Source organism: Malus domestica, chromosome 03 (assembly GCF_042453785.1).
Source record: "Malus domestica chromosome 03, GDT2T_hap1".
Lineage (NCBI taxonomy): Eukaryota > Viridiplantae > Streptophyta > Magnoliopsida > Rosales > Rosaceae > Malus > Malus domestica.
In genome coordinates, this window is record NC_091663.1 from 32,221,471 (window position 1) to 32,274,049 (window position 52,579).

At 36.9% G+C, this 52,579-nt stretch overlaps 7 protein-coding genes across 16 annotated transcripts; 2 read left to right on the top strand and 5 right to left on the bottom strand.

The window, feature by feature from the left end:
- The first annotated feature begins 3,364 nt into the window (after nucleotides 1-3,364).
- Nucleotides 3,365-7,636, top strand: LOC103444884 (TPR repeat-containing thioredoxin TTL1). Its single transcript, XM_008383833.4, has 7 exons — nucleotides 3,365-4,750; nucleotides 5,245-5,440; nucleotides 5,551-5,732; nucleotides 5,819-6,152; nucleotides 6,254-6,458; nucleotides 6,544-6,650; nucleotides 6,775-7,636. The coding sequence occupies exons 1-7, from the start codon at nucleotides 3,828-3,830 to the stop codon at nucleotides 6,925-6,927; spliced, it is 2,100 nt and encodes a 699-aa protein (XP_008382055.3). The 5' UTR covers nucleotides 3,365-3,827; the 3' UTR covers nucleotides 6,928-7,636.
- Nucleotides 7,637-13,378: 5,742 nt separating this feature from the next.
- LOC103444885 (ubiquitin-conjugating enzyme E2 36) lies at nucleotides 13,379-17,345 on the bottom strand. 2 transcript variants are annotated; one of them, XM_008383834.3, is made up of 8 exons: nucleotides 17,102-17,345; nucleotides 16,805-16,832; nucleotides 16,483-16,569; nucleotides 15,221-15,279; nucleotides 14,248-14,289; nucleotides 14,075-14,148; nucleotides 13,666-13,763; nucleotides 13,379-13,564 (listed from the first exon to the last, which is right to left on the bottom strand). In XM_008383834.3, exons 1-8 carry the CDS (start codon nucleotides 17,135-17,137, stop codon nucleotides 13,527-13,529), a joined length of 462 nt encoding a protein of 153 aa, XP_008382056.2. In that variant the 5' UTR covers nucleotides 17,138-17,345; the 3' UTR covers nucleotides 13,379-13,526. The 2 variants fall into 2 exon arrangements, with proteins under 2 accessions (XP_008382056.2, XP_070675408.1); XM_070819307.1 differs by lacking the exon at nucleotides 16,805-16,832 and having other exon boundaries at nucleotides 17,102-17,245.
- Nucleotides 17,346-22,304: 4,959 nt separating this feature from the next.
- On the bottom strand, nucleotides 22,305-23,494 carry LOC103427359 (olee1-like protein). Its single transcript, XM_008365416.4, has 2 exons — nucleotides 23,261-23,494; nucleotides 22,305-22,761 (listed from the first exon to the last, which is right to left on the bottom strand). The coding sequence occupies exons 1-2, from the start codon at nucleotides 23,412-23,414 to the stop codon at nucleotides 22,430-22,432; spliced, it is 486 nt and encodes a 161-aa protein (XP_008363638.3). The 5' UTR covers nucleotides 23,415-23,494; the 3' UTR covers nucleotides 22,305-22,429.
- A 245-nt stretch (nucleotides 23,495-23,739) lies between these two features.
- On the top strand, nucleotides 23,740-32,209 carry LOC103431873 (uncharacterized). 8 transcript variants are annotated; one of them, XR_011579480.1, is made up of 8 exons: nucleotides 23,741-24,735; nucleotides 25,348-25,498; nucleotides 25,639-25,923; nucleotides 26,003-26,174; nucleotides 26,324-26,402; nucleotides 26,497-26,697; nucleotides 31,103-31,464; nucleotides 31,638-32,209. XR_011579480.1 is itself a non-coding variant. In XM_070819313.1 (8 exons), exons 2-7 carry the CDS (start codon nucleotides 24,191-24,193, stop codon nucleotides 26,687-26,689), a joined length of 1,425 nt encoding a protein of 474 aa, XP_070675414.1. In that variant the 5' UTR covers nucleotides 23,741-23,934; nucleotides 24,037-24,190; the 3' UTR covers nucleotides 26,690-26,697; nucleotides 31,103-32,209. The 8 variants fall into 8 exon arrangements, 6 of the variants coding, with proteins under 6 accessions (XP_070675417.1, XP_070675415.1, XP_070675416.1 ...); XR_011579481.1 differs by having other exon boundaries at nucleotides 31,103-31,444; XM_070819313.1 differs by having other exon boundaries at nucleotides 23,741-23,934; nucleotides 24,037-24,735; nucleotides 31,103-32,209.
- On the bottom strand, nucleotides 31,058-32,495 carry LOC103431862 (AAA-ATPase At3g50940-like). The gene is made up of 2 exons (XM_070819736.1): nucleotides 31,584-32,495; nucleotides 31,058-31,207 (listed from the first exon to the last, which is right to left on the bottom strand). The coding sequence occupies exons 1-2, from the start codon at nucleotides 32,493-32,495 to the stop codon at nucleotides 31,058-31,060; spliced, it is 1,062 nt and encodes a 353-aa protein (XP_070675837.1).
- A 920-nt stretch (nucleotides 32,496-33,415) lies between these two features.
- LOC103431571 (alpha-1,2-mannosyltransferase ALG9-like) lies at nucleotides 33,416-37,753 on the bottom strand. Its single transcript, XM_008369741.4, has 10 exons — nucleotides 37,275-37,753; nucleotides 36,572-36,659; nucleotides 36,297-36,456; nucleotides 35,904-36,121; nucleotides 35,455-35,750; nucleotides 34,880-34,994; nucleotides 34,653-34,791; nucleotides 34,178-34,374; nucleotides 33,969-34,058; nucleotides 33,416-33,892 (listed from the first exon to the last, which is right to left on the bottom strand). The coding sequence occupies exons 1-10, from the start codon at nucleotides 37,565-37,567 to the stop codon at nucleotides 33,761-33,763; spliced, it is 1,728 nt and encodes a 575-aa protein (XP_008367963.2). The 5' UTR covers nucleotides 37,568-37,753; the 3' UTR covers nucleotides 33,416-33,760.
- A 562-nt stretch (nucleotides 37,754-38,315) lies between these two features.
- Nucleotides 38,316-43,957, bottom strand: LOC103431561 (phosphoenolpyruvate carboxylase, housekeeping isozyme-like). 2 transcript variants are annotated; one of them, XM_008369733.4, is made up of 11 exons: nucleotides 43,677-43,957; nucleotides 43,172-43,370; nucleotides 42,381-42,772; nucleotides 42,159-42,243; nucleotides 41,626-41,848; nucleotides 41,416-41,519; nucleotides 41,189-41,276; nucleotides 40,634-40,788; nucleotides 39,503-40,501; nucleotides 39,032-39,418; nucleotides 38,316-38,892 (listed from the first exon to the last, which is right to left on the bottom strand). In XM_008369733.4, exons 2-11 carry the CDS (start codon nucleotides 43,337-43,339, stop codon nucleotides 38,596-38,598), a joined length of 2,898 nt encoding a protein of 965 aa, XP_008367955.3. In that variant the 5' UTR covers nucleotides 43,340-43,370; nucleotides 43,677-43,957; the 3' UTR covers nucleotides 38,316-38,595. The 2 variants fall into 2 exon arrangements, with proteins under 2 accessions (XP_008367955.3, XP_070674598.1); XM_070818497.1 differs by having other exon boundaries at nucleotides 43,172-43,360; nucleotides 43,677-43,837.
- Between the last annotated feature and the right edge of the window lie 8,622 nt (nucleotides 43,958-52,579).

Below are 52,579 nucleotides of genomic sequence, written 5' to 3' on the forward strand. Positions count from 1 at the left end.
TCACAGCTCACAACAGAGCGTGTGCCTCAGTGGTGCCACACATGCACCTTACCTGCTCATGTGGCCACGTACCACTTGTTGCACATTAGTTTTTCTTTTTTTTTTCCCCACTTTTGGACAAGTTAGGGAATTCAAACTTTGAAATTTTTTCAATGTGACAGTAGTATCTTGTCGTTGTGTTACTAATTATTATGAAGTATAACTCAATCACTAATATAAATTAGGGTTACGAAGAAAATTTAGAATTCTTTTTCTAATTTTCTAATATAAATTATAACACATTAGTTAGTAAAACGGCTGTGTTAGGATTACAAAGAAAAATTAGAATTCTTCGACTACCTTATTAGTAGTTTTTTTGTTATTTTCTAATTTGACACCTTTTCTACATTACGTGTTTGACTATCAATGTCCGAATCAAATTTATTTTCATTTGACATTAAAACCTCTTTGAACATTGAAAATACAATTAAAACTCATTCAATAAAAATTGAACTTAAAACCTCTTCGAACCTAAAAAACAGAACCAAAACTCGTTGAAGGTTTTTCGATTCGTCGTAGTCGGATAAATCCTAAAATTATGAAAACAAAAATACAAAAATCTTTGGATTCGTGATGAACACCGAATGTATGCATGCCATGTTATCATGTAGCCTACCTGGCAAGAAATAGATCGCCTGGTCATCATTCTCCTTCTTTTCTGTAACGTCGTCACTACGGATGATGGCCTCCTACTCTGCTGTCACCATCCCACGCCCGATCTTTTTTGCCAGGATTCTAGAGATCTTTTAATTACATTTGTTTATTGTGCATCGTGCAGTTAATTTTCGTCACGTATTATTTATATTTAATTTTAAATAAAAAATTTACAATAATTTTTTACCACACGATATACGATGAACGAATATAATTTGAGAATTCTCATAACCCTCACAAAAAAAATTCGGCGAAAATCCTCACTCCCCGAAAACGACCCTGTAGCTATGTCATAGGCATATTCTCCGGCATCGTACTAAACGACGTCAAATCCCACCGTTAGGTTGCTTAGCTGGACGCTACTGTTTGGCTCAAGGTTTTCCCTGAATGCGCCAGCTGGCACGCCACTCTCTCCTGCACAGTGCACATGGCCAGCTACCTCTGTCCAGACCCTCCGAAAATTACTTAAACACCCCTATATCCATAGCTTGTTCTCCATAATGCCCTTGCTTCGCCGTTATCCACTATTCTAACTGTGTTTTTTTCTCGGGCTTATCGAAGAGGGAAAAAAATAGGCAGCCAGGTGGCAGCCCAACAGAAAGGGTAAAAATGTGAAATAAGTGAGAGTAATGGAGGGTAGTTTCGGACTTTTGGAGCAGTTATTAATCTTCTGTTGTGTTGGCTCTCTGGCTTGCGTAAGAAAGTAAAAAATCAGTTTCCCAAAAAAAAAAAAAAAAAAAAAAAGAGGTAAAAAATCTGGAGGGTACAAGAATCTAAGATAAGTAGCAATATCAAACTGATCGGATCAACTTACATGAATCGGATTTTCATCGTATAAATTTCAGTTTAAAAATATAATATCATACAAAATAAAATTATAGATAATATTGTATTATTAGACGAAAGTTAATAACAGTAAATTTATTTCAAGTAAATTATTTTTTGTAGCGAGATTATGAAAATGAAAAATAAATGGTAGTTAGGTGTAAGTAGTGACACCAATGAATTCATGGTCATTGTTAATAGTAGTGACAAAGGATTGAGCTCCAACGTGGTCAAGGGACCATTAGCCTTCTCTTTTGTTTGGTTTTGTGTTTTGTTTTTATTTATTTATTTATTTATTATTCTTTCTATTATCTTCTTCAAGAGGTTGACACATATATGGTATTTCATCATGATTGACTACGTTTACTATATGTAATTATAATTCATAACTAACCAACTATGTGCATGGTTATACTGAATATTAATATTAACATCATTAGTGTCAAGAGTTTTTTTAAAGACGGACCAATAATCTGCTACTAATTGGTTCTAAGTTTCTAACACTATAAGTTTTCAACTTGCACTTAATCACTTGCTCGCCCAATATATTTACTATTTAGGGATTTGATTGACCCAACATCGAACATTCTATTAACTATTTGAATGAGTTGGCCTTCATATAAAACAATTAGCATGTTCTGATAGATTGATATCACGTTAAGATTTTAGAGAAATAGATGATCGGCTCACTACTAATTAGTCTAACTTGCATTTAACCTCTTGGTAGTACATGTTTGGGGTTTAACCCACTTTGATATCATATCAAAATCTAGTAGAGATAAACCAGCAGCTCACTACTAATTGGTCTAAAATCAATATTGTCTTCAACTTGAATTAACATAACAACACATAATTTGTGAAATTTTCTTCGCAAAAAACCTAATTTACGTTACAAATAGAATCACTCACTTATATGTTGTACTTTATTTTGTGAAATTACATTTTACAACATTTTATGCATCACATCTCGAATATGACATTATCAATAATGTTCTTTATCACAATCAAATATAAAAAAATCTTTTAGAAGTTCACATAAGAGTATCATACATAAGAAATGGAATATTTTTACTCACCATCCTTAAGTGATGGTGATGCTCATCATTCTATTTATCACTGTGTCATTATTAGATGAATTTAACTTTCGAGATCTGTTTAATGAATTAGAAAACATTTATGGCCCTACAATTTTAAAACTACAAGGCAACAACCAAAAAATAGATGCAATGTACCAGTACGAAAGTTAGACAAAGCCTTGATGTAATTTGTGAACCTTACTCTACACTTATTACACTCGTCTTTTTATTACACCATTTCAACATTATACAGAGATATACGACTAAATTAAGAGCTGGTTAATTAAATAAACCTCGGTTTTGTAAATCATTTCTCAAAGAAAAATGAATTGGTGAATAAGCTTGCACTTTACTAAGATACGTTGTCACTTTTTAATTTCATGCCTTAAAGCAAATTATGCACGAGTACAAATAGCACATAATTAGCCTTAACCAATATGAAAGTCAATCAATTTATTCACAAAAGAGAAAACGAAAGTGAAGGTAATGAAAAAGAGAGACCCCCAATAATATGCTTAGGTGTCACCATTCTTTGAGTTTGTTTTCGAAAATATTTTTATTTACCATTCTGTAATGCTCATACTTTAATAGTTATCGTTGAATGAATTTAAATTTTAAAATCTATATAGTGAACCGACATAAATATCAAAATTTATATTCATCTAACAATAATAAACAGAATGATGTACATTACCACGCTCAGTGAAGAAAAAAAAAATTAGAGTTATAGATTGAGAAAAGAAAAAGGAAAAATAGAATAAAAATACAACAAGAGGAGAAGAGGAGAGAAACCTCAAAGCGTGTCTCGTGAAGGGGCAGGTGAAAGGGAAGAAAGAAAAAACAAGCAATAAAAAACTTCTCTCCTTTCTCTCTCTCTCTCTCTCTCCCCTTCTCTCTCCTCTCTCTCGTTTTCTAAAAGAGGACTTCGCATTCATTCTTTGCTTCCTTCTTTCATATCACGAGATCCCCATCTCGGCTTCTCTTTCCCCCCTCTTTGTCTCTCTCTCTCTCTCTACCCCTTAATGTCTTCATCAGAATCTCTTCTTCTCCTTCTGCTGCTTCTGGGGTTTTCTGCGTCTCTATCTGCCAGCAGTCATTGTTCTTCTTCTCGGAACAGCTTCACTGCCACACATTGCTGAGTAAGACGACGGCCCAGAAAGAAAGAACAGAAATTTACAGATTGAGAGAGAGAAAATCGGAAAAAAGATACGAGCTTTGCTGTTGTTTTCGGAAATGTCGCATTCCGGGAAGCCCATTTCGGAGCAGCTCGGCCTAGACTCGCTTAACGATCGATTCCGTGACTCGCTGAGTTGCGAAGCCAACAAGCCCGATTTCCGAGAACTCGATTTAGGTTCGCCCGTTTCGCCTCTTCGGACTCGCCAGAGCGGCGGCATCGCCACTGCTACAAGCAGTAGCTCCAGCTCATCCGGATCGGTTTCCGGCCGAAATGGGCCCAACCCAGTTGCCAGAAGGGCCGATTCAGCCCCCAACAACCACTCCGGCGAGCTCTCCGGCTCTAGCGAGAGCAGTCCCACAGCCGCAGATAGCGCCCGATCCGCTGGAAACACCCGCAGTTTCAAACCGGGTCATACAATGTGTTCCACCCACCCGCTTATATACTCGGGTCAGAGCTCCGTGAGCTCTCCGCCGCCCAGTGTTTTGCCCACGGGGAACATATGCCCATCTGGGAAATTCTTAAAAACGGGTATGGTCCCGAACCGGAGCTCCAGAACCGACGTTTTGGGTTCGGGTACGGGGAATTATGGTCATGGGAGCATAATGCGGGGCGGTCAGGCTGCTAAAGGCGGCGGCAGTGAGGCAGCGAGTTCCCTGAGTTCGAGGGCGAGCGCCGTGAGTTCGAGGGGTACCGGCTGCAGCGGAGACTTGTTGAAGAGAACAACGGTGAGTGTGGATCCAGAGGAGGTGAAGAGAGCTGGGAATGAGCAGTACAGAAGAGGCCATTTCGCAGAGGCTTTGAGCTTGTACGATCAGGCGATTGCATTGTCTCCGGCCAATGCTGCCTACCGGAGTAACCGGGCGGCAGCATTGACGGGTCTAGGACGGCTGACGGAGGCGGTGAGGGAATGTGAGGAGGCGGTGAGGTTGGATCCCAGTTATGGCAGAGCTCACCAGCGTTTGGGGTCTCTGTTTCTTAGGTGAGTTATTGGGATGTAAAGCAGTAAAGCTCAGTTATTTTTTTCTAAAGCTGATGTGATTAGTGAATTGGTTAGAGTTAATCTTGTTAATTAGTTGGTCAACATTGTTGAGAATGCCTACTTGCTTGGTGTTGGGATCTGCTGTGGTTTGCCCTTTCGATTCGGATTCATTGAATGGTTCTTCTGTGTTTTCTTGTTTGCTTTTACTACCTTCTTGTATGTTGCTTTTACTTCATGATTCGATCTAGTTTTTGGTTGAATTGGGTAAGTGTGAATAGTTGTATTGCATTTTGCTAACTCCTCGATATCTAAAGCTTCTTGGAACCTTCTTTAGAGTTTTTCGGTGGACTTTCAAACTTTCTGGGTTCGTGTTGTTTTACATTCTTAGAATCCAGTCTTGCTGGTTTATAGAACTGTACGTGGACTGAATTTTGATGTATCTCTCCGGCTTAATGTAGCAGGAAATTTACTTGACTTAATCCTATTTATTGCAGGTTAGGGCAGATCGAGAATGCCCGTAGACACCTTTGTTTTCCCGGGCTGCAGCCAGATCCAGCTGAGTTACAGAAATTGCAGGCAGTAGAGAAGCATCTAAAAAGATGTACAGATTCCCGTCGTGTAGGAGATTGGAGAAGTGTATTGAGGGAATGCGATTCTACTATTGCTTCCGGAGCTGACTCTTCTCCTCAGGTAAATATTGATTCCTGAGGTTTTTTTAAGTTTTGTATACGTGGATTTGTATTATTTGATTTAGTGGAAAGATAAGCAAAATGCTGAACTTGTTCAAATTGAATTTACAGCTCTCTATGTGTAGAGCGGAAGCGCTTCTGAAGCTCCACCAAATTGATGACGCTGAATCAGTCGTATTGAATACACCTAGATTAGACACTCATTCCGACCTTTCACAATCTAAGTTCTTTGGGATGCTTTCTGAAGCTTACACTAACTTTGTCTTGGCCCAAATTGAATTGGCATTTGGAAGGTGAGTTCAAAGAATTTAGGCTTCATCTGAAATAATATGGTTAAGGGTTTTGTGGAGAGTGAGAATAGATGATGGATGTGTTGCAGGTTTGAGAATGCAGTTACTGCTGCTGAGAAAGCAGGACAGATTGATTCCCGAAACATTGAAGCTGCAGTGCTGCTAAGTAATGTGCGCTTGGTTATGAGAGCTCGTGCCCGTGGCAATGATCTCTTCAAGTCCGAAAGGTTCACAGAAGCTTGCGCAGCATATGGAGAAGGTCTGAGGCTTGATCCTTCAAACTCTGTTCTCTATTGCAACAGAGCGGCTTGTTGGTTTAAACTTGGGATGTGGGAGCGATCCATTGAAGACTGCAACCAGGCCCTATGTATTAAACATAATTACACAAAAGCCCTTCTCCGAAGGGCTGCCTCCAACAGCAAGGTAAATGCATGTCTAAACCTGTTCATTTTCGTTTCTTTCTGTTCATATATTTTTCTTTTAAGAAACTGCAATTTAGTCCGTTAGTTTTTTGTGTATTGCAGCTAGAAAGATGGATAGAGGCTTTAAAAGATTATGAGGTCTTGAGAAGGTTGCTCCCTGATGACAATGAAGTTGCTGAATCTTTGTTTCATGCTCAAATTGCATTAAAAAAATCCCGTGAGGAAGAAGTTTCTAATTTGAAGTTTGGCGGTGAAGTGGAAGAAATATTAGGTCTTGAGCAGTTCAGAGCTGCGATATCTTTACCAGGTAGGACTTCCCATCTGTACTTCTGTCACCTTATAATTTCTACACCTGCATCATTGCACAAGTGCCTAAAAATTTGCATTTACAGGGGTCTCCGTGGTCCATTTCAAAGCCGCCTCTGATTTGCAATGCAAGCAAATATCACCTTTTCTGGACACGCTTTGTGGTCGCTACCCATCCATAAATTTCCTCAAGGTAAAATTGCTGATCGATGTTTATCATATACTAGTTTGACTGAAGTTTGCATGCACCTGTGATTGCTACTAAAGTACTTTAAGAGAACAAATTTTTTTATGCTTATTACGGTCATGGATCATAGGTTGACATTGAAGAAAACGCAGCAGTTGCAAACAGCGAAAATGTGAGGATTGTACCAACATTCAAGATTTACAAAAATGGGAGCCGAGTGAAGGAAATGGTGCGCCCCAGTCGCGATATGTTGGAACACTCGGTCAGGCATTATAGCTTTTAGAACTCAGGACTGTACTGTAATTCTGCTTCTCAGCCATATTTTTTAGTTTTTCCCGTTGCTGCCCAGCACCCCAGTTTGTTAGGAACTCCCCTTCCGTTCCGCCTCCCATCACATAAGGATTACCAGATACCTGTTACATAATCGGAATCACCAAATAATCTCATTAGCAGCCAATGCCAGTGGATCCCAGAGAGGTAGCTTAGTTCCTTGTTCAGTCTTCATTTATTCATTCATTCCTCATTGCTCTCTGGCTCCACTGTGTTCCTCCTTTCTCCTGTGCCCTCATTCTCTCCCATTTTGGTTGGGAATATCTTCGAACTTTATTCATTTTTCATTCCGATGTAGCCCGGTCTGGTTCCTGGATCCTCACTTCCAGAAAAAAAAATAAAAATGAAACTGTGTACAATCGTTAAATTTGCTTTTAGTTTTATTTGAGAGGGAGGAACGAAAGTCGGTGAGAGAGGGAGAGAGAGGTAGATAGGTATGGAGAGAGAGGGAGAGGGGAGAGAGATGGGTGGCTGGATGTAGAAGAGGATCATCTGTACATGTATATATGTGATGATATATACAAAAAAAGAATGGAAGTCACGAGGGAGATTGGGATGTGTGGTGGGTACTTACTGGGTTTGTGAATGAAGGATGGATATGTTGTTATTGTTGTTTCCTTCTCAAACCAATTATTCGACAATAAAAATTTCTACTTTTCTCTTCTTGTTTCTCACTCTACATTGGTTCAATTCTGTATCATGTTCTTCTCCCACTTTGAATCTGCATCTGAAATGATCCAATCATGTCCTTGAGTTAATGTGCATGTTTCGCTCACAAGCGTTTCTGCTACAAGTGCTTTTATAGAATTACATTGAATTTGGATGTGCTTCCCCAAAACGCGCCTTTATGACCTAGTACATTTATGTTTTTTTTTTTTCCGGAAAAGCGTAGTCATAAGTGCTTGTAGCAATGGAAAAACGCTTTTAGCTTTTCCAGAGGCACCCCCAACCAAGCTCTTACCTCATATGCCTCTAGTTTAATTTGTCAACAATCTAGGGATGCACACATGCTAGTGTTAATTAGCAAAATTCAAGAATTCAGGGAAGTAATATTAATTAACATATTAGTCTTAATGCTAGTCCTGACTAGCTGGCAACAAAGGTTGGTGAGGTGAGACCTGTTAGTCTAAAAATGTTACGGTGCTTCAAAACATCTTATATTTTGAAAATTTTTATCAAGGACCCAAACGGTGAAAAACTCTTAACATATACTCCGAAGAATCATAGAAATTTAGACGGAATTGATTTGGCAGAGAGCAGTAAGTAACCGCGTTGTGAGTATCGGTGGTGACCGATTTGGTCGCATTAGTTTAATGGGGGGCATCCCAAATGGGAATTGTTGACTTGGTAGCAGAAGGGATAAAGTAAATGTGGGGTTTAATGGAGGTTGGTTTTCTTATTAAGATGGATGGACTTGGTGGTTGAAACTATTCAATTCAATACCCTTTTCTTTCTCAACTTGATTCCCCACCTTTAGTGCATAAATTTCGCACACAATAGTAACAACATGCCATCAACGGTCACTTTTAGATATGATCGTCTCGTCATTCTGTCATGCAATGTTATGAATCTGCTTCTGTTTTGTGTTAACATTTAGCAATCTATTAATTGTCGTATTCTTCTTTATTTGTGATTGAGAGATTTTAGATTCGACTTTCGTGAATAGTGAGTTTAATGCTAAATCATTATGACTGGCCATGTTTGTTGCTTGATTCAAATTTCTTGTTAGTGTAAATATATCATTGTATTCAACAAAAAGAAGCATGTACTCCTTCGTTAGTGTTAACATCTTACACATGGTGTACACGCTTAGTTTTTTAGTGTTATCCATTTGCCTTCACGTAAAATGCGACAATGCAGTATCTTAAACTACTTAAATTTATAAGAAAGAGGAGTTCAAATTGAAGTGCAAAATGCCATATACATTGTTTTGGCCTAACCAAATATGCTGTGAAGGGCATTGTTAGATTTTTATCTTTGTCCCTTTTTTTAGCCAACCACTAATTGGTTGTATTAAGACATAATGTTAAATAGAAGAAAAAAAATCATACATAGTATGTTTATTGTCACGTGACATATGAATTCATTAGTATAATGTTACATATAAAAATATCATACATCGCATTACATCATCAATTAAAAACGTCATTGTACAATGACGGTGAATTAAGGGCTAGTTTTGGATTGTTGTGTTTTTTTAATAAATTGCTTATGATGTGCTTTAAGAATAATTAGCTGCAAAATAAAGCAGTTGAGCGTTTGATAAACTATATTTTTTAAAATGTTGTCAATATAAAAAGTAGTATCTAAAAGGATAAATAATGTCATTGTTTAAAATTAATGAGCTTATCGCATGAATTAAAAATATTCTAAAGACTCAAATCCACTTTTTATTAAAGCAATTTTTAAAAGCAACTTATAGGCTACTTTTAAAAGTTACTGTTTGGAAGCCATTACTTTTAAAATAAACAGTATATTTTATTTTTACCAAACACTTTGTTGCTGCTTAATTTTAAAGTAAATCAGTTTTTGGTGAAGAAAAAAAAAACCAATACTACTCAATACACACAACTAATTACCTAACTCATCAGTCTAATTATAAATTGTTCACCTGGTGGTGGGTGCTAATATCAAATGTGTGCGTGGGCGGTTGGGTGGCTGGCGCTGACGGCGACCACCGCACTAAGTAGGCCTAATGCCCTTTTAACTTTACTTTCTAAACAAGATTTGATTGATTATTATGTTTTGTGAGGCACTGATTGTGATTAGGGAGGGGCTCTATCTTTACATTCAGTGGCAAATTACAACTTGCCCTTATTATAATCAGGAATCATTTTTGCTCACCATCAGAAATTATAGTGTATGCCTACTATACACGAGCATATATCTAATCATCTATCACGTGCCTTTTAACTTAAACTCTAGTTAACTTTCACATTACATGTTATTTTTTCAATTTTGGAAAAAAAATTAACCAAGATTAGATGAAATGACACATGACAAATAATTAGGTGTATGGTGAGCATACACCAGAGTTTTTTGTGGTGAGCCAAAATGCTCATGGGGTTTTTCTGTTGATTGAGTTAATATTTTTTAAAAGGTTCTAACTCATAGGGTTCGAATTACAATTGTCCAAAAGGGAGTTGAGCTTGGTTTAGTGTATAAATTAGGGATAAACAGATATGTAAAAAGTCTAAAACACCCTTGAGTTAAACCGTTCTTTAATGGAATAGTATGGTGAAAAAGTTGAAAATGTCAGTTTCAAAAATAAAGTGGGACAAAATCAATTTCAATAGATAAACTGAAACTAAATAACAATTAATAAGCCAAAAAAGTATTACTTGATTTGTTTTATGTCACTTACATAGTTACATTAGAATAATTTTTTGTTTGATAATATTATCTTGAATTTTGTAAGAAAATTAAGAAGAAGAAAGAACTATAAGTGAGGAGAGGGACATATGAATGACGATTCTCTTCGGATCACCTTTGTAAGAATCTTAAGGATCGTCAAATTATATTTGTTCATCGTAATCGTATGGCCATAAATCATTTTAAATACTTTTATTTTAAATTAAATATAAATAATTCATAACAAAAACTAACCGTACAATATATGTGGATCGGGAGATGATCCTCCTGGGGGACATATGTGGTATGAACACTATTCATTCGGTCGTATCGAAATAATAAGAGTTAAATAAGACAAGACAAGTGAGTAGATGAGACACTTGAGTTTGGTGGTGATTTGCAGTTATAAATTCAACCGTCAAAACTCTGGAACTCCCCGGTCGGTGCGTCACCAGCGGTCAAACGGCCGGCTGACCACTTTGCTCAAGTGCTCATAAATTATTATTAGTGATTTTTTTATTAATTAAATTAAATCTTTGTCGTAAAAAAGGACAAAGAAATGAAGCATTTCATAAAATAAGTGCTAATTTTTGAGTTAGTAAAATGAGATTAAAATTGATTTTTGAAAGCACAGTTAAATGGATGTATTTGTATAAAAAAAAAAAATCTAATCTGTTTAGAGAATATTTGACTTCTTATATGTGTCGAGTCATTCATCATTTTATGACAATGATCATCATCTTATCGTATAAACATCATAATTTGAAGCGTTCTTTTTTTAGATCATCTTTTGGATCATTTTCAATATAATTCATTTGGTTTATAGATTTTTTTTATCATTTATACGTAAAATCAACTAAATTTATAGTATAAATAATGTTCTCCATTATTAAATTTCAACTTTTTTTATCGAACCAAAGTTTTCAGAGATAATTTTTAAATAAATATAAATAATAATAATAGTTTGAACAAACGATATTATCTATAATAAGGGAGAAGGGAGATGGACTTAACCTTACAATGAACTAGTAATAATGTGATTTAAATTTTATTTTAGCAAGAATCGAATTTAAAACATCTCATATACAAATGAAGAAGAATACTATTAGACTATAATACGAAGTGAAAAAAAAATATAATGGTTTGAACTACAATATTTGTAGAGAAAAATAATGCTTTAAAAGTAAAATGTTATACTTTTAAAGAACTAATAATGTTATTTAGTACTACAGTCTAGTGATATTTCTCTTCACTTGTAAGTGAGAGGTCTTAGGTTCGATTATCATTAAAGGTAAATTTGAACCATATTATTGCTAGTCCATTGTGAGGTTAAGCATATTCTCTTCTCTTTAGTATAGATAATATCGTTTGTTCAAAAAAAAAAAAAAACTGATGAGAACACTAAAAACAAAACACGAAAAACAAAAACAAGAATAAAGTTGAGAGAGGCGCGTGGGGCTGTACAGTGAAGGGGGCAGTGGCAGAAGGGAGAGGAATCCAAAGTGAAACACTGAACTGAAGGACGGATGGATGGTTCGTACATGGTATGGCTATTTGTTTGTGGGGTAGGTACCCTACGCGTGACGTATCTCTATCCTACATTGTAGGGCTGTAAAAAGGGCAGCAGCGAAAGTATCAAGGAAGGAGGATTCTCTTTGTGAGAATCAATATGATATTTTAATTATGTCCGTTCATTATAAATTGTACGATTAGTTTTCATCAAGTACTATTTATATTTATTTTTAAATATAAAAATTAAAATAACCATACGATGTACGATGAATAGATATAATTAAAAGATTCCTGAAATTCTTATAAAGAGAATTCGAAGAAAATTCTCATCCAGTATCAAGTGTAGGGAATCCGTTTAGGATTCTGTTCGGCTGAATTTTGTTAAATATGTGACCTAGATTACTTTTATTACAAGTTAGTTGATTAGTATATATTTATAATATTGTGATGTTCAGGATCATGTCGGGGCTGGAGGTTAGATTTCCTTGTGATCTAATCAGATTTCTTGAAAACCATGTCGTTTTGTGGTGTTTTCATGTTTTGGATACGAGAGGAGCTTCACTCCTTAAGATTGAAGAGGAGTTCTTCCTTAGTTTCTTTTATAGAATTTTGTATTTATAATAAGAATTATTTATATTATAAACCGATATGTAAAGATTTTATTTATAAAAAAATAATTAAAATTAAGATTATTTATTCAAGCAACTGTAGCAAATAGACTTATGATTTTAGCTTAACCGAATAGGTCCATTTGTTTCTATATAATTTGATGACTATACAATCTCGTATTTTAATGATTCCTTGCTGAGATAATCTTTAGAAAGTGGTTTATAATACTAACGGTTCCAATGATAAGTCTAAATTTCGTAAATCAACCACAAAGTGAATTGAAGAAGACCTCCTCCCCCATGGAAGAGCTAAGTTAACTCTTTTTGCTCTTTTTTGGTATGTTGGTGGGCGGAACTCAAAGAAGTACAAAGCGTACACACGACATTAGTCCATGGAATCCGTTAGATCCAGACCCAATACGAATCCATGTTGAAACAGGGGTGTTGAACGCTTTTTCACTCTTTTTAACTTCTTACGAATTTATAAAAGATCCCGATACTGTTCACTTTAACAAAAAAACCACATTTTTACACTAAAAAATCAATCCTGTATTATTTACTTTATCTTTTATTTTATCCTTAACATTAAAACTCAAAGTTTTCAAACCATTTTAATTAGTTTTCCTAATTATTCAAACGTACATTGAAACTTATGAGTTATTCAATATTCAATCCAATCCAAAGTAATCCAAGCAACCAAATACAATTCAACGAAAAATTGTCATAACTAACCGGGAATACAATTCTTCAAAACAAAGCAAAACGAGAAAGAAAATTAGTAGATAATTATTCACAATATTCATTGCCAGAAATCCATATTTTGAAGTGCCTATGACAAACCCCCACAGTGGTCGTTTGAGAGTGGAGATAGAAAATACCTTAATCCTTGATCATACAAGTTCACAGACGAGCTTCCGAAAGAGATGGAACAAGTTTTCAGGCAACAAATGGTAGCTTGTGAACATTAAACTTCCAATATTTCAAACATCAATTCTTCCAAATTTTCATTTTAAAAATGACAGCGAATAGCGTACATTGCATTAATGTTATTTTAGGGAAGGATAAAGTTTTCACCATGTCATTACACGCCGCTTGCATATAAACGGGTCCATTCCTTGGCTGCGGGGATGGGATCAAGAAAGAACGCATTAGCTTCAACGCTTTTCAATTGATATTCGAGTAATATGTAAGCTGGGGAAAACCAGTAATAAGAAACACACCTGTTTCAACAGCTTCAGCCTCATTTGATTTCCAATGCTTTGCGATGTTCTCTGAGAGCGGGTCGTCGGGGTTTGGGGCACTCAAAAGTGCCTGAATACTAGAAGAAAATGATAGCAACATTGCCAATTATTCAGTTTCAATTTTACTTAGAAGGATAGAACCATACATCACATTAAAACATTTCCCAAATTATGCAGTGCTTGTATAAGAATAAAGCAGTAGAAATGGAATAGCAGCTGCACAAGCTCCACGTTACAGGTGTATGAACTATGCCAAAATTTATTCTGTTATGGAACACATAATTTATTGTGATATTTTAACCAGTGATCTACACTGATGTTTTGTTTTGTTTTGTTTTGATCACAGAACAGGTATAGTATATTACAAAGACAATATGAAAGCATATACCTCAAAAGTACAGTTCGGATCTGGAGAGCAGGACTCCACTTGTCTTTCAATATATCAAGGCATATCCTTCCCAGCTGATTAACAAAGCCGTGCATAAAAGGCATTAAATTATTTGGGGAACCTTTGAAAGTGAAAGGAAGGGGAAAAAAAAACATATGCACACCACAGCCTACCTTGTCAATGTTAGGATGATAAATTTTAGTGAGAAATCGAACCTGATACAACGGAAAAACAAATGATTACTTGATACACATACGTAAGGAATGTTAAAATGCCAGGGGGGGGCATGCTTAATGTAGAAAAAGTGGAGCCTTAAACTGCAGGACCAAAACCACGTCCTGACACATTCACAAAATTAATAAACAATGACAACCCAGTTGCCTTAGGAAGTCTCTAACAGTTTCGTGTACCATGTTGGCATTCTGTGGAAAGGCCAGCTGATTATTCAACTGCACACTACGAAAATTTCACCTATGTGAGCATGCTTCAATTGACAACATTTGCTAGTAAAGGTGAAAATATGTAGACTGTTCTTAGAATAGTTTTTTTATCTAAGAAAAACCATCCAAGTACAACTATTAACCTATGGAAATTTCTATCATAAATCATCAACGATAAGAATCACATTAGTAAAAGAAAGTGTAATATAAAAGATAATATTTATTCCTAAAAGCCAAATAACTTCAGTTCTTTAACTCCCTTATCTTTTGCAACTTTAAGAATTGCCCCCTGAGATCCTAAAGATCCACCCCATATGCATTATATATACACATACCAAACAATAATTTCTCCTTAGTAAAAACAATATCTGCTTTAAAAGACTACCCTGTTTCAGAACAGTTCGCAAAACACACTACAGCCATTGTGGGCAAAAACCACACATAACCGAAAAAAGCACGGAACAACATTAAATCCCATCAAATTGCACGACAAGAGAATCATACAAATAAAACAAAACTGTGATGAAATCTATCACAAAGGAGGAACAAGAATTGTGAAGATAAAACCCATTTATCAAATAACTGTATAACTCCAGACATCTGAATCAAGAATTAAAAGCGCTCCTATACACAGCAATGTTTCATTTCATACTCTCCCTCAATCTTTGAGTTGGGATTGTGTTATACTGACTTCAAATCAAAGTACCTTTGGAGCTGCCATTGGGTATTCTTCAGGCAAAAAGAGTTCCAACTTGAAGACTCCTCCTAAATAGAAACAAAACATATCATGTTAAATCTACAAATTACGATGGTAAGTGATGGAAAAGAAAGCATAGGAGTAACAAGAAAAAGGAGCCATGTTAACCCATATTACATTTCTGAAACTGACATCTGATATTTATGTTTCTGACAAAGAATATAATACGTAGTAACCAAGTGGCAAATATAGCAACATATAAGAACAAATAAACTACTATCATTTCTCTCATGCTCAAAGCAAAGCAAAGTGGACTGCCACTTCACACAGATGTAAAATAGCGGAGTAGTGATTGGCTAGAAAGGCTATGATCAATAATCTGGCTTGGTTTATTGTACTTGACACTCTGTTGTGTGCCGTCAATGCTATACCCCTCTAACAGGCCAATGAACACATATTAGACAGACAGGCAGTACATAAATGGACTACACTTTCCCACCGTATGAACGACATACAAATTTGTCCAGGTGAGATATAACTTTCCCCAATTATAGGGCTGATTGCTACATCATCTCAATTAGCCTGCCTTTCTGAGTAGCATGATCTCTCCCTAGCCATCCATTGCAACTGAATCCAAAACATTCCTGTTTGTTGTGCTCAGTCCTTCAGAATATTGCAAAAATCTCTAGTAGCTCCATGACATGGTCTAGCTGCATGCATTCACTGATAGTTCACTTCATATATATACTTCCATTAGAAATGCAAGGGAGATACGATTATGCCCTCTCAACACAAAGTAATCCCAGGGCACTCCATTGCTACATTAATTACTGAAATGGACAGGATACTCTTTTTGTACCCAAGACTAAAGACAGATCTCAAAGATAGACAACCTTCGCTAACCCCTATATGGCTCAACAAAATGATCCAGCCTCCTAATTATTCCTCAGAAATACTCTGACAAACAACAAAGTCCTTAATTTGTTCAGCTCACTTTCACATAAAACAACACAAACACATACATTCAACAATGCAGACACAATAAGTCATCATTCCCACAAGCAGAGTTCTATCAAGCTTGCACTCCCAATGTACAGCTCAAATTTATGAATTTATGTGCATAAAATAAAAGAAATTTCAAACAATCAAACTTCTATAGACTCCTTCTAGGAAATTTCCTCAAACAAGTAAAAGATTAACAATAATAACCAACCAGGTATAGATTTCGTAGATAACATATTCCACAAAGCATTCAGTTCAGTTATATATACCTTCATAAGGAGATTGTGTTGGGCCAAGGATCATCACATTGAAGTATCGCATGTTCTCTTCTGACGGTGAAGCACTAATCCCCGGTGCTGAAACCACAAATCACAGTATAAAGTAATAAGTAAACCGCATAACACCCTTTACAAATAAAACCCCAACAAAATTAGCATATTTATATTATACTTAAGCCTAAAAACAACTATCAAACTCTCATTCGTTTTGAATTTCTCTATGAAACAAACTTGTAGACAAATGAAACGAATTTTAAGCATAATTTCAAATTCAAGCTCCAAATAATCAATGGGGAAAAGGTGAATCACTTACCAGGTTCACTGAGCAGACGTTGAGTTTCCTTCGGGATCAAATACAAAAAAGCAAAAATTGTTAAAAAATTACCCAAAAATCAAACCCTCGAAACCCTAATCCCCATTTCGTCGCTACGAAACTCAGTACAAAAATGAATAAGATCGAATCTTTTCAGGCACAAATCACAGAAAATATTCGATGAAATTAACACAAAAAAAAGGCAATTAAAAGTTTAAATTTTCGTTTCAGGGGACGCAAACAGAGCGATCAGAGGTAAATTAAAAGAGGGATCGAGAAGAAGATTGAAGGGCGAACCTTGATGATTCGTCGGGGAAGATTACTGTTCGCCATTCGAAGGTCGATTGCAGAATACGCAATGAGGGTTTTGCAGAGAAAGAGAGAGACAGCGAGAGAGAGACAGAGGTGGGTTTTCTTTCTTTCTTTCTCTCACTAGGACGAAGAAGTAATCATAACAAGCACTCGGTTTACGAATATATTACGCGTTTTTTGTTTCCGTGAAAAATAAAAAGGAAATGATTTGACTTGTTTATTATTCTTTCTCTTTTTTTTTTCTTTTAAATTGTTTATTATATTTTTTTTACCCTTTTTTCACTTGGTTGGAAAGTAGCTAAATAGTTAGGCTGGATTTTTGTAATTTTTTTGTTTAAGAAAAATTAACGAAAAATTCAAAAAAAAAAAAAATTTTAATGAATAATAACAAATAAAAATAAAATGAATAGTATTCATGAAAAATAAAAATATAACTTTTCGTTAAAAGTGAATAGTATAAAAAATGTTAAAGAGTATTTCCTTAAAATTCTTTTTTTTTTAATACAGGAGATATTTTGTACTAATCTGCATTAAAAAAGAAGGTTTGAACCTTAGCCGTGGTAGGGTGGAACAAAAAAGTGATAACCTATATAACAAAGCACCGCTAGTAAACTTTTGTACTTGATTCTAAGTTCCAGATGTCAAAAAAGGATCCAAAAACAAAATTATAGAAGGTTTTGATATTCTGGTGATTTCACTATTTAATTATTTTAATTAGGTTTTTTAAAGAGAATTATTATTTACATTTTAAATTTTTCAAAGGGATTGAAATTTTTGGAGTGCTTTCCTTCTCAAAAGTTTATAACTTTGGCTCGTTTTTAGTTATTTTCGAGCGGTTCTCGTGTATAAAATGGTCATGTTACCAATGAAAAAATGGGTTCACCAACAATCCAATGGAACAAATGGTTGAGCATATGATTCTGGTGAGCGATTATACAATATGAGCATTATTACATTAAAAATGATCAAAGAGTTAAATTGTTAAGTTCTCTAAGCTAAATATGACTCGAAAGTATTAAATGATTATCGAAATGTGCATTTTCCTATTTTATTACTTTTTCTTTTTGCGCAAGCAACCTCTAGCTGGGTTAAATCTTTCGTGATGGAAATGCCCTCTTCCCCCAAGCCAAACTCAACAAAGAGCAAGCACCTACTCCTACAAAATGAAAAACAAGCCACTCTAGTAGTGCTCCTCTATTTTTCAGTTGTCTTCAAATCAAAGTATGACTAATAGGAGCGCGCTACATCCTTATTTGTTTTTGTTCCTTAATTTTTCTTGATTTATTTAGTTAAAAACCGACAATGAACAAGAATGTGCAGAAGAAAAAGACGTGTGCAGAAAGCACTCTATATCTAATAGATTATGACAATCTTATACACTGCAAAATTTGAAGTAACTAATAAGAAAGGATTGCCTTAATTTTGTGTATCTTTGAGTATGGTTTCTAGCTTTCTACCTCTTCTTTTTTTTTTTTTCATTTTTTGGACAAGAATGAAGCTTCATTAATGAAAGAGAAATACAATTTGTGTTAACAGATGTCTAAACCTAAACAAAACACAAAGTAAGAAACCAAGCCCAAAAAAAGAGAGCTACAACCCCAGCCACAAAGGGAGGCTCACACAAATTTAGGCCCGTAAGCTACAAAAGAAGCAGTGAACAGAAAAACCCTAATCTCCAAGCGCCAAAACCCAGCCACCATTGCCACAACCGCTGCTACCTCCGCAAAGGAAGACATCACACCAAATTGAAAAATGCACCCTAACCAAAAACTAGATGTCACATCCCGGCCCGGGACGGACCACTTCCTGGGCCTGCTCCACCACCGTATCACGATATTGTCCCTTTGGGCCCCAACTCCGCCCTTATGGTTTTGTTTTTGGGTGACCCACTGGGAAGTTGCTCGTGAGTTCCCAAAAACAAAACCGTGAGGGCGGAGTTGGGGCCCAAAGCGGACAATATCGTGCTACGGTGGTGGAGCGGGCCCGGGAAGTGGTTCACCCCGGGGCAAGTTAGGCCTATTTTGGTTGATCGTATACTCGATGCCCAGATGAATGAGGAAGAAATTCAAGAATTAATTGAGGCAAGGAAAAAAAAAAAGGAAAAAGAAAGACCTTATAGTTAGAGAATCACATGGCATATTTTCCTGAAAAGTGTTTAAGACTTGTGATTTGAGTTTTGCTGTTATATATGATTATATATATACTATTTTTTGTGAAAGTATACAGGTTTTACAACGAGGGGTTAGAAGTGTTGTTATATGAAATATTTTCGAAAAGCTTTGTTTTATTGACCCACTCAATCTTGTTTTGCGCCCCTCCAGGTTCAAGATAGCAGAGCTTTGGTGACCACGAGGAATCCAGCGGTGTTCTGACAGAATTCGCAAAAGTAGGACTCACCCTCGGGTGTTACATCTTAGTAATTGTATCTTTAAAGCTTTTGAACTGTGTAAATGGTTACGTCACGCTCACGTGACGGCCATCACGCCTTGATTTTAGGATCGGGGTGTGTCACTAGATCTGAGAGTATTAAGCACAGTCAATCCACCAAGAGCTCAAGCCTCCATAGCCACACCTGCAAGAAAAGTCACCAAAAGTATCAATAGGAGGGGGAGGGCGAAAGAAAAACACCCTTGTTCCAACGTAAATCGTTCCGCACTTCTACCTCTTTTTGATCACCAATAAGCAAGTATGCACTTAATGGCATCCACAAGTTCGATCTTTCTCGCATACCAAGAAGCGAGGAAAAGAAACAAATTTGATCTTTCTCCTTTGATGTTTGAGTTTAAGTATCATGCAAGCTTGTACACACAAATATTGAATAATACATTATAAAAACTAAAAATCAAAAACAAAAATATAGAACATCCAATATTCTTTCCAGATCGTGAAAGTGTTGCTCGAGAGTTCTACGAATATGTCTACAGTGGAGCATATTGTTGAAGACTTTAAGGGCTGGTTTGGTATTGCTGTGGTTTGAAAAAAAAATTGCTTCTACTATGCTATGAGAATAAGCGGCTGTGAAATAAAGTTGTAGAGTGTTTGGTAAACTTTTTTGTAAAAATGATTTTGAAAAAAAAAAACAGTATTATAGTGTTTGGTAAACTTTTATGTAAACCAGATGTGAAAAAAAGTCGGTTTTTCAAAGATGGGTTTTGCAGCTTCTTGTTTTTGGCTTTTTTTCACCCAAAACTGTGAAAAAAAAGCTAAAGCTGAATGTTTACCAAACTTCACCTAAGGCTGCTCTTCTCAGGATCACTGGAGCTTTAGTTACTCATACACGTCGTCAAGGCAATGGTACTGCTTAATGTATATTTAAACTAACCTAAATAATAGATTAATTTAAACCAAATTAAATTCATAAGTGCACGAATCAATTGTAGGAATATATGCAAATACGAGGTTGATCCCACATGAATTGCTTTTAATACCAATTCAACCACTTGATTACGCAAAACTTAACTTAATTAGGAAACAAATGATTGATTAATTGATTACGAGAAATAATTAAAACTCCAACTTATAATCAAACCATAAAGATGAATAATGAAAAAAACACAACGAATGAAGGTTTACACAAATTAATATCATGAAAGCCTAAGGTCATGAATCCACCAATAACAATCCTATTCCTTTTCTTCAAGCCGATCACTATCCAATTACCATGCCAATATTTAAGGTTGTTCTTTCTAATATATGAATTAGTCTGTGGTCAGGCGTCAACTTGTGTGTCTATACGTGACAATTATATCCTATTGGTTAGACATACAATTAAACACATAAAAACCTATTGAGCACTGAGAATCATGTCAACCAAGTAGGACTAATTTGATATTGGTCATCCTCACTAGTTTTATACTCTTCTTAATCTTAGTTCCAATAATTCTAATTGATTGGTCATCCTCTTAGACTTATCTAATTATCTAGAAACAAGGTCCTAATGATGGCCAGTCACAAGAACATTCGAAAATAGAATAAATTAAATACAATGATTAAGAATTAAACATGGTATGTAATCGAATAATAATTAACAAAATACTTTGGAAATAATTATGTCATGGTTTCATCATAAGCCTTAGAAAAGTAGTTTAGTTACATACAATCATAATAAATATCACAAAAAAAGTCATGGAAGAAGATAAAACCCAGAAAAGTATGGTAAAACACACACTAAGCTTCCCTCCTTCCCTTTGGACGAATTTTGTTTATAAGGTAGTCTTAAGAGAACCTAGGGTATTATATGTTATCTAGGAAAACCCTAAAAATTATGGTAAAAAACTCTCCTAAAATAAAACAAATTTCTAAATAATTAATAAACAAATTAGGAAAGAATCCTTCTTGGCTTGGAAAACACGTCATCATATTTTCACGCCAAATTTGGGGTCGATTTACCTTCTGCAAAATTCTGTAAAAATATAGGAAATGTAAATTTATCTCTTATATTTCCAAGCATATGTCGCACACCACTAGAAAAAATCGAAAAAGCCTTCAAATCGCCATTCTCCCACAACTGCACAGTACTGATGGGATTGCAACTTCTGCAGGATTAACTTGCAAAACTAGAACTTTTGGCTTCATGGAAAATTATGAAATTCGAATAAAATAGTCTTCAGCCTCTTAGCTTCCTTCTCCAATTGACCTTACATCAAAATTCTTCTGGAAAGTCGAATTATCACAAAAAACGTCGCAGATTGGTTGAAACCAAGAAAAGGAAAGTAATAAGGTTCTTTTAAGACCAATTTGTTAACAAAACATAGGGATAATTGATATGAAATAATAACAAATAATGCACTTATCATTGCTCATCACCTAGCCCGCTTTGCCCTTCATAATTAAGGATAACATCCAAAGTATCCCCTTTTTTAACCATGCAAATCTCCCATCGTTGCTTTAAAAAAAAAAACAAAAAAAAACTAGTCCACCCAATATCAAAATTAAACTTATTGTTTGTTGGTCATGTTTGATTGAATTTTTAATGCCCACTCCGACGTTAATTTTTTAAACACTACTTAACTTTAATTTGAAAGGGAATTATAAAAACATAATACCAGCAGTCACCCCGCTTCACCAACCGAGGAGTGTGGTGGCTATCGGTATTTTCGTTTTTTTTTGTTTTTAATTCATTTTTAAATTAGTAATTAACATTTAAATTAAAGTTAAGAGTTACGTGACAGTACACATAGCATATATATGAAAGAGAAGTTAGATATTGGGAGGATTATAATTTCTTCCCATATATATTATATAATTAAGCATTTCACATTAGGTAATGAGGAGGGAGAGTTTAGTTATACAGATGATATCATGATAATGTACTTATTGATCTTCAGTCTCCTCGGGGAACAATTCCTTAAGAACTGCCTCGCACTCATAAGTACTCTCCTTCGTCATGAACCCAAGGGGGTTGGCGTAGCGAGCCAAGGCGTTCACACCATTGTTGTCCGTGAGCAAAATCCTAGCCCTCTCGAAGTCGAAGTGGTCAGCGCACTGATCGGTAGGGCTGCGCACGGTCCTCACCTCACAGATTTGCTCCTCAAATTCCCTGTGGGCGGCCAGACTGTAGATGCCATTCTTATCGGTCTTGCCTTCGACTACGTATACGATGGTACCATTTTCACGGCTTCTGCACTCCAAGGCTACCGTAGCACCTGCATGCATGCAATTATTTTTAGTTTTAACATGTGCATTGATCTTTTCACGATGAGATGATAGTACGGTATTACGTTAAGGAAAGGACTTGCAGCTCAAATGATTAGAATATTTACTATGTCCTTTCGGTTCTAAGTTCCAATTCCGTACCCCCGAATATAGTTTGTATAAAGAAAAAGAAACGCCTAGCATTTTGAAGTTTAAGGGACAAAATCACTTTGAGATTAGGGAACAAATAACCTTCACATAAAACCATCTTCCTTTCGTTTTTCGTAAACCAAAGAACATTTGATCATTTGTCACACATGGGAGATCTTAGATACTAATAAGAAGAAATGAATAGACAAAACAGAATATGTATGCAACAGTTTTGATATGAACGGATATTGGGGAGATGGAGAATCAAAATCGGGACTTCGAGTGTAGGCATGAATACTCTTGATTAACCAATTAATCTACGAGTTCCGTGTGTATGTAACAACTAGTTAGACTACTTACCGTCAACGGGTGTGCTGAGTCTTGTCTCGAATTGGACACGACATGGGTCGCAGTACACCTTGCCCTCCACGAAGAGAGTTCTGGTGGCGAATGCGAGAGAGTAGAAGCAGGACAAGGTAATGAAGAGTGCTGCGATACCCAAAGCCTTGGCCATTTTATTTCCCCTTGACGGCGTTATGAATTTCTTCCTTGTTAGATATGGTGTTCGGCGTTCCCCCTCGTGTTAAATTTCTTGAAGGCAACCAAAGAGTCCTTTTATAAGTGAAAGAAATTAGGGTTGGTTAGTATTGTGTGGTAATTTTTCGACTTTCTATTTTAAAGCATGTGGAGGGAGTCAAATTACTTGTTATTTTCCGCAATTTTTTCCCTTTCAACTAAAATATGGCAAACTTCGACCAAAAAAAGAAAAACTAAAATATGACAAATGATAAGCAGAGACGGTGAATTTCTGATCTGAAATTTAACAAGTCATTCTTCAAGCTTCAAACTTCAAATATTTGATAAATAGAGAATAAAAATGAATACATTGTTCAAACTTCAAACAAACAAGAAGATTTGAGTATTTTACATGAAGCTACCACCTACAACGATCAACTGGATCTCAAAATACAACGTATGTATTGATCAATGCTTGCAAAATCTTGGTTGAAAAGCTTTAGATGCAACACTAAAAGGTAAAACACATTGTATGCACTAGTAGTCTAGGATATTTTCTTCTATATGTAAATAAGAAATTTTAAGTTCAGGAGACAAGTTTTATCTCTAATTTTTTATAGGGAAAATAACAGTCACAAAATCTTGAAACAAATAAAAAGTTAGAAGGTATAAAAAAGAAATTAAAAAAAAAAACAAAAAGTTTGAAAACAAAAGAGAACGTCAACTAGGTAAAGTAGCCAATGAAGAACTTGGCGGCAACTTCACATCTCACAAATGGCTTCCTTCTCTACCTTGAACCTTTCACCAAGTCCAAAACCCACAAAACCCTTACCCCATTCTCTTCTAAAACCACTGATTCCGGCACCCGAAATCGATACCCGAACCCAAATCCAAACCCCTTACCCGAAGCTCATACTCACCGGCCCTTCCCAGCTTTCCGGCCATGTACCCATCAGCGGCTCCAAGAACTCAGCTTTGCCGATTCTGGCGGCGACCCTTTGCTGCTCAGGCACTTCAAGGATTCAAAATGTGCCCGATTTGTTCGATACTCGCACAATGGCTTCGGTTTTAGTGTCTCTTGGAGCTAAAGTTGAAGTCTTGGACAACGAAATGTTGGTTAACACCGATGGGGTTGGCTCAGTTGAGCCTAATGCGGATGAAATTCAAAAGATTAGAGGTGGGTTTTTCGTCATTGGGCCGTTGGTTGCCCGATTCGGGGAGGCGGTGGTTGCATTACCCGGTGGCTGCAATATTGGGGCTCGACCAGTGGACCTATACATTCGGGGTCTTCAATCTCTTGGCGCTGTTGTTGAATTGAGGTCAAGTTTCCTACATTTTATCTTTAAGTTTATATTGGAAGCGCATAATTGTTTGATTTATGTGTTCATAGAATGGTTGCTAAATTTATTTATCAGACTTGAATGAGAGTAAGCACAGTTTGTCTTTGCAGTGTAGAAGAGGTTCTATAGTCACTTTATGATAAATGTATCTGCCTGAATTGTGATATTATAGGTGGTGAGTCGCTACTAAGCGTACGCCAGATGCACAATTTCTTTCACAAACTCTAGCGTGCCAAGTAACGAATGAAGCAAAAGGTGCTCTTGCCCACTGAAGCAAAGCATATGTCCTTTATTAATCATCAAAAGGCAGAGAATGTAGTGTGATGATAAAATACTGTCTCTAGGACATCCAAGGATTTTCGTTTTTGTATTAGTTGATGCATATGTATATGTGTTCCCTTGTGTTAACCATCATGAAGTACATATTTTACCCTATACATTTTCCGTCTGAATAACAGGTCTCCACCAATTTTGCCTGTGCTGCTCACAGTTGTTAACTAAAGTTTTTCGCTATTCTAATTTTTTGTTGTTATTTCCATGGTTTATGAATGATGAGATGAGTTGATCCAGTAAACTTTTTGCAATATACAGGGATGGGAAAGTTCAGGCATATGCCGCAAATGGAAGAGGATTAGTTGGAGGAAGTTTCCAACTTGATTACCCGAGTGTGGGGGCAACGGAAACTCTTATGATGGCTGCATGTATGGCTGATGGAACAACTGTACTGTCCAATGTTGCCAGAGTATGATAAGATGAATCTCACTGAACATTTTAGATTCTGATTTTGATAACAATAGAAGTGTGTTAACAGTTATCATTTGCTGTCTAATTGGATTATGTTAACATGGTGAAGTAACTTACTTTCCCAACAACTCACCGTAGGAACCAGAGGTGGTTGATCTTGCTAGGTTTCTTACCAACTGTGGGGCCTGTGTGGATGGAGCAGGCAGCAACAAGCTTGTTATCAAGGGAAAATCCCAGTTGCATGGTTGTGAATGCGTTGTTGCACCTGATCGTATTGAAGCAGGTACATTTATGCTTGCTGCAGCTATTACTTGCTCATGCATCTCGATATCACCTGTCATACCTTGCCAAATGTCCTCTTTGATACACAAACTATCGGCTGCTGGTTGCAAAATCAAGAAATGTTCTCATGATACCTTGGAAGTATGTAACTCGTCTTTCAATTCTTCTGTTCCCATTTTGGTTGCATCTTGTGGTAATTTATAGTTGATAAATACTTCAGGTTTCAGCAGTATCTGGACGTGGGGGTGAAAATTTGCGAAGCGTTGTGGTTAAGACAGGCCCATATCCTGGGTTTCCCACAGACCTCCAACCACAAATAATGGCTTTTCTGACCACGTGCAATGGTTTAAGTTCTGTAGAGGAATCTGTATTTGACAAACGCATGAGTCATGGTATGTGGTAGATAATGTGTTTGCTGGCATGCATATTATATATGTATTCTTGTCATCTTTTTGTTTCCCTATTTGGGAAACTGATAATATTGTCAAATAGTACTAATTGCATTGAGATATTCTTATACATGTTCCCTGCTTTCTACCAGTAAGCGAACTGCTAAAGCTTGGAGCAAAGATTCAGGTCTGTGCGAGCACTGCTCTGGTTTATGGGAAAGACAATGGAAGGCAAGCAGATTTTCCTTTTTCGTATTCTAATTTTTCCTTTTTCCCAATTGGAAAATAGCATGATTGTGCTGATTCATGCCTGTTATCATGTCAGTGTCTTGAATGGTTCCTCGCTTGTTGCAAATGACATTAGGGGTGGGATGTCACTAGTATTAGCTGGTTTGGCCGCAGAAGGCACTACAGAGATCAGTGGTGTTGCTCATATTGACCGTGGTTATGAGAATTTAGATATGAAACTTCGTTTTCTGGGAGCTGATGTCAAAAGATTAATGCCTCTTGCATCCTAATTGAAAAGGTAAGAACCTTTTCCTCCATTATGTTTCTTTTGCTCTTTCTGGAGCCCATTCTGACGAGTACACAGAATTTGGTGGCACGATGAGTTAATTTTGGAACTAAAAGTAATTGCATAATTCAAATATTTGTATATAATCGTTTTGAAAAGTTAGAAAAAGATAGGGTAAAAGACTGTTTACTACCCTCATGTTTCGTGGTTTTCAACATTTAGCACATCAAGGTTTTTTCGTCTCAGAGTCATACCTAAAGTGTAAATTTTGGGACAGTCTCATACATCCGTTAGTCAAACTGTTAAGTCTCCCGTTAACTGTGACGTGGCGCCCATGTGGATACTGACTGGGCACCACGTGGAAATTAAAAATAAATGATTTATAAAATAAGTAAATAAAATTATATATATATATATATATTAAAAAAAAAAAAACCTTCATCTTTCCCAGATTTGTTGGATTTGTGACCAAGTGGACAATACCTTTGGCTAATAAATTAGAATAAGGAAAAGGGGGACATCATTATGATGTCTAGCCCTTGATTTGTGGCTTTTACAAAGGCAAAGAATATGTGGCCTTGTGTTTTAATTGCAGCCGAAAGAGAGAAGAGGAGAGAGAGAAGGCGGGGCCTTTTGTTTATACTAAGGCATTTGGTTATGCCTTTGGATGTGTGGGGAGCGGCAGATGAGAGAAACCAGGGAGAGCATTCGGCTCTCCCATTTGAATATGAGCTGCTCCTTCCCACCATTTGTAATAATCCCATTTTGTTAGTAATCACTCAATCAAAGATGTTGGTGCTACTTGTGTAGCTTTTGGGAGAGAAGGATTTTGATGTGTTTCTTCTTCTCCATTTGTTTCTTAGTTTGAGTGAGAGCTATTGATTGTATGTGGGATTTGGGTTTGAGAGTTAAAACTCTATTTGTAATCTCCTTTTGATATTAGTGGAATTTCCTCGCCGTCTCGGAACTGGACGTAGGCTTACGCCGAACTAGTATAAATCCTTGTGTTTTTTGGATTATTTGTCTTGTCATATTTTGCCGTTGTTGCTTATTGGTTTCATATTTGACGCTTCCGCACAACAAGTGGTATCAGAGCTCTGGGTTTCGACTTGGAGGCTTTGTACTAGTATGTCTATGAAATCTTCGAATGACGGTGAAATATGTTTTATTTGAAAAAATTCGACAGGAGGAATGACTTTGACATTTGGTCAATTGGAGATGCAGGTGTAGTGTACTGCTTTTGGTGGGTTCTCCGTTGGTCATCGCTGCACCGGAGGTGTTTGTGGGCTGTTGTCGACGAGTTGAGTGGGAAGGAGAAAAAGTAGAAGCAGTTGAAAATTGAAAAGAAAATGTTGGTTCTTTTTCTTTCGGCATTTGTTTTGGCAGAAGGACATCATGATGACAAATGATGTTGTTGGCTCGAAGAAAAGGGAAAAAGGCTAAGGCTAAGTTTTCTTCTCTTTGGCATTTTTTCAACGGTAGAGAAGTTTTTTCTTCACTCCCACTAGTTGCCTTTGGAGCAAGTTGATGGAAACATTGGAGGAGTTTGTGAGGGCCAATTTGTTGAGTTCTGCAAGTTTGGATAGTGAGGCACCACACTATTTTGGATACACCACTTGCACTGCAGAACATTTGTGTGGAACCCTCTTGTAGAAGGCAAGTTATATGCTTTCTAACTTTGTTTGGTCTATGGACATTTGGTTGGATTTGTTTGCCACTGCTATTTGGTTTGTTGGTCTCCATCATCTGCAATTAGTTTTCTTGAAGACTCCAGTTGAGGTATGGTTTTAGATCTCCTACTGATTATTTGAATTTGAAATTTTGGTTGTCCTGTTGGTGCTCATGTGATGATGGTAAACTTGAGTGAATGGCATATTTTTGTATGTGGTATGTGAGACTTTGTTGCCAAATTTGTAATCAGTTTTGACTTGGAGAATGTGCCATGCTATGTGAATGAGTCTATTGGTGCAGTTTCAGACCATGGTGTTTGTGAGCAAGTGGAGTTCGTTGTATGTTCAACTTTGGTATGGTGTGCTTGATCTTTTGTTGGTGATATTGAAGAATTTCAGTTCTTCGTTTGAATCACTTTTGTTTTGATCAAGGCACTTATGGTTTGCAAATTTGGAGAAGACGGTAGAGAAATGTTCACTTTGGTTGGCTTTGGTACAGTTTGAGTCGAGGTGGAAATTGTTATGAGCACTGGTTAGTTTGGGGAATTTGATTTAGTTCCCGTTGTTTTTAGTTTGTACTTTGGGTGCTTATGGTGATTGTTGATTCGATTGTCTGTGATGCTTTCGGAACTTGGTCAAGGTGGAGATTGTTGGATTTGTGACCAAGTGGACAATACCTTTCGGCTAATAAAATAGAATAAGGAAAAGGGGGACATCATTATGATGTCTAGCCCTTGATTTGTGGCTTTTACAAAGGCAAAGAATATGTGGCCTTGTGTTTTAATTGCAGCCGAAAGAGAGAAGAGGAGAGAGAGAAGGCGGGGCCTTTTGTTTATATTAAGGCATTTGGTTATGCCTTTGGATGTGTGGGGAGCGGCAGATGAGAGAAACCAGGGAGAGCATTCGGCTCTCCCATTTGAATATGAGCTGCTCCTTCCCACCATTTGTAATAATCCCATTTTGTTAGTAATCACTCAATCAAAGATGTTGGTGCTACTTGTGTAGCTTTTGGGAGAGAATGATTTTGATATGTGTTTCTTCTTCTCCATTTGTTTCTTAGTTTGAGTGAGAGCTATGGATTGTATGTGGGATTTGGGTTTGAGAGTTAAAACTCTATTTGTAATCTCATTTTGATATTAGTGGAATTTCCTTGCCGTCTCGGAACTGGACGTAGGCTTACGTCGAACCAGTATAAATCCTTGTGTCTTTTGGATTATTTGTCTTGTTATATTTTGCTGTTGTTGCTTATTGGTTTCATATTTGACGCTTCCGCACAACAGGATTCGGAGGAAGAAGAAGAAGAAGAAGAAGAAGGAGAAGGAAGAAGAAGGAAGAAGGAGAAGAAGGGGAAGGAAGAAGAGGAAGGAAGAAGGAGAAGAAGTAGGAAGAAAAAAAAAAGTTGCAGTCGGAGGAAGAAGAAGGAGGAAGAAGGAGGAAGGAGAAGGAAGAGGGAGGAAGAAAAAAAAAATCTTCCCCAGATTCGGAGGAGGAAGAAGAAGAAGAAGGAGAAGGAAGAAGATGGAAGAAGGAGAAGAAGGGGAAGGAAGAAGGAGGAAGGAAGAAGGAGAAGGAGGAAGAAAAAAAAAAGAAAAAAAAACTGAATCTGGGTTGCAGATTCGGAGGAAGAAGAAGAAGAAGAAGAGGAAGGAAGAAGGAGGAAGGAGGAAGAAGAAAAAAAAAAAATCTTCCCCAGATTCGGAGGAGGAAGAAGAAGAAGAAGGAGAAGGAAGAAGAAGGAAGAAGGAGAAGGAGGAAGAAAAAAAAAGTTGCAATCGGAGGAAGAAGAAGAGGAAGAAGGAGGAAGGAGGAAGAAGAAGAAGAAGAAGAAGAAGAAGAAGAGGAAGGAAGAAGGAGGAAGGAGAAAGAAGGAGGAAGAAGAAAAAAAAAAAAACAGAATCTGGGTTGCAGATTTGGAGGAAGAAGAAGAAGAAGAAGAAGAAGAGGAAGAGGAAGGAAGAAAGAGGAAGGAGAAGGAAGGAGGAAGAAGAAAAAAAAAAATCTCCCCTAGATTCGGAGGAAGAAGAAGAAGAAGAAGGAGAAGGAAGAAGAAGGAAGAAGGAAAAGAAGGGGAAGGAAGAAGGAGGAAGGAAGAAGGAGAAGAAGGAGGAAGAAAAAAAATAAAATAAAAAGAAGTTGCAGTCGGAGGAGGAAGAAGAAGAAGAAGGAAGAACAAGGAGGAAGGAGGAAGAAGAAAGAAGAAAAAAGGAAAAAAAAAAAACACTCTTCCCCAGATTCGGAGGAAGAAGAAGAAGAAGAAGAAGGAGAAGGAAGAAGAAGGAAGAAGGAGAAGAAGAAGGAAGGAGAAGGAGGAAGAAAAAAAAAATTGCAGTCGGAAGAAGAAAAAAAAAAACGTGAATGACACGTGGCGCCCAATCAGTGTCCACATGGGCGCCACATCACAGTTAACGAGAGACTTAACAGTTTGACTAACGGATGTATGAGATTGTCCCAAAATTTACACTTTAGGTATGACTCTGAGACGAAAAAAACTTGATGTACTAAATGTTGAAAACCACGAAACATGAGAGTAGTAAACAGTCTTTTACCCAAAAAGATATATTAGAAAATCACACAAATGGAAGCTCGGGTATGTCTTTAGTACACATCAACAGGTGCAAACTGCAAAGTTTATGCGTATTGCATGACAAACGATATGAGATCTCTATACATCCCTTTTTCTTTGTTGCCTTTCAACCATGACATCAACTTTCCTCTTCTCCTTTATGTTGAATTTTCTTCTCGAGAAGGAAATCAAAGAGGCATTGGAGCGCAATGTGAGCATTCTTGCTCTTCATTAGCTGTCCTGCAACTTCTGCTGGCGTGACTTCAACCTCCCGTATGAGCCCTTCAATCTGTTCGAAGAGATTGTGATGACAAAGACCATGGTAATTGAATGCCAGCTGTTTGAACGCCGAAGTGGTGCAATATGACATGTGGATATGCATGTCCATGCGGCCTGGTCGCACTAGAGCAGGATCTAGCCTATCTTTGTGATTCGTTGTGAAGATAATTATGCGTTCTTCACCACAGCATGACGGAAAACCATCAAGGAAGTTGAGGAGCCCAGAGTGTCACCTGTCGATGAAATAGTAAGATAACACATATATCTGTAAGTATTAGTTTCTTAAAGCGATATAATTCTGTTATTCCATTCATCTAGAACTTGAGTGACCAACGGTTTAATCAATGCTAGTCATGCATGCTCTAAATGTAAAAGTGTAAACTGACCTGAGTTTTATTGTTGTTCCTCCGTGATTCATCCCCCGGTTCCCCATTTTGCAGCTTGATTGTGCAGTCAACGTCTTCAAAGACGATTATAGATTGGTTAGGCATGGAAAACAACAGCTTACCCAAGTCGGAATTGGAATTAACGCTTGTTAGGTCCAACTCGTAGATGTCATAGTTAAGGTGATTAGCCATGGCTGCAATCAGGCTTGACTTGCCTGTGCCAGGAGGGCCATATAACAAGTATCCACACTTCCAAGCTTTGCCGACCCTTCTGTAAAACTCCTTTCCATTTATAAAGTTGTTTAAATCATCCAACACAGCTTTCTTAAGTTCTGTATCCATTGCTAGGAGCTTGAAGGTCATTGGATGGTCGAGCTTGACAGCATCCGGGAACCATCTCTGCTGTTCAACTGTGTGGAACTTTACTGCCTTGTGTTCTCTTTTAATTTCCTTTGATCTCTCAAGAATGTAGGGCAAGTACGAGTTCAACACCTTCTCTTTGAGTTTCTTATGAAACGTTAGCTCATAGAATCTTGCTTCTTGTCGTAACGATGCATTAAGATCACCCCGATGTCTAGCAAATGGTGATTTAACCTCTACATAAATCAACTTCCATTTTACTTGAACATTTTCGTATACATCAGCTAACTCTTCACCTCTGTCCACTGACACTGCTAGTTTCTTCTCTTTCGCATCCTTGCTCGCTTTGATTCTTCGAACAGACGGGGTCACTATAGTGCCCAAATACTCATGAGCGGCCTCAAAAATTTCGTTCGGAAATAGTCCTTGAAATTCGTCGATGACAATGGTGAGTTGAGAAGAGAAACGTCGTGCAATGTTATAGAGGCCCGAATAGAAGTAGTTCCGAAGTTCGTCGGGGATGAAGTCGTTGGCAATACTTTGAACAAGCATTGCTGAAGCAGCAAGAGTGGCAATGGCAGGCAAAAGAGCCTTCGTTTCAGGTATTTTGTTAGGTTAAATGAAAAGTGGTTTCCCTAATTTGGTGTCTTGGGTTTTTTCCCGGACAAACAACCTCAATTTATAGCCATTAATTTCATAGATTTTTCTTCCATTAGGGATTTTAAATTTGGTTTTTTCCTAGATTTTTCTTTGGCTGACCAAGCAAGTCTCAAGGAGAAATCAAAAAGTGAGAAAAAAGTCATCAATTGCTTAATTTATTTATTTATTTTTATTTTTCCACAAAAGATGTGTTTTTTTACAACGATACATTTTATACGAAAGAGATGGAGAGTTTGGTTAAGTCACATAATGAATAATCTAATTTGATATCGAATTCGCCATTCACGAGATTCGAACCTAAGAGCTCTCACTTACAAGTGAAGAAGAATACCAGCACACAGTAGTACTAAGTGGCCAAAGGAATTGTTAACCCTTAAGTGAAACGTTTCTAAGTTTGAAGTTGACCTCTTCAAAAAGACGAAGAAATTTCATACATTCACATATTTGAAGTTTCAAAGTTGAAACTTCCATCAATTATCTATGGTCTAAATTTCTTTTCGTTCTTGATTAGACTCGTTTGGTGCTTAGGATTGAAATGGATTGAACAACTCACTATACTCAATTTCGAGGCAGGTTGAAGAAATAAATTATAGTTCGTCTAAAATACTTTTCCCTTTCAATCCCTGCAAAATTGGAGCGTCCGAAGGGATAAATTTCATTCTTGTCTAATCCTTTCGAATCCTCTTAAAATAAAAAATCATTCACCTCACACATACACCCTTGAATTATATGAGATACCCAATCCAGTCCAATTAAAGGCACCAAACGAGTCCAAAATCTCAATTTCAAGAGCAAAAACAAAAGACAGAAGAGGCTCAAAATTTCTCATATTTTCATCAAGTATTCTCAATCTAACACAAGATAAAAGTTTCTGAGACGAACTTGGGAACATCCAACCGTTAGAAATACACGCAATGCAAGACACTATTGAACTCAACTACTCATTTATCAGTAAGAACTTTGAGGAAGTCACACCTACCAAAACAGTTAAAACCACATCAAAAAAGAGAGGAGGTGGAGGTGGGGGTATTTTTTCGGTGGGGGGTGTTGATCTTCCTTTTACTTTTGTTTTCCTTCCAACGAGTGGGCGGGTTAGCACTTCAGAGAAGTCATGCTGGTTCAGAATCTAAAACTATCAGAGGGCGGTGTTCTTCCTTTCATTTCGGTACCCTTCTAAGCAGCTTGTACATGCCAAAAATATTCTTATGCTGCCACAGATACGGGATGAAAAAGGAGCGGTACTTGGCAGGCGAGAGCTCCCTGTCTAAGTAAGGCAACGCTCCAATCACCTGAAATTTAGAAGAAAACCAATTCAGCACATGGTGATTCATTTAGGGAAAAGTGTAACAGCAGACTGATTTTTACCTCCCAAGTTGATAAGTCACTTCCCCGAGAAGGGAAAGGCCGACTAAGCTGCAGCTCGACAAGGAACGTACATTGATCAAGATCCCGGAGCTGTAACAAGAATGATTGGTCATTTTACAATGAAAACAATATATATTGAAAAGAAACCATAACAAATACAGGGCCCTTTAGTTTTAAACAAACTAGCATAGAGAATGGTGATTAATTACATATTGCAAGTCAGATGCTTTGTTCTTATTGTTAAGATATGGTGGTGCTGCTGCAGTTCCACCCAAGGTAGAATTGAATGGGAAGGGAAGAAGTCCTCTGAACCCATCATCAATCCAACGGACCTCTCCCACATAATCAGGAACAAAAAATGATGATGGGAAGCGGTGCCATTCACTTCCAACACAGAGAACAGAACCTGAAATTCAGAAGGGAAAACAGAATTTTCAGAACTACATGACTTCCAAAAATTGCATAACAGAACATCAACTTCAGAACCCAAAAGGTTCCTTACAATTTGAGACGTCAACAAGAAAAATAAGTTTGATGTGGGAAAGTAATCTAGGTGGTGAGCCTAACCGATATGTAAGTGTATGAAATTGTAACATGAGTTTTCTTCTATTGTACATTCCAAATATTAAGAATCCATACTAAATTAACTGTTAACAGAACATAGCAGCAAGATGTTGGTCTCACCTGTTCCTACATCGTCATGATGCTCTAAAAGCTTGTAAACCTCTATAGGGGCGGAATAACCATTGATCACTGAAAACGTACGAGCATGGGAGGCACATAATATGAAGCTAAGAACCACCGGTCTCAGAATCTTTGCTGTCTGCATGTATAAATAATAATAGTGTGACCATGAGAGGTTCGCAAAGATAATTTAACAATATTTTTTATGAAAAATAGGATAAGCTTACCATAACCGTTGGAGAATTTCCTTGGGAATCATAATCAGATCGGAAAACATCAGGAAAGCTCTCAATGACAGCCGATGCAGCAACACAAATTAGTGGATATATTGGATAAAGGAACCTGCAATGATAAATGGAAATATCTAGTTATCAATCACATCTAACCTGCACTTGACTAACATTGAACAATCTTCAGATTTTCTGTGCCCTCACCAAAATACCAAATTGACACACTAAATATTCCGATTTGAGACTACAAAGTGAGTGCTGCCTATGATTATGGTGAGATGTATGGAAATACTTAAGAGTTACTGTAATTGCAGAGAATTAGGAAGAAAAAAACCATTTTTGTTTATTATATAATATAGAGGAGAAAGTATAAATGGAAACGTCAAGCACAGAGACAGAGCTACCAACAGCATTTGAATTGTTTACTGCAAATGCACGATTGTGCAAATTTGGGAAATGGTAGATTTTGTCGAAAATAAGCAATATTAACTAGCAGGAACATACTCAAATTCAACCAATTATAGGAAAGTTGTGCAACAGTTTTTCCCAGATATCGGAATATTTATTCGAACCTTTCTTCTTTGTGTGGCTGCAAAGACATGAATGCCAACCAAATATATACTGGTGAGACAACAATCAGCAAGTTTGGGGCATACTTTTTCCTTGCAATCGGCAGCATTGCCAGAAACAGCAATGCAAGTACAAAACAAAAGTTAAAATTGTTAAATCCGTTCCTTAAATAATATAGCGGCCCCTCAGTTCCATACAAATGGCTCTCACCGCCTCCTGCAACATTATAGATCAACAGATTTAACACGGATGATGTCCATCTGCTGTAGTAGTAATGATCAACGAGAACCGAGAATACCTGAAAGACCTCCAATGTATAAGCGTAAGCATGATAAAGAAAACAAAAAAGCGATAAATTAACATAAGAAATTATAACTCTATTTGTGCCAATTACATAGGTACAGGCACTATACGTTGTTCATTCACAAACAAAATACCAATAATGACATACAAGAAGAGCAACAGATATGGCGGCCCCGGCAAGAAAAGCTTGTTTGAATCTTCTAGCTAGAGAGTAGAATGTGACTGGCAAAAATGCCAAGATTGAGAATGGCCAGCCAAGGATTACACCTACGGCTGCAACTGTAACTGCCATGGTGTATTTATCAAGCAGAAATAAACCGGATGAAAGAGACATGGCATACATGGAGAACGAGCTTGGCAAGAAACCTGGAAAATAATGTCAACAACACTGTCATTCATGGAATAAATAGCTCCAGAAAATTAAGAGAGCTAACATTGGAAAACTGAAAACAAAATGAATAATCACAAAACAAAAACAGAGATGTTAGAAATCCTGCAATGGAATTTTCAAATCAAAGGAGAAAATGAAAAGGCAACCCACTTGTGCTAGCGAAAAAACAACCGCTGGTTAAGCATAGCATTGCAAGTGTGTAAGAAGCAAGGCGTTTTCCGTACTTTCTTGAAAGAGCAACTACCAGGACAGTGTCAGTGATAACAGAAAGGAGACCAAGAAAGATTCTAACAGCATAGAATACTCTCACCTATAAGCAAAAAGAATTGGTTCAGCACAACTATATATAATTGAAGGCAAGACATAGCCTTCGGCTAACAATGAGAGGATACAGTTCAAAAGGCAAGGGCAATAAGAAATCTTACTTTTTCCTCAGCAAACAACCAGGAAGCAGGCTGACCCACCAATGCATGGAAAAGAATGTACAAATATGACCGAAGTGCAAACTGTGAACTGCAACAAGCATATAACAACAAAAACCATAGGTAGGATTTCTAAAATACAAAATGATAGCACTCATTATCGAATTCACAACAGCTGTGAAGCAGGCAGTAATTTAAGAGCACGCAACAAATGACACAATCACTGAGCTAAAAATACTATGTTAACAATAACGAGCATCTAACTCCACCTACAAAATACTAATCTGAGACACATAACTCTACACCATAGAATCAATTCTAATGTCAGTTTGTAAAAGTCAAATTCAATGAAACAAAAGCCATTACGCTAGAGATTCGCTTACTAAGTACTGTAACGAACGAAATCATATTGGTTCATAAGAAGGTTGCAAATTGTTCATGAGTTGCAATGGTCTACACAATCTTGTACATTGAGTAAGAAGCAATTAACTTTTCGACAACAACCAAATTTCCCAATAAGTAATAAACTTCTTATAACCAAAAACAGCATATACCAACATCTTTAATAACTAACAAACTTCAAATAACCAAAAAACTGAAAAACAATCAAAACCCAGAAACAAACACCAAAAAAATAGCCAAGATTTCAAGATTTCAAATTTTCAGAGAGGAAAAAGCAAAATTTGAAAAGAATTGAAAAGGGTACCTATATTCCCAAGTTTGGAAGCCAGATTTGTAGAGAAGGAAATGGAGAGGCTCCCAATAATTGAAGACCTCGTCGCAGTCGTGTATGATGTTTGATGTGGCACTCATGTACCTCAGCATTCCCAGAGCCACCAACGGAAAGAACCATCCCAACCCTTTGTCGACGCCGCCGTCCGATTTCCCTTGCTTGTCGACTTTCGAGTAAGATGACGACGACTGCGGCGGCGGCGGCGACGATGATGAAGAAGGGTCATCGGACGGCTGAGGGCGTCTCAGCCTCGTGGACAGAGACATGGTGAACTCGCTGTAGCTTTTTCTGGGTTACTGAGTGAAATGGATTTGCAGAGAAAAGATGATTCTTTGCTTTCTTGGGAAGTAAAGATTAAGAGATACCTCCACCAGTCCATCACTTATGTTACACTCATATTTTTATTTCCCAAAAGTTACAAAACAAATTATTTTCCCAAACTTTAGCATAACACATTATTCAAAACTATTACCTTTTTATTTCTTTTAACCCTCTCATGTGCGAATCATTACGCGATAGTTCAGTATTTTGAAACGAATTTAAGGTTTGTATTTTATACAGCACGTTGTGAATCACATGATGGAGCTCGGCTAAAATACCTAGTGAATCTTTTCGGAGGTCGAAAAGATGAATTATAGTAGCTAAATCACTAACTAGTCTTATTTTTAAAAGAAAAAGAACCCTTCACATGTTATTCTTGATTTTTGAATCCTTTTACACAACCCAACTCGTACATTCGAAGATGAAAGCATTTCGAGCTGCAGCCAAAGTTGTGCAATCCGCTATGCAGGAAAATTAACGTTTTGAAAACATGCTTTGAAAGGATAGTTGTAAAAAAAAACCCGTGAATGGCCTCGTTATTGACATTTCTATATTTTATTTTCCGCTTATATATATGTCCGATAAATCATTTTTACTTTTTTATACAGGCGATATTTTACTACCTTGCGTTTGTGTAAAACAATCCTAGAAAATTTCATTTTGGGATTATTTGATGGCTAAGAAACCAAGCCATGAAACATGAAGCACATAAATGCCCCTTTGTATTGAAGCACAACAAAACAGTTCCACTGAGAGTTTGATTTCTTTTGTGGCAACAATAACAATGCTGGCTCTAGTTATTCTGCACAGCAATCTGATCACAGAACTTAACCAAGTTCACTCCAATATCTGGCCTTTAGGTGGACGATCAAAAGACATCGTCCACTTTTGGTAAATTTAACTTCAGTTTTTTTGGGACACAACCCGTCTCTCGAAAGCAGAAAAACATAAAGAAAAGAGCAGATACAGGCATTTAACCGGTGTTCTGTAAGCCGGCAGCAATACCCTTCATTGTCAAGATGAGGGTGTCCTCCAGACCAGGCGCGTACTCACTTGTCGGGTTCAGCTTCACAAGTTCATTAGCCGGTTTGTTTGATTCGCTGATTTCCTTTGAGATGTGTGGCCGTAGTGTCACATGGAAGTTTGGGTCACGGATCCTTTTCAGTGTATATGCTTGGCAGACGTTGAGGGTTGTGATGTATGAATCACGCAGGCGGAGTCTTTGCTTCAGGTGCGGGTCCCCTTCGAGAAGATCCTTGTGTCCAGCAATCTGCCAAGGGAAAAGGCAAACGTCAGTATATGCAGTAACAAATCACCACAGATGCTCAGAGAAAACTGATGAATTTCTTCGTATATTTTAGGATGTACTCAAAATGTAACAAGTGCTATCTTAAAGTCGAAGATTTTACCTGTAAGAGAAAGTTCTTGGTTTCTTCATAGTTGGACCTTAATCGCTCTCCAAATGACCATAGGTCTTCAGAAACAAGGAGTTTATCATATAACGCAGCTATTCCGGGGTTTCCCTTGGCAAACACCATTTCAACCAAATCAATGGTGACCCTGAAGAAAGGCCATTGGTTGTACATCTCTTGCAGCATATGAAGATTCTTAATGTCCTTCTTAATGACATGTCTGAAGGCTGCTCCAAGGCCTAACCACACAGGAAGATGGAACCTTGTTTGTGTCCATGCGAAAATCCATGGGATTGCACGAAGTGACTCAATACCACCACTTGGTTTTCGCTTTGAGGGGCGACTGCCAATGTTCATCCGACCATACTCCAGCTCTGGTGTAGCCTGGATCACATGTACGCAATGGTCATTGTAATTAATCAGAGCATTTAAAGCTAATGTGATTAATGTGAAGTATCAAATGCTTACAAGACGGAAGTACTCGACAAATCGGGGCTCCTGGAAAACAATGGAGCGATAGTCCTCTGTAGATACAACTGCCATTTCGTCCATAAGTGCACGCCATTCCGGTTTTGGTGAAACTGGCATATGCATTCCATGCTCTAGTGTAGCAGCTGTGAAACGCTGGAGTGTTCTAAAACACAAGAGCTCCTCTCCAAACGACTGCTCAATAACTTCACCTTGGACAGTGACACGGAGTGAACCATGAATTGTATCTGGTGGTTGAGACAATATAGCAAGATGGGTGGGACCACCTCCCCTTCCAACAGTGCCACCACGACCATGGAACATAGTTAGCTTCACACCAAATTTCTTAGCAACGTTGATAAGCTCCTCCTGTGCCTTGTATAACTGCCAGGCTGCAGAGAAACGCCCTGCATCTTTACCAGAATCTGAGTACCCAATCATGACTTCTTGCGTTCCGTTGATCCGCTCTCTATACCAATCAATCGAGAAAAGCCGTGACAAAGCAGCAGGAGCAGCCTCCAGATCTGCAAGCTTCTCAAACAGTGGAACGACTCTTAGTGGTTTCTTCACGTGGCATTCACGTTGCAGGAGCTCAACTGCGAGCACATCAGATGGAGCAGTCGCCATTGAGATGATGTATGCTCCAAAGTTATCAGATGGAAGTTCTGATATCACATGTAATGTGTCCAAAACATCAGAGATTTCTTCCGTTTTTGGAAGATCAGGACCAAACAGTGGGCGCTTGCCACATAGTTCAGATAAAAGCCACTCCTGACGGCGTTCTTCAGACCACTCACGATAGGAACCAATTTCCAGATGCTTGGTGATGGCGTCTATCACATCAGTATGCCTGTCAGATTCTTGCCTAATATCGAGCTTCACAAGTGAAAGTCCAAAGGTGGACACTTGCCTTAAGAAATCAAGAAGTGATCCATCAGCAATTGCTCGGTCACCACAAGAGCAGAGTGATCTGTAGCAGAGTTCGAGAGGTTCCAAGAACTAGACATAATTTAAATCACAATTAGGACTACAGTCATTAATCAGAAGAGAGAATAAAGAGGCAAGACATCATTTGGTATTGTATTTGATGGACTGTGAATCTGCGGTACAGCTTATTAAGAATGGCAGTACCTGCTCAACACTGATCAGTGTTGCCTCCTCCGGAATGTCAGAGTGCCCACTGGCTAACAACTGACGAGAACGTTCACGTGTATGATAAAGCTTATCCCTTAAATCACCGAGAATCACACGGTAGGGTTCATTTGGAGGAACTTGCTTCCAAAATTCTGAATCGTGAAACAAAGGCAATAAGTATCACAAGCAGCACAATGGTCACAGGTCCAAAGGCAATAAGTAAAACCAGGTACAAGGTTTGTTGCCATTATGTCACTGCAGTAAAATATGGTTGTGAAGCTATAAAACATTTGTATAAGCTAAGTTTTCCTAGGGCTTTACTAAGTTTAAAATTCTACTTGGTCGGTACATTGTGCACCTACTTAGTCATCAACTATCAAAAATGTTCTCTTTAATTAAAGAAATATATTACAGCATGACGTATAACGTATTAATCATTCTAGTTTCTTTAAATCTATCACGTAAACAGTTTCCCTCTACATCTCATAAAAAAATGCAGTACACGATGTAAAAACCATATCAAGCGGCGAACCACAATAGAACTATGATTACCTATGTAGTGCTTTGCATCTCTCCTCGTGGACCTGTGAAGTACATCTGCACGAACACGGAGTTCATCATTGCAGCGCCACATAGACAACTGCCAGAAAAGAAAAGGAATTAGCAAATACAGGCACTAACACAGTAAAGCAACAAACGCCTCACTCAAAAAAGAAACAACCACTTCAATGAGTAAACGAAACTCCTCAAACACAATTTCAAGATGCTTTTTCAGGTACCTCAAACATAAGATCCTCTATCTGAGAATAGTACAAGTTTGCAGCCATCATTCTAGCTAGTAGGCAAACATCCCTTGTGACCTCGGGAGTTACTCTTGGATTACCTGCTCCCATGAAAGAAGACGTTAATTCAAATTAGTGAATGATGCGATGGCACATGTATCTTACATTCAAGATAGCATAATTCATGTTAATGAAGAAGAGACGTACCATCACGATCACCACCCATCCAAGATGAAAACTGAATAAGTGGGGCATTATGGGGAACACGTTCATTAACCCCAATATTCTTCAAAGCTGTATCCACACGACGGAGAAACTTTGGGACACCCTTCCAAATTGTTTCATGGAAATAGCTCATCCCTGCTCTCATCTCATCTTGTGGAGTGGGAGCTGTTCTTCGGATCTCATCCGTACGAAATGCAGCTTGGATCTACATAAGTTGAAATACCAACATGTATGAGAGTAATTGACGACTGATATCATTTCAAGCTCAAACTCAAATCCTACAGGACTTAGAATATCCTTCCGGATTGTCTCGTGTAAAGATAACATTTGGAAAATCTTGCCACCGTTGAATCTCTTGGAATTTCAAATTTGACAAAAATGCATTTTACAGGAGTCAAACATATTCTCAGCAATACATAAGTGGATGAAAGTCCTTTTTCAACGCCCTTTTTCAATGCTCAATTCAATTAAATCAAAGAATTGACAGTACATAAACGAATAAGTAAAATGATTACCTCTCTCTGAAGTGCCTCATCAATCTCCTGCTTATCATCAGGAGTAATGTCTTTCGCGTACAACTGGGTTAAACAATTCCGAATCCTGAAGAAATGTGAGTGTGCATGAATGAGAGAAAGAGCCATAAGAATCTAAGCCATAAACCTACATGGGGATCTTTTATTTCTAACGTTCTACGAATGAAAATCAACGATGCAGACTGAAGTAGATCAAAAGAAAACCTTCCGTGCTTCTGAAGCAAGGATCTACGAACAGATTGTGTAGGATGAGCAGTGAGGACCAGATCTACAGTCTGATTCTTGAGAGCATCAAAAACCTCTTGGGGGGACTTTTTTAGATCCCCTACAAGCCTCTTGAGAGTTTCTTCAATGTCTGATTCAGTCGTTGCAGAATTTTCATCTGCAAAGTCACCCTTTTTCAGCTTGTTTCGTCTGCGGTAAGCAATCTGGACCTCCTCAGCCAAGTTGGCCAAGCTAAGCATGTGGGCGAAGGATTTTGCAACAACAATAGAATCCCCTGGGTCCAAACTTGTCAATACATCTCCAAGCTCTGATAGCTTTTTCGGGTCATGCTTTCCTTCATACTCAGCAGAAAGCTCATAACATGCTTGAACCTATGCAAGTGAATCACATAAATTGTTCTTAATCGTGCAACTCGTAACACTATCATAATCAGTTTCCGAAAAACCAACAACTTTAAAGATCATAGGCATTCACCAAATCAAACATCTCCACTGATAGGCCTAGGAAACTATTGATTAAGATATCATGAACAGCATTAGGATATCGATATAAATTGGATTTCTATCGGAAACCCGAGATGTACATTCCTTAAAGGATCCACAAATCGACCAAAATCAAAAGGGTTCAAACAAAATTGATAAGGAGTTGCAAATTCACACACAAAGTTCTCTACTGTTAGCAGTAGAATAAAAATGCAGCATATTCCAATCAAAATCAAGATTGAACATCTCAAACGATCGAAATCAAATTTTACAGCCATCAAAACTCACCGTTTCCCTGAGATCCTCTCCATGTAAATCTTGGAGAATATCCAGAAACCGATCCAAAAGCAGAGCATCGTATTCCACCAGCTTGTCGTCCTCGCTCACTTTGGCCGGAACCAGAAGCCGAAGCTGCGCGTCAATGGACGCCAACTTCTCCAGATTCCTGTTAGCCATTGCTCCCCACTGAGCCTCACTCTGCGGACAACTAACCCACCACAAAACAAAACACAAAAATTCAGAACTTGACAAAATACAAAATAAAAACCCAAAAAAAGGAATTTGAACAAATGAGACTGAAATCTCGGATTGGATCAAAACACAATGGCACAAAATGATCAGGACCCAGAAAAATAGATCCTGTAAAATGGAGTAATCAACGGGCAAAAGCCACGCGTAGCATGCAGATTGTGCACACAAAAGCAAAGCATTTATGGAGAAAAAAGCTGATCTTTTTATGACCCAGATAAGAATGATCGAGTATTTTGTTGTGGATAATAATATTACGGGGTACCTGATTCTGGGGAAGTTTGGACTTTCGGCTGGGAGATGAAGACGAAAAGTGGGATCAGCGAAACAGTGAGTGACTGAGTGAGAGAGAGAGAGAGAGAGAGAGAGAGAGAGGTGTGAGATCCAGAGGAAGGGGTGGGAGCGATTATATATAGAGAGTGTCTTGGTCTGCCGATTTATGAAGTTTGGCTGTTTTTAACTTTTTGTGTCGGTCACAGTCACTGACACGCTTCACTCTTTGGCCATACTTGACTTTGTTTATTCACTTTTCAACTGTTCATCTCCTCTCTCTCTCTCTCTTACATACTTGAAACTTGGCCCGACTTGGGAAGGGTTGCCGAGGAATATCCGATCAAAGATGCTGCAATTGTTTTTTTTTTTTTTTTTTTTTTTATGAAAAAAAGATGCTGCAATTGAATTTGTTTTAGTACTGAAGTTCTTTTATAAAAAATGGGTAAAAAAAAAGTTGAGCTCAAAAAAATGTTTGGTAAACGCTTAAAAAACAGCTTATTTTCACAATTTTGGATAAAAAAAAGCTGAAAACGTGAAACAGTTTTTTTTTCTTCAAAGCATAGCAATAACAAACCAACTCTTAGTATATAATTTTTGTGTACTTTTCATTGTGAGGACTGAGGATATGGTTTTTCAATGTCAATATTGCTTTTCTGTAATATTGAAAAATAGAAAAACGGATTTCTCAATTTCTTGAAATGACTTATTAAAAAAAAACATTAACACACCATTTCTCATCTCACATACATTTTTTGGTTTCGTTGTTCTTAGATTGAACGATTAAAGTAACATTGAAATTACTACCGTTACACTATGTTTGGATGAGGAAAATAAATTTGAAATTTGAATTCAAGTCAGAATTTATAAATTGGCATGCATCAATTTCCTTGTTTGGATTCATAAATATAGAAATTTAGAATTTTAGCGTAGAAAAAAAAATTGGAATTTGGGATCTCCAATTCCCAAGTATAAATTTCATGTAAATATGTGTTATTTCCTAATTTATATGATTGAGAGATTAAAAATAACAAATTCTATATTCAATTCTTTTGTTCTTTTTTGTTAACCAAATAATAAAATTCACAAATTCTAGAAGATAAAATCCCGTCATTTTAAAATTTCTTAGCAATCTTAAATTTTTTCATCCAAACATAGTGTTAAAGACATTGTTTCCCAAATTCAAGTTCTTTCTTTTTCTTTTTCTCGAAGACGCTAGGCACTAGTCGGGCAGTATGCTGGGGCCTAGCGCCTAGGCGGCTAGGCAAGGCCTAAGCGAACTAGGAAAATTTAAGTAAATATATTATATTTCGTGTATATAAGTGTCTGTTTATACTTAAAATATATATAATTTCATCGTAAACTACAAGTAGTATAATGATGAAGTATTGAAACATAATGAAAGTATGAGGAATAAGCATATAATGTGTGTTCATTTAAGTATACAACAAGTCCCAAATAATTTATTGTAAAAAATAAAATGCAAAATGAAAGTTATCTATTTTCTGTCTAATTGAGTTGCAACTTAGGCGGGTGCCTAGGCGGTCTAGGTGGGCCCCTTAGCAGGTCTAGGCTCCATTTCTTAATTTTCAAACGCCTAAGCATTAATCGGGGTTGTGGCCAGCTGCCTAGCGCCTAGACGGTGCTAGGGGGGATTTTTAGAACAGTGATTAAAATGTGATTTTTTATTTCTAACAAATGATATTATTTATACTAAGGGAGTGGAGGAGTGGGCTAAACCTCACAATGGACTAGCAATAATGTGGTTCAAATTCTCTTTTGATGAAAATCAAACATAAGGTCTCTCACCAACTACCTCTTTGCAAAAAAACGCATTTGTATTGTACAAATTTTATAATAAAAACCACTCAATTTTTAATACTATATAAAGATCTTTATAATAAAGTGAAAATTTTAAAATAAACCATTATATGTGTCATGTATGTCTCATTGCAACAAACTACGATGCAAAATTTTAAGGACTTTTATCATAAATGATCATTGAATTTGACCTAACTATTATTTGGTCACTTAATTTGAAAATTGATCAATTTCGTGTCTGAAATTGACCAGACACATCAATTGGTGTCTGACGTTAAATTTTGTGTGTCTGAAATTGACCAGACACATCAATTGGTCTCTGACGTTAAATTTTGTTACACTTTCTGTTAGTTTACTAACGACACAATGTGGAGCTCACTCACATTGTGGCGATATATGAGTGGTGTTGTGGGCTTCACATCGTGTCACATTAGCAAACTAATAGAAAATTTAATGGCAGGGATCAAACTGATGTATTTGGTCAATCTTAGAAATGAAATTGATTGATTTCTAATTGAAGGACTAAAATGATGAATTAGGTTAGTGATAAAAATCTAAATTTTAAATTCATTTTGATAAAGCCTCTCCCATGCAACCAATATTTTATCTTAATATTGTTGTCTTTAGCCACTTAGTATTACGGTTTAGTAGTATTCTTTTTTACTTGTAAGCGAGAGGCCTGACTAGTCCATTATAAGGTTTAACCCACTCTTGTACCTCTTTAGTAAAAATATTGTCGTTTGTTAAAAAAATAATAACAAATATCATTACCGTTCAATAAAATCATTATTATGAGTTCAGAAAGGCATTATGTGAACCCTTTACTCATTTCACAGTTCTATTCGTCATTCATTTTTTTTGGTCGAATCTATTCATCATTCATTAAAAAAATTAAAAGAACTTGTAACTCAACCCGCACACATAAAAATTAAAGTTCCTTAACTTTCAAAATGATGAAGAGCCATGCAATCCGACCCTACATTCGTAATATTTGTTGAAATGCCCACTTCGGCCTTATCAATGAGAAAAGAAGAGTTTAAGTATCATAATCTCACTCCAACTAACGCCAAGGTCTTTTCTGATAAAACCACACACCTGATTGATTGTGCAGATGGTAATTACCAGGTTGGGGACAGTATCGGTGTTGTTGGAAGTGGGCCTTCAACCTGTCTCTCTAATAATTCCACATGGAATCAAAGCCAGGGAGCGAGCCCGTACTGTATTGCCACGTGATGGGTGGGTCCCCTTGGCCCCGTGCGATGATGGTGGGTTCCTTGGCCCTGTGTGTAGGGTGAGTCCCCTTGGCTCCATTTGGTTGTCGATGTGTGGATCTCCCACGTGTGACCCACTAATTGGGTCCCACGTGAGGGAGCATGTTGAAATGTCCCACATCGACCTTATCAATGAGAAAAGAAGAGTTTAAATATCCTAACCCCACTCCAACTAACACCAATGCTTTTTGTGATAAAACCCCAGGCCAGGGTTGGAGATGGTCTTATTCATTCCATGTGGGTCGTCCATTTTTATAGTATAGTGTTATTAATACACTTAATTTTACTTCTACTTTTGTTAATTTTTGGTCATTGCTTATTTTTAGTTTATTCGATCCGACAATCGAAAATTAAAAAAATTGTGTGGATAGCACTATCCTTTTTAATCTGACATGGTTACCAAATTTGGGTAGGTGCAAATTATTTGGTGTAATGTGGACCTAAAGATAAACTTTTTAAATAAAGCATTCGGCGTGCATGTTATCGTGAAACTTGAATTTCTTAATTTAATTACTTTTCTGTTAGCATATTTGGAGTAGAGGGCTTGGATTAGTAAATCAAAACCATTGCCTAACTTGTGGTAATGATCGCACATCATTCATCACTCTAAATGGAATCAGAGTTTTTTAGTCCATGACTTCCAAAACGAATCATTTGACCAAACATTAGTTTTTAATACAAACGATGTTCCATATTAAATTAACCTAAATTCTAGAAATAGAAATTTAAACTTAGGTGTAAAAGGAGGAGTATATTGTTCTAACAAACTTGGCTAAGCTCAGATTTGCAACCTCACATTAGTTTTTGCTTCAAGTAATCTTTTTTTTTTTTTTACCAACGTGCTGCGATATTTTGTTTTAATATGACATGGATGTCAAATTTGCGTTTTCATGAATTACATGCGATGTTGATAAAATAACTTGGTTTTTTAATAAATTTTTAGGTATGTGTGTTACTAGTAACTACAACTACCATGTGTGTGCGACATGGATTAATTTCATTATTATTCGTTTAGCTTAGTGGAGTAGATGGCTCCCATGAAACTTTTAGCTTTAATTTGTGAATAAATTTTTTTTTGTTCCTCATCCATCACAAGAATAAGTGCGTATTATGTTCACGTACTTAAATTAGAGTTAAATTAATACTCAAAGAAACCCAACAAAGTACGAGTCATTACCCTCCAAATGCCCAACCCTCCAAATTTGTTTTTATCATTATTAATCACTCAAAATCAATCAAATTGCGCTTATATTCTCCAGCCCCTTCTCATCAGTGGACTCCTAAAAAATACGAATGAGTGCAGTTTGTTCGATAAATTCCTACCTATAAGAGATATTGAAGAGTCTAAACGTAGAATGCACTGAGCTGAAAGAAAAATCTCTATCTCAAAACTTTTCTTTCTCTTTTTAAAGCGGATAAACCAGATTAGCCTCCACGTATAGTCTATAGAAATACTTTTCTATGAATTGGCTTAATTATTCGAGAAATGCTAAGAAGATTCTCTCAAAGTGAGACTTTTCATGTACTATATGCCACCTCATATTTTGCGCATATTATTTTATAAAGTTGGCACGATAATTGGTTAAAAAACATAAGGTGACAGAGAGTCTATAAAGAGTCCCACTTTGAGAAAGTTTCCTTAGCATTTCTCTATTTATTTTACAAGTAATGCTAGGGAGACTAAATTTGGAGACAAAGTTTGCAAACTAAATGATGTGTCACAAATAGAAATGAACACGTTTAACAACACTTAAGTAATAAATCAATCATCAACTTCTATGTCCTTTAATTTCTAAAATTTTATCTATAAATTTGATTTTCATAGCATTACCTTTATTTTACTCAGCTGAATTGAATAAAACTAAGTATGACAGTTTGTATTGGACCAATAATAATTAGGAGTGTGATATCCACACACCATTTTTTACTTCTCTCACACCTTTTTAGTTTTTGGCCATCGGATTGGATAAATTGAAGAAGATCAACAGACATAAATTAACAAGAGGTACATGAGATGTAAAAAAAGGTGTGTGAACAACACACCCCTAATAATTAATATTGTCGACATATATGCATACAAGAGCATGCGCACATTGTTGGGTCAACTGAAAATTATTGTATTCATGTAATGTTGCACATCTTCTGGTCAACTGAAAATTATTGTATTCATTTAATGTTGCACACTGTCAGGTCAACTGAAAATTATTGTATTCATATAATGTTGCATGAATCTATGAACAGGCTTGCGCATGAGAGCCTCAACTGCATCTCAATTTTTTATTTGTCTGATTCTATTATTTTATTTTATTTTCAATATTTGTTTCTTTTTTGAATGATGAATTAGGTCCAAGAACATGATCCAAGTAATCAGGTTAATCATGCACACTAGCATGTGATTCGGTCTGGGACCATACTTCCATCTTACCATGTGGTTTGATGTTGGAACATCTTATAATATTTGTTTCCTTCTCTCGTTAACCCGACACAAAACATCATGAAAATAACACGTTTTGGATTAATTCTTTAAGAACCCGTTAACAAATTGAGTTGTTATCGGATCACCGATTAAGATAACGAGTATGACACATAAATGACATGACCACGACCCATTTTCTAGGATTAGACAATAGGCATGAAAATGTTTGCCAGGATCCATGAACTCAACCAGTTAACGAGTCTGGTTGTTATCAGATCACCTGTTAAAAACCCGTTATCTTAATGAGTTTGACACGACAAAATTCACTAAGATGATGAGTATGACACGTAAAGGACACGAATATGACAAACCTGTTTGTCAAATCCTTGTATATGTTTATAAGTAGTTGGCTACTCTCCTTTATTGCCAATTGGTTTTACGTGGAACCTCAATTTCCTTCTTGATGTCTGAGCATGTTGTCTCACGTGTGAAGCCATACAACCACATATGCTTCATGTCCCTCAATTTGTGTTATTTGCATGTTAAGCTTGAAATTTACCACACATAAAGGTGCGTGTTTGAGACGAAACAACCTTATTATTGAGTATAGGATTAAAAACCAGGATGCAACTGACATCCTAAAAAATAACATGTTAATCTACCAGCAAAGAAGCCGAGATTGTTCATCATATCTATATACATTAATTTTACGGGTAATAAGGGTTTGTTTGGTGGGCTGGTTGGGATAAATTGTGACCAATTAAAATGAACTTGAGGCCAGTCAATTGTTTGATGTGTCAAAATGTGAGATGATCAGAACTAGACATGATAAGTTATGAATCCACAATATAGTGGGTTATCTAACCTATCCTTATACATGAGTTACAAGTCACGTCTTACATGTCCCTGCCAATCCAATCTTGTTATAAGACTCAATCTCAGCCAACCCACCAAATGGGCCCTAATAGTCTTTAAACACCACAATTTAGTGAACGACTCAAAGTGTCATTTTTTCATGAATGACTTGAAGTGTCATTTTTTCGTGAATGACTTAAGTGTCATTTTTTCGTGAATGACTTGAAGTGTCATTTTATTGCTTCTGAATTTCTTTCAGTATTTTGGTGGAGGATGTGACATTACCATTAGAATTTATAAAGTATCATTGTGAAAAAAAACAAGCAAAAAAAAAAAAAGATATCTTGCTTATTAGCTTGATTTTTAAATCATAAGTGTGCACTTATACGACATTCTTCCTAACCATAATATATTTAAGTCAATGTATTGTAGTGCAATAAGGATAATAATAACAACACTAAATTTGAGAAATAAAGATATTAAAAATTGTGTTATAAACTTATAAATGTCTTTCATCACACATGACATAGCACATTCTTTATTAAAGAAAAAAAAAGGTTGCATATCCTTTCAAAAGGGTAGCATATTCTTTATTGAACAGCTTTATTTGCCGTTGATGTTGACTTGCATGAGCTATATTAAAGATACGAATATATTGTGTGTTTTAACATTTGAAGGAAGTTTACTTTAAATTGTTTAATACGTGAATATATTTAGTGAAATAGAGCACGCATTGTATGACTTCTCCAGCCTCATAACATTAATGTTACATCCCAATCTCGACTTCGTCGTAGCACGATATTATCCATTTTGGATCCCGGTCACTCCTTACGGTTTTGTTTCTAGGAACCCAGACGAGAAATTCCTAGTGGGTCACCCATCTTAGGATTGCTCTCGCTCGAACTCACTTAACTTCGAAGTTCCGATGGAATTCGAAGCCAATGAGTTCCTAAAATGCCTCATGCTATAGGAGGTGGGCATGTACATATAAGGCACATCACCCCCTCTCCGTTGGTCGATGTGGGATGTTACAATCTACCCACCTTAAGGGCCCGACGTCCTCGTCGGCACACTCACACCGAACGGTAGAGTGGCTCTGATACCATTCTGTCACATCTCAGTCTCGACTCTGCTGTAGCACGATATTGTCTGCTTTGGGCCCCGGCCAGACCCTCACAGATTTGTTTCTAAGAACTCAGACGAAAACTTTCCAGTGGATCACCCATTCTAGGATTGCTCTCGCCTAAACTCACTTAACTTCGGAGTTCCGATGGAATCCAAAGCCAATAAGTTCCCAAAAGACCTCGTGCTATATGAAGTGGGCATGTACATATAAGGCACATCACCTTCTTTCCGTTAGTTGATGTGGGATGTTACAATTAACATTCAAGAAGCTATTCTACTTATATGAAAATTATAGATTGGCGCTTATATTGAAGCAACTTAATAAAAACGAAATTTTTTTATACAAACGTATCAACTAATGATTTGTTTCCAAAAAGAAAGATTCTTTATTTTGGAAAGAGTCCAATATTTTTTCCAAAAAATTGTTTGCTCAATCAATATTGTAGTCTTTATTTTGTTCAAATAACTCCGGATGATCCGTTTGATGACTACTTTGTTTCTAGTTTTCAATTCTTGTTTTGTTTTGTCGATAAAAGAAAAGTAAGTGAGAGAAATGAGAAATTGAGAAAGATGAAAAGGAGTTGGTGAAAGAAATGTGTATGAACGACACAAAAAATAAAAACAAAAAAACAAAAAATTAAAAATAATTTTGAATTATTCCCACATCCACGTTTTTGTTTTCTTATAACTTCTTCATTTCTACTTCTTTCATTCCTCATTTACTATTATATTTTTTCTTTACTTCTAGCACCAAAAAAACAAAAAAAAAAAATAAAAAATAAATTTCTTATCAAAAAAGCCCTAATTTTTGAAAAATAATCATCAACCTTTATGGCTTTTTCGTAAATTGCAAGATGCATGCATGTCTCCAGTAGTCGTTCTGAGAGTTTGAGTATGGTAGTGGTAGGTGATTGATAAGTTGCATGAATTACAGGGAGGCGGCTTTCGGCTTATTAAAACGTGACTTTAATCACTACTTATCACCTTGGCTTATCTGGTTGACTACTTATAAAAAAAAGTGATTATATTCGCACCAAAAGTCAAAAGTGCTTATTGTTGACGAAAAAGAAACAGGATTCGGAGCTGAAAGTTAAGTCCGTTAGTTGGCGAGACCCACCGTGATGTCGGCAAGCACGTGAGGTTTCACGAGAGTACGTCGTTGCGAGAAAAATTTGCACCACAATGAATTATTGGTTTCATATGTTAGTGGTTCTTTATCACAGTAGTAAAAAGGTGTTGAATCATTTCATGATGACATGAGTTCGAACTCCGTCAGTGGTTAATCTAACAAAATATATTGTTTGACAAAAAAAAAATTATTGGTTTGATGTAAAATTAAGAATAATGTTAGGGATATCAAATTTTTAAACCAAATTTGCAAACTAAATGATATGTCACCAATATGAAATA

What these genes read in the sequence shown, in the direction of transcription:
- LOC103444884 (XM_008383833.4), top strand. Translation starts at nt 3,828, where the DNA reads ATGTCGCATTCCGGGAAGCCCATTTCGGAGCAGCTCGGCCTAGACTCG. An exon ending in GAGCTGACTCTTCTCCTCAG is followed by an intron (nt 5,441 to 5,550) that starts GTAAATATTGAT and finishes TTGAATTTACAG; the next exon opens with CTCTCTATGTGTAGAGCGGA. An exon ending in CATCCATAAATTTCCTCAAG is followed by an intron (nt 6,651 to 6,774) that starts GTAAAATTGCTG and finishes CATGGATCATAG; the next exon opens with GTTGACATTGAAGAAAACGC.
- LOC103444885 (XM_008383834.3), bottom strand. Translation starts at nt 17,137, where the DNA reads ATGGCGAACAGTAATCTTCCCCGACGAATCATCAAG. An exon ending in ATCATCCTAACATTGACAAG is followed by an intron (nt 14,149 to 14,247) that starts GTAGGCTGTGGT and finishes TTTGTTAATCAG; the next exon opens with CTGGGAAGGATATGCCTTGA. An exon ending in ATCCGAACTGTACTTTTGAG is followed by an intron (nt 13,764 to 14,074) that starts GTATATGCTTTC and finishes ATTTTCTTCTAG; the next exon opens with TATTCAGGCACTTTTGAGTG.
- LOC103427359 (XM_008365416.4), bottom strand. Translation starts at nt 23,414, where the DNA reads ATGGCCAAGGCTTTGGGTATCGCAGCACTCTTCATTACCTTGTCCTGC. An exon ending in ACTCAGCACACCCGTTGACG is followed by an intron (nt 22,762 to 23,260) that starts GTAAGTAGTCTA and finishes GCATGCATGCAG; the next exon opens with GTGCTACGGTAGCCTTGGAG.
- LOC103431873 (XM_070819316.1), top strand. Translation starts at nt 24,191, where the DNA reads ATGGCTTCCTTCTCTACCTTGAACCTTTCACCAAGTCCAAAACCCACA. An exon ending in TACTGTCCAATGTTGCCAGA is followed by an intron (nt 25,499 to 25,638) that starts GTATGATAAGAT and finishes AACTCACCGTAG; the next exon opens with GAACCAGAGGTGGTTGATCT. An exon ending in TATGGGAAAGACAATGGAAG is followed by an intron (nt 26,403 to 26,496) that starts GCAAGCAGATTT and finishes TTATCATGTCAG; the next exon opens with TGTCTTGAATGGTTCCTCGC.
- LOC103431862 (XM_070819736.1), bottom strand. Translation starts at nt 32,495, where the DNA reads ATGCTTGTTCAAAGTATTGCCAACGACTTCATCCCCGACGAACTTCGG. An exon ending in GGAACAACAATAAAACTCAG is followed by an intron (nt 31,208 to 31,583) that starts GTCAGTTTACAC and finishes CTCTTCGAACAG; the next exon opens with ATTGAAGGGCTCATACGGGA.
- LOC103431571 (XM_008369741.4), bottom strand. Translation starts at nt 37,567, where the DNA reads ATGTCTCTGTCCACGAGGCTGAGACGCCCTCAGCCGTCCGATGACCCT. An exon ending in GGTTGTTTGCTGAGGAAAAA is followed by an intron (nt 36,457 to 36,571) that starts GTAAGATTTCTT and finishes TTTTGCTTATAG; the next exon opens with GTGAGAGTATTCTATGCTGT. An exon ending in CAGCCACACAAAGAAGAAAG is followed by an intron (nt 34,995 to 35,454) that starts GTTCGAATAAAT and finishes TTATCATTGCAG; the next exon opens with GTTCCTTTATCCAATATATC.
- LOC103431561 (XM_008369733.4), bottom strand. Translation starts at nt 43,339, where the DNA reads ATGGCTAACAGGAATCTGGAGAAGTTGGCGTCCATTGACGCGCAGCTT. An exon ending in TTGCTTCAGAAGCACGGAAG is followed by an intron (nt 42,244 to 42,380) that starts GTTTTCTTTTGA and finishes ACATTTCTTCAG; the next exon opens with GATTCGGAATTGTTTAACCC. An exon ending in AGATGCAAAGCACTACATAG is followed by an intron (nt 40,789 to 41,188) that starts GTAATCATAGTT and finishes TTCACGATTCAG; the next exon opens with AATTTTGGAAGCAAGTTCCT.